The 72,089-nt window shown below is 35.4% G+C and overlaps 2 protein-coding genes and 1 pseudogene across 2 annotated transcripts; 1 reads left to right on the top strand and 2 right to left on the bottom strand.

Annotated features, from left to right (window-relative positions):
• Nucleotides 1-12,879: 12,879 nt before the first annotated feature.
• Nucleotides 12,880-15,391, bottom strand: GA20OX2 (gibberellin 20 oxidase 2). Its single transcript, XM_006828829.4, has 3 exons — nt 14,577-15,391; nt 13,805-14,126; nt 12,880-13,417 (listed from the first exon to the last, which is right to left on the bottom strand). Exons 1-3 carry the CDS (start codon nt 15,065-15,067, stop codon nt 13,160-13,162), a joined length of 1,071 nt encoding a protein of 356 aa, XP_006828892.1. The 5' UTR covers nt 15,068-15,391; the 3' UTR covers nt 12,880-13,159.
• A 20,177-nt stretch (nt 15,392-35,568) lies between these two features.
• LOC105421828 (serine/threonine-protein kinase VPS15-like) lies at nt 35,569-37,359 on the bottom strand (annotated as a pseudogene).
• A 21,690-nt stretch (nt 37,360-59,049) lies between these two features.
• LOC18424234 (uncharacterized) lies at nt 59,050-70,813 on the top strand. Its single transcript, XM_006828824.4, has 12 exons — nt 59,050-59,241; nt 60,067-60,286; nt 60,514-60,714; nt 61,136-61,206; nt 61,305-61,467; nt 66,237-66,830; nt 67,077-67,457; nt 67,716-67,791; nt 67,895-67,958; nt 68,421-68,556; nt 70,045-70,158; nt 70,284-70,813. The coding sequence occupies exons 1-12, from the start codon at nt 59,132-59,134 to the stop codon at nt 70,347-70,349; spliced, it is 2,196 nt and encodes a 731-aa protein (XP_006828887.3). The 5' UTR covers nt 59,050-59,131; the 3' UTR covers nt 70,350-70,813.
• The last annotated feature ends 1,276 nt before the right edge of the window (nt 70,814-72,089 follow it).

Genomic DNA, 72,089 nt, shown 5'->3' with positions numbered 1-72,089 from the left:
GTATGACTGTATTTTTTCTCCATTTGTCAGGCACTTTGTTTTTGTTCTCCAAATCTTGTTGAACAACTTGATCAAACAAATTATGCCAATTTCTCCCGTGTCAATCTCAAAATATTTGTGTCTTTTTTACCTCAAAACAAAATTATTCGCCAATGTGAAATGCAATCTATGTTGTGATCTCTGTTAAAATAATAAATCTTTACATGCTTTGAATATTTGCGGCTTTTTTTATGCACTAAAACCAATAAAATTTGGCCAATGTTCAGTATTTCGTGTTTTGATTTTGTACATGTGATTATTTATTTCTCTTTTCAATCTAATATTTGATATTTTTCGTTGGACAATCTTTTTTTAACACATTGCTCAATGTTCTCATTTTGCATAGATTTTTTTTCCTGAATAATATCTGCATATTGTTGCTCCGAACATCTGTAATTTTTGTTTTATGCAATAGAACTACTAAACTGTGGCTATTATTCATTTCATCTAGTAAGATTTCTATTTGGCATACGAGAATTACATCGTTTTATTGTTGATTCTGATTCATAGATGTTGTTTGTTGTTTTTATATAAATCAACGTAATGCAAGTCTGTTATTTTTTGTTTAACAGTTTAGGATTTTCGTTTTTTGGTACATTTGTTATTAAGGATAATAGGTGCATCAATAAAAAATAATCTTCATCCCTTATCAATGTCAAAAATTCAAGAGTCCTCTCTCTCTTCCCTATTTTGGAACTCAGTGATGTAACAAAAATCTCACATGCAAGAACAAGTCGAGGAAATATAAAGACTCCATTTGGCTTCAAATATCTTCCAGTGAGGAGATTAAAATATTCTGATCAAGTAATTTTTTTTTAAAAAAAAAGTTTGATATAGGGTATTTATTCAATGCGGTGATATCCAAAGTCAGCCACATAAAGAAATCTCATATTATGTGAGATTGAGATTGATATTGATAAGTTTCCTAGATGAAATAGAAATCCAATAAGATTGAGACTCTTGGGTATATCTCTTGGTTCATGAGATATATGTAATGCTTACAAAAAATTTCATATTTAGTGTGGACTTCGAATCTTATATATATATATATATATATATATATATATATATATATATATATATATATATATATATATATATATATATAAGGCTTCTTTGAGCCAATGGGCTCACAAGAAAAAATGAGCCCCATAGCCCAGATCGAATCTGGGCCGATCTAATGATCATGGATACCTGATAGTGTTTAAAAAAATTTTAATTTTTAAAGTTTTTTTTATAAATTCAAATCACTTGAAATTTTAGACATATGTTGATAAAAAATAGGTGAATATTCAAAAAAATATTAAAAAAATATTTTACATGAAAAAATAACCAAAATACCCCCAAAATCTTTCGAGGGTACTTTGCTCATTTTTAATTTTGGGGATTATTTTTTATATTTTTATTATGTGTGGTGTGAAGAATATTCACCTAAAATTTCAAATAATTTAGATTTGTAGAAAAACAAAATTCAAACACTCTTGGCTGTCAGATCGGCTCAGATTCAATTTGGGTCTTCGGCTTATACTATTCTCTGAGCCAGTGGGCTCAAACTAACATCTTCCTCTATATATATATATATATATATATATATATATGGGATTAAAGAAGAAAGAATAGGTGTGATCTATTTAGGTCATCATATAGGAAATGTGACTTCCACTAAAGACAGATGGCCTCCTTTGCATGAGAGGCTGCCTCTTTGTTAGTCCCAATAATAATAATAATAGATAAATAAATTTGAGAAAATAAAACTTGCTCGGATATGTCCTTAAATCACTGAGGAACTTGAGGTTTCAAACCAAATCCTATAGACCAAGTCATGCGGTGGCAAGCAACTTTGAGAGTCATCTTTGGTGAATCTCATTTAACTTCCATCTCTATTTTTTTATACTTTTTCTATCTTTTCTAGAAGGGTTAACCTCATTTTATAGAGAATATATTATTTTGTAACTCTCACATTCATAGTCTATAAGAGTTAAGATCCAAGTATAACTCTTAGCTTAATTCTCTAAAGTGCAGCTAATTAGGATTAATTGGTTGTCACCAAACTGTTAATCTTACCTAATGAGCTAAACATATCATTAGTCCACTAACGACTCATATAATAAGATGTCATCCAAGCATTTCCACAATTTGATAAAAGCTAGTTATAAATTAAATAAATTTTGTATATCTATAATATAAAAACAAATTCTTACAAAAAATCTAATTCCAAATACTCCACTTGGTTTTTCCTCTAGTGACACTGGGTTTTTCCTCCAGTGTAATATCCTATTAAAGCTAAAAAATGGATCCAAGTATATGGCATTGCCTTATGTTGACCACATGGGATTTCATATATACTTTAATATGGCTTTTGTATAATTATTAAAATAAATAAATTCTTGGGAGAAAATGGCTTGATAGGCCATATTTCCAACACTCTTTGTAGAGAGAAGAGAGCTTCTTATAGAAACAATATAGCTTCTTATGGAGAGGCAATGCCTCCCCTTAGAGAGAAGAGAGTTTTCTACGGAGAGAAGAGAGCTTCATATGGAGAGAAACGCTACGGCATAACAGATTGAGAGGCTGACCTCCCCTTAGAGAGAAGAGAGCATCCTATAAAGAGAAACACTACGATGTAACAGATTGAGAGGCTGGCCTCCCCTTAGAGAGATAGAGCTTCCTATGGAGATAAATACTAGAGAAGCGGTTCTCATAAAGATTTTGGGTGGTTTTTCCTTTTAGTGAAAGAAAGTTTACCTTACTCTCAAGGGTATCTTTCTGGACAACGGTTTAGTTGTGGAATGGAGATAGATCTCATTCTAGACAATGGTTTAACTGTGGAATAGTGATGAGATATCAGTGGGTCATGCAGATCATGAGAGTAGGTCTAAAAGGGTTTGTTCAACTGGGCTTTGGCGATGGTTAGAGACGTTAATCTATGTCTCAAAATATATAATGTAACTTTCATTGGTATAGTGGATTTCATTTTGTTGCACCTGTAGATGTAGTCCTCTTGGGGTGAACCATATAAATCTTTGTGTTCTTGTGGCAAGTGTATTTCACACTTTATTTCTTGTATTATGGTTTGTGCTCTCCCCTCTTTTGTTTCTAGTTGTATAAATACACGATCTTGGTGAGATCCAACTTCTGAGATTCTTGTTTCCACATCTAAGAGGGTTATTAAATCTTAACAAACATAAAAGATTTGAAGTTTATATACCCAAATGGGTTCTTAGGCAATACTTAAGTAGTATCAATGTCAGTAGATCGTCATTTAGTATTTAGTAGAGGCAAGCTTTCTATATTTTCCTTGCTATATAAAACTTATATACTTCTCCTATCCAACCATCCATTCTAAATGGACTGTTAAGATGACCCAATCACAACGTCATGCTCTACACTATTTTATTTTAAATTTTTTGTACAAAACATTTTGAAACCAAATTTTAAGCGTCCACTCTTTATACTTGCACATCTAAAAAATATAAAACAAAATATTTCTAATAAAATAAAATAACCATAATGCCTCTAAAAATTTTAAGGGTATTTTGATCATTGTATTTTATCAATAATATTTTTAAATATTATTTTCAAGAGTGCCCAATTGAGATGATGACTTGTACAAAATTTTATATTTAAATAATTTATAAAAAAATTAAAAATAAAATATTAGAGTATCTAGGTTCTATAAATCTGTTTTCTTATCATGTATGTCCTGAGTCAATATTTTGTGTGATTGTGATATCTATTGTGGAAGTTGTGACCGTCATGTCATCAGATGGATTATGGCCCAACGGAGATGAAATTGATGAGGCCGGGGTTCTCTTGTACTTTTCAGATTGTGGTATTCCCAACCAGTAACACCTGCACCAATGGGAGTCAAACATATGAATGCATATGTCGAGAGAGGATAACAATCTTTGGATCATAAAAAATATGCATTCCTCGTCTGCAACCAATCTTATCATGGAAACATAAATTAAAAACCAATCTCATTTATTTTCCAAAACAATTGCGTTATGTAAGACATGCACACAATATAATACACCCAAACAAATATGCATAATCTGAAATAGACTACAAGGAAGGAACATTACCCACGAACCCGATTACCCCAACAGAATCATTTATAACTAAAAAAGTTCTGACGAAACTTGAGGGCACATTTGTTTGTGTGTTTTTTGAAAAATAGTTTTGCGTGAAAGAATTTCTTCATGTGATTAGGTGTGGAATATTTTTGCATCAAACATCTTTCACACCTATTAGCAGTTAATTAATGTAAAAATATTATCAAACCTAATAACATAAGGAAATTTTTTCACGTGAATATTTTCACACGAACTAAATGTGCCCTGAATTAAAATAAGAAAAAGTATACAATGATACCATTTATCTTTGATACAAAGTGGTTACAACTAATATTGACCATTTGATATAAAGATGGATGCATTTATTTTATTGGCCAAACTCAAGTTTCAAAAGAAATTTTCTTGAACTTTATGATACACCTAAGCTATCAGATATGACATCGGATGGTTGTAAGCAATTGTGACCTCCTTGTATCAAAGATAAACGATCTCATTATATATAATCCCTTAAAATAAATAGAATATATATATATATATATATATATATATATATATATATATAGGTAAAGTCTTCTGAACTTCTAAAGGCGAAAATGAACTGTGATTTCCCTTATTATCATCACCGTCCAAAGTTCATCTGTCACACCCCAAGAATTTACAGTACTGTTATTCCTGAGATGTGACCTGAAAAATGTTTACCATAGTTTGATGAGTTTGGCTACTCAGTAAGTGATCATCATAATCCTAAAAATAATCATGGTTGAAAGATATCAATATTTTCCAAAAAGAGATATATTAACAGAAATGCACCAACAGTTTCACTTTCAATAAATGCATAATTAAGTATAATCCGAGTAATTGAAATGCTTATAACACTTTTAACGACAGTACATAATTCAAAGGATTTCACAAAATACCCTACTGGCGTCCCAAGTAGGTCACCTATATACCCCATCAGCGTCCTGATGAGTCCACTTAATCCCTATCGGCGTCCCATATAGGTCCACTTAATCCCTGCAGGTCCACTTATATCTCACCGGCTTACCAGATGAGCCCACTTAATCTCTACCGGCATCCCGGATAGGTCCACTTATACCTCACCGGCGAACCGGATGAGTCCACTTGCATACTTAAATTATTTCTAAATCTCTTTAAACATTCGAAAGCAGCAATATCATGTACTCAACATATCACTGAAACCATTAATATGAATTTCACTTAAACCATTAATAACATTCACTCTTTATAATATTTCAAAAATAACCAATCAAATATTTTGGGCTCAAATTTAGAAAGGTAGCAGTTTGTAAAGGCATTCTAGCATAATTGCCAATTTAATATGTATAGAAAAACTCTTATAAAAATTCAAGAATACGGAATTATCACAATTTATGGGATGTTAAGTTGCAAATAAACATTTCACAACAATACTATAATCAATTGCAAAAATGTCAATTTTTAAATAATAAGGCAGTCATTTGCACATGAATTTTACAATGTCTAAATATTCAAAACAGTAGAAAGAAATATCACAATTTTACTAAAAGCGAAAATATCACATTTATTTTTAACAATAGACAAGAAAAATAAATAAATTTATTTTTTTCTAATTTACAGCAGTCAAAATTTCTAACATAGATAAAATATCACAATTTTACTAAAAAGAGTATTTTTCAAGATAATGAGGTCACGTGCGCATAAAATTTATCGCGCCTAAAATTCATGATAATAAGCAGAAATAATTATTTCATTTTATTTTTAAAAAGAATGGATTATTTTTCGAGACAATGAGGTCACTTACACACAAAACTGGTAAAATAAAGATCCTAGACGGAAATATCACCATTTATTAAAAATAGACTATTTTTCAGAAAGACGATGTCACTTACACACAAAACTGATAAAATAAAGATCCTAGACGGAAATATCACTATTTATTAAAAATAGACTATTTTTCAGAAAGACGATGTCACTTACCCACAATTATTTGAGAGGGAGCTTCCGATAAAAAATTCGGTTCGAGAGAGAAGTTCACTGTGTTTCGACCAGAGAGAGATCTCAAAATTTTGTTTTAGGGTGGGAGTGCTCACATCCCCTATTTAAATTTTTATAACGTATTATTATACTGTTTTATTACGCTCTACCTCATACTTGAGGTGTCGCGTTAAAAGCAGACTTTTATCGTATGAAAACCACGTCCGCTAAAGGACGTTGCCAGCTGCAAGCAGCAGGAGACAAAAGCAGGCAAAGGAAAAAAAGTAAAGGCAAAGCAAAAGTTAATCCAAAGCAAAAGTTTTTGAAAATAGTGATGGTCCTCAAGGACCATCATATTCAAACAAAACATCACCTAATTAAAAGCATATTTTCTGCTTTTTTCTTCTTTTTTTTTTTTTTTTTTTCAAAAGTTTAGGATTGTTACATCATCACACGGTTACGATTGTCCGATAGTGTTTCATTTTTTATTTTTTTCTACAAATCAGAATGACTTGAAATTTGGAGCGTGTGTTCATAAAAAATAGGCGAATCTATGAAAAATATAAAAACAATAACTCGTGAAAAAAATACCAAAATACCCATTTTGGGGTATTTTGGTTAATTTATTTCAAGTAAAATAGTTTTTTGATATTTTTTGTAGATTAGCCTATGTTTGATGAACACACACTCCAAATTTCAAATAATTCTAATTTGTAGAAAAAATAAAAAATAAAACACTACCAAATAATCGTGACCGTGCGATGAACTTTGGACGGTGATGAGGGTAGATGAAATCACTGTTCATTTTTGCCTATAGATTGATACTACAAAACGCCTATAGGAGAAAATGAATAGTGATTTATCCTACCCTCATCACCGTCCAAAGTTCATCGTACAGTCACGATTTTTCGATAGTGTTTCATTTTTTTTCTAGAAATCAGAATGACCTGACCTGAATTTTGGAGCTTGTGTTCATAAACGAATATACGAAAAATATCAAAAAAATATTTTACATAAAACAAAGTGACCAAAATACCCCTGAAAAATTTTGGGGGTATTTTGATCGATTTTTTTTTACTAATTTTTTGTTTTATATTTTATTAGGTGCGCCTCACTAAGATGTGCACAAGATCCAAATTTCAGATCATTCTGATTTATAAAAAAAAAATTGAAAAATGAAACACTACCGGACAATCATGACCATGCGATGAACTTTGGACGGCGATGAGGGTATGTGAAATCACTGTTTATTTTCGCCTATGGACATTGGGAAGACTTTTCCATATATATATATATATATATATATATATATATATATATATATATATATCATGCTGAGATTAGGCCACTAGCTCATATGAACATATGAGCCCAACGGTCCAGATTGAATCTGGATCGATCTGACAGTCACGATCTAATTTCGTATTTGACTTTTAATTTTTTTTTCTAAAAATCCAAATAACTTGAAATTTTAGCCATCCATTCTTCTCATCAAGAAGAATCTAATAAAAATATTTTAAAAATAATTCGTAAAAAAATAACCAAATACCTACGAAACATTTCAGCGGTATTTTAGTTAATTTATTTCTTGCAAATTATTTTTTTGATATTTTTATTAGATTATCCTATTTATTAAGAATACACGCCTAAAATTTCAAATTATTTAGACTCATAGAAAAAAAATTAAAATTCAAATACATAATGAGGTTGTGACCGTCGGATTGGCCCAAATTCAATCTGGGCCGTTGGGCTCATATGAATACATATGTTAATATGAGGTAGTGGGCTAATCCCAAATTTTATATATATATATATATATATATATATATATATATATATATATATATATATATATATATATATATATATAGGGAAAGTATATAATGAGACCATTAACCTTTTATACAAGGTGGTCACAATAATCTTGACTGTTGGATGTAAAGTTGGGTGACTGCAGTTATTTCATTGATTAAGTTCAAACTTTAAAAGAAATTTTTTCGAACTTTGTGACACATCCAAGCTATCGAATTTAAAATCAAATGATTGTAAAGAACTGTGACCACCTTGTATAAAAGGTAAATGGTAAATGGTCTCATTGTATACAATCCCATATATATAATGGTGTCGATGTGATGGAGCAAAGGTCAGAGGGACTGGGATCATGGGAGGAAGAAAGAGAGAATGAAATATGAGGGAGAATGGACGGCATTGTTTTGTGCCCTAATTAATGCGAAAGGGGCAAGTATTGTGAAGTGTCTCGAGTTTCCTGAAGAGACTCAGTGTCTATTAATCATATGAATGTAAAGATTTGTCTTTTCTAAAAAACTTATAAGTGACAATAATAGAAACTAAATCATAGATACATAAACCATACCTTAACTTTTAATAAAGTACAAGTACTCTATCAACCCTTCCCATATATACTGATTACAATATATATTTTTTATATTAACCTGATACACAATATCCACTTTTCTTTCACACTTCCCCTTAAACTCAAGATGCGAGAGAGAGCAGCTAGAGTTTGAACACTAATTGTGGCAATGAGTAGTTGAATCTTCGGGTGCATACTCAAATTGCTTGATCAATAAGCACCGAAAGCAACGACGAATCAACAAGCCTTGAGGGCAGATGGCTTCATGAACTCTTGGAAAAGATCAAACATATCAGAGAGTCAAAACATGACTCGACATAGAGACAGATCAGATAATCGAAACACGACTCGGCAGAGAGACAAATCAGACAATTGAAACACGACTCGGTAGAGATGATAAATCAGAAAGTCGAAACACGACTCACCAAAGAGGACATATCGGAAAGTAGAAACACGACTCAGTAGAAAATCAAAACACGACTCAACAGAAGTTGCACCGACTGGGTGAGCAACGGACTCATCTTGAAACTTGGCGACAATGCTTCAGGAACAAAGACTGGACACAACTAAGATGAATTTGGCTTTGATAGCATGTGAAAGGTCTCAGGTTTCTCTTAAAAGACTCAACGTCCATTAATCATATGAATGTATAGATTTGTTTTTTATAGACAAATTACAAATGACAATAATATAAACTAAAACATATATACGTAAACCATACCTAAACTTTTAATAAAGTACAAATACTCTATCCCCTTCCCATAAATACTAATTGCAATATATACTTTTTATATTAACCAGATACACAATATACACTTTCCTTTCACAGATATCACTATTATCATACCACTTGGAATTTATACGGAAGCAATGTTTATAAGCCGTCATGGTGGTAATACCCCGTACCGAATTACTATGTTGTGGTTTTCAATCCTGACAACCTTAAAAACGTTAACTCCCTAATCTATTTAAAAAAAGAGGTAGAGGCATGTCTTTTCCAATGAATTATAAAAAAAAAAGAAAAAAAAATGCTTACAAGCCCTCCAATGTCAACAACATTGGTCAACTTGAAGTTATATATTGCATAAGTTTTGGAGCGGTCTGATGTTCCTAACATCAAACCAACCAAGTCATTGGTTGTTTTGGTCTCTTTGACATTAGATAACCTTGAATTAATAATTTCCCATTGGTTCAATGTTCTCAACAATAAACCGAGGGACAAAATGGAAAAAAAAAAAAAAAGTACGAGCTAAGAGTGATCCTTGGCATGATAAATAGAAAAATTTAGAGCATGATATAAATATACTATTTTTTTAATCTTTGCACCTAATTTTTCCTCTCGTTTTTTAGAATTAAAAAAAATAAAAACATCAATTAATTTTAGTATAAGGATGTCATAATCATTTATGTCCATTAAATTTTAAATCGGGCGGCTGTAAGTGTATAATTGATTAAATTCAAAGTTTAAAAATTTTTCAAATTTTATAACGCATTTCAAAATATCTAATTTGACATTTAATGACTAAAAATGATTGTGACCTCTCATAAATAGTATCATAATATATAATCCCCACGAAAATGACTTGGGGCCTTGACGACAATATTATCGATCCCCCATGATCAAGTCTCTAACTCCGTTCTAACTAGGAAAAAAAAAGTTCGGGGACATACACTTTAACTACTCAAAAAAAATCCATTTACACTTCCCTTAGCACGCACAAAAGAAGACAAAAATCACGTCTAGCTCCTCAAAAGTGCAAACACAGTAAAGCCGCATCGAACACATGCCCAATCCAGTTAGCCACGTTGAAAGTAAATGTTTACCAAAACATGACCACCTTTTGCCAAAAATACAAAGAAACCCTCCTTTTAAGAGTAATGCTTTACTTTTTAAAGTATGCAATCTTTTTTTTGGTTTTGATTTTGTAAAGCGTTGCTTTGAGGAAACACGAGAGGCTTAGCATTACGCATATTGACAATTTAGTGGGGGAGGGGAGCAGAGGGAGGGGGTGGTTGTTGTCACTTTGTTTTTATCGTTTAATGGGGAGCAAAATCGATCTTAGTCGATTTTCTTGACTGTAAATTCACCAGCATAATCAATGGCCAACTTTGTGATCGTTGTATTGTTGAGAGTTGTGGTTTGTGGATGGTGGGTGCCTCACTTTCATCATGAGGAAAATTGATAATGTGTACTGTGAGAACATCACATCAAAGAAAGTTGAGAGTTGTTGGCTTACAGGAGAGAGAAAAGAGAGAGAGAGAGAGAGAGAGATGGGGCTTTGGGCTCTTAGCTTGTTGATTGGTGTTGAGGGCAACGATACAGTATCCAGAGAGAGAGAAGGGGTTAGCATCAAGAACAATAACATGGTGTCCTAGGTTTGAATACTAGCCAAGCTGCTTTTGAGAGAGAGAGACTTCTCATGATGTCATATTGCCTGCTTGGAACATAGAGAATTCGCATGCTGAACTTGGGGAAGACAGGCCTGTTTTTTCAAATAGTTTAGGAGTTTTTTTTTTTTTGTAAGGGTTAATAATGGAGCGGTGAAACTACAATATAATAAAGATAAAGGTGTGGAGATGCTATCATCTCGACCCCAACCTTTTTTTGGAAAATGAAGTAAAGGTTGAGAAAGTACTCATGTGTGTTTAGAGAGAAATTTTTTATGATTTCTTTCTCATTTCCTATAATTTAAATGGAAGTTCGAGTTGGGAGTGGACATGGAGGATGATGGTTGGATGATAGTGTAGAATGGATGGTCATTCGTGACAGTTCATTAATGCATGGACTCTTTTTTTACATCTTTTTAATCCAGAGCCTCATCTCTATAAATTGCCACATGTGATGGATAAACAAGTCCCCAAATTTTAAAAAATGGATAAGAGATTAAGAAGTAAAACGACATAAAATTCATTACTTTCCCTATCATTAGACGTGGCTTCATTTCTCCCTCAACAACCAGAGAAAGATCTAAAACCCCCACTATTATTCCAAAAAACGCCGACCATGCGGCGTCCGCAATGTGGCCCCTTTGGTTTAAAAAATATTAGGGCACAGTGTCCTTTGGGTGACTTGTATAAGTGTCAAGGGTCATCCTCCGCCTTTGAAATTTACTATTTCTTCCCCCACGGGAGGGGTAAGGAAGAGTGTCCATTGTCGTCTTGCACCAATAAAGAGACTGTTTGTTTTCTAGAGAGAGAGATGATGGGGTTTAGAAAGAAGCGAGAAAGGAAAAAGGATATAAGATATAGAACGAGACATGACTGTAAAAGGGCGAAAGTGAGAGGGAGGACGTAAGAGAGAGAAACAAGAATGAAATAGAGAGAGAGAGAGAGGGTATGGGACTTGGATGCAAACGTGTGCATGAGAAATAGAGAGAGGACACATGAGAAGATTAGGGCTGGGCTCGTCCTGACCCGGGCATTGCTGGCTCTATCAAAGTCTAACCGGGTGGAGCCAAGTAGGTTAAAATTAAGCCGAAAAAAACAAGGTGCGATACGAGTCCAGTCAGTTTTGACCTGGCTCAGGCCCATCCCTCAAACTACATTTTTGTAGCCCAAATCATAATTTTTAGATCCTGTCCGGGCCACGCTGGGAGGTAGAAGTGGGTAGAGGGCACAAGTGGTAGAAAAAGTTGATATGAGAGAGAAAGGTGGTGGGGAATGGAGAGAGAGAGAGAGAGAGGACGTAAGAGAGAGAAAGTTTTTAGGAAGAGAGAGAGAGGACAGGAATTAAAAGAAAAGGGCGGGTTTTGTCGTGACTCCTGGCGGCTTTACGGGCAGCTTCTATTTGTTGGGAGAACGGCAGAGCGCAGAGCCCCGAAGCTCGTGCGTCGCCTCCTTCTCACTCGTGCCTATGGTATTGTGTATGGTTAATGAAAAGAATATATGTGTATGGAAAAGTGGGGCCCGCCTCTTTTGTAGCGGAATGTCACAATATCTGAAGCCAACAGCGCCCACCTCGATTTTGCTTTTTCTCGACGTTTTAAGCACCCCTCCAAAGTTCCAATATGACAATTATGCCCTCTCTCTCTGTAAACATGCGATTGGGTTGGGGCCTCTACCGTGAAATTCACATAACAGATTAAGAAATTGGTTTTCTTAATTTCTTTGACAAGAAGAAATTGGTTTTATCTCTCCTCTCTCACTAACCTATTCCAAATTGAGCTCTTTCATGATCATTTAGGGCTGGAAACTGGATGGGCCGGGCCAGACCTGGGATTGGCTAGCTTGGCCCTATCCTGATACTACTGGGTAAAATTAAAAGAAAATAATGCAAAGAAGCTTGGCGTGGTCCAATCCCAATACTCAGGCTGCATTTTATGACTGAGGCCCTAGTTTTTTTTAGAGCGGGTCCACGAGGCCCGGCCCATGAAGTGCAGAGTAAGAGAGAGAGAGAGCACCGAGAGCAACACCCCATTTGTGATATCCTTTGATACCTTTATGCTTTTGTTTATTGAGGAGGGCTTTACAACGGTCCTTTTTCTTGTTCCTTTTGCTAACCTTATTCTTTTTTTCAAGACATGCTATTTGGCCAAAAAAGAAGAAGAAAAGAAATAAGTACAAAGGAAGAGAGAAATTTGAAAGACGGATTCAAGAGAATATGCGAGGCCAAACAACACCGGACGGACCCTGGGCTCGATAGGGTCGGTCTATTGCACCGGACATGGTCGGGCCATGGGTCGCCTGGGTTCTTAGACTAATGGGTCTGGAGCCACCTTGTGAATGAGTCCAGTGTTTTCATGTCGGCTCTGTAATGCTTTTGTGTGAACTCCAGCAAAGTGGCCCATGTAAAGTCAGGGTATAGCCTTGGGTGCTCTTGGTCCACTAAATCTTGAGGTGGCCGCACCACTCTCTCCATTTTTGGGCTCAGAAAGAAAGCTAGGGTTTTCCTTGGCTCCCGGCTATTCACCACCGCCCTGTGTAAGCAGCTTTTGTATCTCCCATTTGACAATGCCTAACAAAATAAATAAACCAAATTTTTAAGTTAGAAAAAGGCCCCAATATAGTACTGAAGAGAAAAACTTAATTAAATTTTTAAAAATTAATCATGAATTTATTTATTCTGCCATAGCTGGTACCAAGCTAGTCATGTCGGTCCCAAGCCTAGATAAAAGAGGAGGGTTGTGCTGATTAAGGCACTCAGTGTAAAACTTTTTCACATGTTTTTATGAATCCTCAATCTATGTTATATGCTCATATGGTGGTCCATTGAGGATATGGCCCTTGAAAACAGCCAGAATGACGGAATAAGATTCGGGTAACCCCGCCAAATAGTTAGAATAGGGTTGATGATAAATCTTTAATTTATTTATCCTTTTGGATAGAGAGAGAGGAAAATTACCATGAAGGTGTCGCCTATGTTTATGACGAAGGCATGAGGGTTAGGCTTGATGGAGTGCCACTGATCATCAACAAAGACCTGGAGCCCAGAGACGTCGTCCTGGTGCAAGATGGTAAGGCTAGTTGGGTCGCAATGCGGGCCGGTGCCGAGCACGAGCCCTGGTTGCTGGCAAGGCGGATAGTAATTGAGCCTCATAATGGAGTCGTTCTCCATGAAAAAGTCTCTAAAGTGGGCTCGATCCACGCCCAAACTTAGGCCTAGAAGCTCCATGATGTTCATTGAAACCTCGCTCATCGAGTCGCAATACTTTTGGTAGACTTCACTGAAATAAACAGTCAAGAGTTAGAGAGAGAAAGAGGAGGATCGGAAGAGGACATCGTGTGTAGAGAGAGATAGAGAGTAGCTATAATGCATAAATCTAAACTTGGTTGAATGAGTGTGAGAGAGGTAATGGAGTGAGTGATGAGAGAGAATAGAGTGAGTCTAGAGAGAGATAACTAGTAAGAAGGTTAAACGAGAAAAGTGCTTGTTAGACAGTTAAAAGCAGCACGCAGCACTCATGAGAGACCCACCCCAAACACATCCTCCAAAGAGAAATAGAGGGAGAAAGGAGATTGACGAATAAGAAAAGTGGGTTGTAGCGAGAGAAAGTATCACCACGCATCCTGCTGAAACTCGCCCTCCACACAGAGAAAAGAGAGAGTGAGGGAGAGAAGTGTAGGTTGAAAGAGAATGAGATGGAAGTGATTTTAGAAAGAGAAAGTGTTTGTACCCAGATGAGCCGAACCCATCGCCCAGCACCGATCGAAAGTAGTCAGTTACTACATGGGGCATAGCAGGCGAGAAGTGGAAGGAGAGCGTCTCCTTCCACGGCAGCTTCGACGCGAACCTCCCCGTGAAGCTGCTGGCATAGCCGCAACTCTCCCCAGGCTTCCTCTGCGCCCTCTGCTTCTCTCCCAAACCCATCGCAAAAAACCTATCCATGTGCTCATGCGCCTCTTTTAACAAGCTTGACTCCACCCAATGGTTCACAACCTGAAAGAACCCATGACGAGAGCAGGCCTCTCTGACGAGCTTCACGGCTTCAAAGGTAGTGTGGGCATCACCGAGCCTGAGGCCGGAGAGGTCGATGAGGGGCACGTCAAGCTCTGAGGGGTTGTTGGGGCGCTCGTGCTCCGGCCACACAAACCGCTCAGGGATCGTATTCGCCTGGCGCAGTCGGGCCGCATCAAAGACAAGCGGATTCACCTCTGTGCAACCCATGAGAGCAGTAGAGAGAGAAATGTGAAGAAGCAAAGATTGAAAACTAGAGGTTATAGAGAGAGAGGGGGGTAAATGAGGGGAGAGAGGACGAGGTGGGTTTTATGGGGAGGGGAGAGAGAGGAGGGGAGTGAAAGAGGGAGGGGAAAAGCCAAGGCCGCCCATTGGGAAGTCCGGTGCTGCAGGAAATGAGATTCAGGGTTGCGTCATTTTCGGAGGACAAATTAGAGCAGAGTCATGTTTTGGTTTTGGTTTTGGTTTTGGTTTTGGTTTTTGGAAGGGGGACTCTCTACTCCTACCATTACTTCTTCAAATTACTGCCATCGTTTTCTATGACGAGGCTCACCCCTCTATTTATAACCTCTATCATCTCACACCTCCCATGCAGATTCTCTCTCTCTCTCTCTAGGGGTCCCTGCTAAACCTCAAATGACCAAAATGGGTTTTCTAGCATTATCTATATTGGCTATAGTTTCTGCAAGGTGCACATTCAAATAGTGCTCAAGTATGTTGTTTCGATATCAGATATTTTGGTGATGACTCGAAGTTTTATTTTCATCACTAGTCATAAAATTTTAATAATAAAAAATAATATTGATCGAATAGATTTATAATATTTAATAATATAAAATTTTAACGGTTTAAATAATATATTACAAGATACATTACTTTCAAGACTTGAAATCTATTTCTTTTTAATATATATACATCTTGAGGTTAGGATGATCAATTGAGAGTTTTCAACATCAAAATAATATTTTTTAATTAATTTTTTATTTATACCTTAATTTGATTGTTTAGAACCTTTCATTTATATAAATTTTTTTCTAATCCATTTTCTAAGAGGATGGCTACTTCATTTTCATAGTTAATATTATATAACTGCTATAGCTATACAATATCATTGCACCTCCCCTTTCTCTCTGTAAAGATTCCATGGTGTCTCTCTCCTAGATTCCATGTTCACACCCTCCTATTTCTCCCTCCTTGGATGCCATTGCATTTTTCTCCAAACTCTTAGAAAGCCCTCTTTATGTTTCTCCCCTTTTCTCCATTCTACATTTAACTTTTTACTCTTTCCTCTCTCTCAAATTCCACTACATCTCTCTCTCTATCTGCTCCTTGCTTTCCATCACATCTATCTCTCTTCTCCCCCTCCTTGTCTCTCTCCTTGTACTACTTCATATCCCTTTCTCTTGACTCTTGCATTTTCATTACATCTCTCTCCCTCTCTTGTGTCAATTAACTCTCTCTCTAGATCCTATACACCTATAGCACAACCTAAACCCAAATCCACACACCCTATCTTCGTGGGGCACATTAAAAAAATGGTGTGGTTTAAATAATCCAATTAAGGTGCACCTCCAATTTTATTATAACATGTAATTTTAGTGAGAAAAATTCTTAGGATTATCTGAAAATCCATTTCCATATCTAATTATAAAATTTAAAAATTTAAAAATAATTAAAAACAAGTTGATCTATAAACATATGAAAATCTTGAAAATGGACGGTCTAAATAATGTGTTGCATGTGCTATTTTTGAAACTCATAATCTTGTTTTTTTTTTCATATTCACACCTCTCGATACCGAGATGATCAACTAGAAGTTTTTCTACATCGAAACAACATTTTTCGATAGATTTTTGAAGTGTATCCACAACCTTATATAAACTTTTCCCTTGAAAAAAAAAAAATGGTCCCTTTCTTTCTCTAGAATTTTGTTCTTTTGGCCTTTCTCCTTAATGGTTGAGGATACCTTAGGTGAAATTTTACGTGAGTAGGGCCCACCAATTCTGACGAGGGCCCTCCGTCCCTACGGACGCTTCCCCCAAACTTGCAAAACTGCGAATAGGGAGGGCAGAAACGTCAAACAACGAATAAATTAAGGTTTTGGAATGTGGCCACATCTTCGCATCCTTCTATGGGGATCTCCTCTCCTTTGTCCTCATCTGACTCACGGTAAATTTAAATTGACCTTTTTACCCCCACCATTTTGTCGTCTCTCGATGGAGCACTTGATTGCCCTTCCCAAAATTTGAGATGACTGAATACGAGAGAAATACGTAACGAAGGAATCAAGTGTTATATTGACCGTTGTGGATTCAAGAGAGAGAATTTAACTAAGATGGATGGATATAAGAGAGATTCACCGTTATCATTTATCTAAGTTTTATTTTAATTATTTGGAATTGGTTACATAAATCACGTTTTATAATTGTATTCTAAAATTAATATTAACAAATTTTTTTATATTATTTCAATCAAAAAATACTTTTAGCCCGCTTTCCACTCATTAAAAATATTTTTAGGTTGAAATAGTATAAAAGGATATGTTGAAACTAATTTTTATGATCAAAAGTTAATAAAAGAGAAAGATAAAAAATTACCATGAAACCTTTAAAAGTTTATTTATACCACTTGAAAACAAACAAAAGGATGATCTACCATTAAATAATATGAAAAATTATGGTTTTATACAAAATTTTTCTTAAGATTTATGTCAAGATTTGACAAGTTTGGACGTCGCGTTTGATTGTAGAACCTTGCAATTAGTGTAGCATTCTCAAGTTAGATGCGCCTAGAGTGCTATAGGAAAGAGAAGGGCGTCATTCCTGCTTTGGGCAAAAACAGGTAACATTTCAACCTTCCCAATGAATTAAAAATAAAAAATGAAGTCGGAACTCAAAATTGATGTTGCCATGTTGGAAAAAGCCTAAAGTCGATCATCTCAACTTCAATAATTATGGATCACAAAAAAATGAATTTTGAGCCTTAAAGTTAGTAGATCTTATTACAACACTTTATCTAAACTATTCCTTTTCAAATGTTTCTAGATCTGTCAAATCTCTTTCAGCTTTGGATATTCAAATTTTATGAACACGAGGCTCAAATAAATTTTGAAGCTAGAGTTTCTTAAACAGATATCATATTGCTAATAAGATTTCAAGGTATGATTTCACTTTTCATCACAAAGCATAGACCTTTAGATATCTACACCCCCAATAAGTTGATGGCAGGAAAAAGAAAAAGCAAATCACACCATATGGGAAATAAGGGTCAGGGTGTTTTAGTCTTCAAGAAAGTAGGTAACCAACAGTGTTCCACATAGACTATGTGTACTTCACCAATAAAATCATGCTTGTAACTATAAAACTAGATATCAAGGAGATCCCAAGATGCACCAACCTCTTGACAACCTAAGGCAAGAATGAAACAATATAGACCAGCTAATAAGATGCCCCCTTCTTATTCTTCTTTTTTTCCTTTGTTTTATTTTTTATGAATAACAAAATCAATTAAGAGATTTTTACCTTCTAGTGATCAATTAGATATTTAGTCTATTGTGGGCAACTTCTTTAAATTCTAGGTTAGGTCTTCTTTCTCACATGAATTACATTATTGTGGCTGCAGTCATCGTTATTTTAAAAAAAGTTTATATAGAGACAAGGCTCTAAACACTCAAATTAGAGCCCACCTCAAAAATTTAACTAGAAGATGTTGTTTTGTCGTCCGAATATCTTCAAATTGATCATATCGATATCAAAATGCACATACATGATAAAAAATGAATTTCAAGTTTTGGAAATAGTGCATCTTGTAACGTATTTTTGGACTATCAATTTTCAAGATTTTCAGGTTTTTATAGATTTGCTTGATCTACACTATTTTTTAAGCTTTAAATTTTATAATTAAAAATAGAAATATATTTTAAGGTTATCATAAAGATTTCCAATATGAAACCACATTTCTCGACACTATTTAAAAGTGTACTTTACTTTGATTGTTTAGACCCTCGGCTTTATACAATCTGCACCCTTGTGATTTTCACTATCCTCATTAATTACATGGTTGCACTCACATGAGCCAAGCTCATTCTGGTTTAGATGAACTAGACTAATTTAGATTGTCATAATGTGGGCAACACGAATGATATGGGATCTAGACAGTAGCTTGATTGGTTCTGGCTTTGACTGCCGTTTAAAAATCGTTCATCCAGCTAGATCGGTATCAGGGAGACTGACCCGGAGGAAATGGGAATTAGGCTGATTTAGATGGTCTCCTCTGGCTTTCTCAAAAAATTGGGCGAGTCTGTTAAGGAACAAGGTGATATGCATCTACTGAATCACATGGTTCCCACCCAAATTAAATCTATAAGATTTTTTTATTTTTTAATTACTTTAAATATTGGATTGGCTGGGGAAATAATCGATCTTCATCTGCCTAGAAACTACCGAGCCAATCTAAGTTTTTAAACATAGGTTTGGACAATCACAATACTACATTCCATGTTCTACTCCTACTGCTAATTGCATGTTGCAGCGAAATGAAAAAATGGAATACATCAATGGAAAGGTCAAATTTTCGTATAAAATCATTAAATGTGACAAATTATCCTATTTAATATTAGGAATTTTTTTTTTAAAATTTCATATAATTCGGGTAGCTCTTAAAACTTCAAGATTGAGAACCTTGAACAAGTATGAGCATTTTGATAAATTAGCTTACTTAAAAGATGAAAATATCCATACTTATGCAGGATTAGCGATATGACACTATTAAATGATGAAAAGATTGCTTGTTGTTCAAGTTTGAAATATCTAAGTCAATATTTATTCCATGTTATTGAACAACTAGAGTTTTTTTTTTATCATTTTCTTTGAATACTCAAGCAGTGTTAAATTACCAAAATGACCCTACATGTCCAAGGTTCTCAATTATGACCATGGGAAAATTACTCGTTTTTGCTCTTTTTTTTTTAAAGAAGTACTTGAATGAAATGAAACTTAAAAAGAAACAATCCTACAATTGAAGTTTTATAAGATAAATTCATCCTTTCATTGATATTTCAAATCATCATAAGTATAAATGGAGGCACTGGGCAAAAAATGTGTGTTTTATATGACACTGCATATTATTCCCTACCAACTAAAGTGACAATGCCAAGGTCTTTGCCTCATGAATGACCTATTATTATTATCATTATTATTATAATAATTATTATTATTACTATTATTATTACTACTATGGTTAATGTTATTAGTGTTATTGTTGTTGTTATTATTATTATTATTATTATTATTATTATTATTATAGGTCACCCCTTGTTGCACCTAGGTGATAATATTTGTCGGCCCCAATGGTACGTGAGTACAGAATCTAGCCTGGCTTCTCTTAATCATGATCTATGAAGAAACACAACTCGTTTAAACTTAGTATTAGTATTTATTATTATTTTTTGATATTATAAAATAAAAAGAAATTAAATTCTCTAATCTACATAGATCAATAAGTCATACATACTAGAATTCATTTAAAAAAGGAGGTCCTTGGAAACCTAGGGATTTCAGATGAGCACATCACTTGTCGCATTCCATGCATTTTTTGTCTTGGTTAGAGGCCCACCATGTGCAGCTTACACTGGATGGATGAGAGCTCTTGGGTCTCTCTCTCCTTTTGACGATATGGGCCTCACAAGAGGACATTCCAACCTTAGATAGGCCAAAATTTGATAAAACCATGAACTTATTCAATAATCCTATGGTGAAGTTTGTATAGAGCCGAGGCTCTAAACAATAAAAGTAGAGTGCACTTTCAAATAGTGTCAAAAAATATAGTTTCAATACTTGAAATCTTTGTGATAGACTTAAAATATATTTTCATCTCTAGTTATAAAAAAACTTCAAAATAGTATAGCTCGAGCAGATCTATGAAAATTTAAAAATTGACGGTCAAAAAATACAATACAATATGCACTATTTTCAAAACTTGAAATCTATTTTCTCTTTTGTTTATACATGTTGATGTCGAGATGAACGATTTGAAAATATTTAGATACCAAAACAACCTATTCTAGTGAACTTTTTGAGGTGGGTTCAAATTTGATTGTTTAGAACCTCGGCTCTATATAAACTTTTTCCATAAACTAGCATCATGTGGACATCTCAAGCACTCTAAACTAGATCTATAGATGACTTATTTATCTTTTGAACATTAACTCTAAGATTTCATTAATAAGAAAAAGGTGTACAATGAGAGATGTATCACACAAAGAAAAATAAAAGGGACAACTTTCCATATGCCACTATGGAGATTTACATACCACACCCCTCTCCTAGCCGTCTGAAGTAAATTGATGGATGAGATGGCACCAGTTACCATATCATGGCTAAATATTAATTTATTTTTAATTTTTTTTATACGAATCATATTGACATCAAATTTAGGGTGTGGAATCTTCTCATAGGCTTGCGTCTACTAATAATATTAAAAAAATATTTTTTAAAAAATAAAATGATCAAAATACCCCTAAAAGCTTTAGGGTTAGTTTGATCATTTTATTTTTACGGAAATATTTTTAATATTTTTTTTGGTGCTCCCAATTGAGATCATCATACGTATCAAATTTCATGTCAGTCTGATTTGTATAAAACAAAATAAAAAAAAAACCCTAAGCATTAAATCTAGATCACATAGTCAAGGCTTACTTGTAGTACTATTGTTGAAGGTATCCCAGCCATTCATTCAAATCCGACGGCTGAGAGAAAGTGGCATATATAAAAATTCCATATGCCTAGTGGCATAAAGAAAGCTTTCTCAAAACAAAAACAAGAGGGCCTCCGCTTTGAGGAGCGACACATTACATCTCAAAGAAGCTAAGGTGAAGATATCCCCAATGTAAGTGACATTCGATGAGTGTTTGGCCAAATAATTCCTAGTATAGCTGCTCGCCTTATTGACATGTTGGAACTAGGGGTGAGAATTGACTTGAATCGGATCCAAAATCTGGAATTTAGACTTTATCCGGATCTGAGTATGGATCTAATATTTGGATTTGAAATTTGGATCCGGACCCAAAAATCATGCCTGAATTGAAATTCGGATCGAAACTGTGTAGGTGGATCTGGATCCGAATCCGTATCCAATTCGATTTTTTTAAATAGGATATTTTTATTTTATATAAATAATTTTTTAAAATAATATATATAGTAATATGGATCTAGATCCAAATCCAGATCCGATACATATTATTCGAATCCGGATCCGATGTATACTATTTGGATTTGGCTCCGAATCGATCCAGATCCGGACCCGATCCGTTGGAACCTTACCTCATGTAAAATGTACGCTATTTCACTCATGGTCTGCCTCTAGGGCTTGCCAACGGGCAATGCCGGACCCCGCCCGGACCAACCTGAGGTGCGATAAGGCTTGGGACTGTCCCCGGAAAATCACAAGGAATGCCTTAGCGCGGCCCGAAAATATCAAAATGAAGCCCAACCCGGCCCAACGCCCATTAACAACCCATTAAGTCCCTAGTGCTTTTCTTTATTTAGAGAGCGAGAGATAATAGGTGTCAATAAAGAAAGACCCGTTAAGTCCCTATAGGTATGGTGCTTTTCTTTATTTAGAGAGCGAGAGATAATAGATGTCAATAAAGAAATGGATAAGTGCACTGGTGCCTTTTATTTATTTAGAGAGAGATAATAGGAGCATAGTTAGTAAGTCGCGGAGGATCAATATATCAACTCATCATAAAATCATAAATAAATCTTTTTATTTTAAAAGTGGGAAGAAAAAATCGGTCAAAAAATACACATTGGCAAAAATATTTTATGTAAAAATATCTCAAATGTATCGAACTAGAAAAACACGGACATGTTTAAAATAAAATTAACTAGAAATAAAAAAATAAAATGATAAGTTGCTGATAAATATATGATATGAATTTTCTCATTAAATGCTTTAACAAACATCACACATACCTAATACATAATGTAAAAAAAAAAAGGCAACATGAGGTAAGTAGAATTGAGTTGGGTATATTCATTATAACCATAGTTAAACAATCGGTTAAACAATCGGAAGATGTACACCTTTTTTGGTTAGACAAGCAACAAACGCGGTACACCAAGAAGAAACATAGAACAAGAAGACAAGCATTGCGCATAGTGCTAGAGAAGCAAACACAATCTTCCATAAAGAAACGTAGAGTGAGAGAGAGACAAGTTGGACATAAAATCTCATAGAAGATGAAGAATACAGTCGACATAAACCCAAATCCAAGATTTCTAGTCATGAATTACGTTTGGGGATTGAGCCCTAATCTGGTTTTTTTTTTATAAGTTTTTGTTATAGGGATTTACTAATCCAATATTTCCAATCATGAATTATGTTTGAGGATTGAGCTTTAATGTGATTTTTTTTTTTTTTAGCTTTGTTTTAGGGATTTAAGATGTTGTACAAATTGTGATAATATGGGTCTTTGAGCTCTAATTTGGATGGATTTTTTGGTGGAATTTTGCCAAGTCAAAAATTTAGGATTTTTTTTAATGGTTTTTCTAGTATTTTATTCTAATTTGATTCAATGAATTTGAGCATAAACCCTAACAATATAATTGGGGAAAAAAATTTATATTTTAGGAAAATAATTTTTTTTTTTTTTTTTGGGAAATAATATACTTTTTAGAAAGCATGGAAATAACAATTACATAAACAGGAAAAAAGTTCTAATCTTTTAGAAGAAAAAAAAATAGACGTAAAAAAGGCAAAGTTTGTTTTTACTGAATTTTTTGAATTTTTTTTTACTGAATTTTCCAACAACAATGCTTATTTATTGTCACAAGACGAAAATATCACAAATTTATTTGGAGCATAAAATGAAATATAAATAATACTTAACACAAGAACTATAGTAGTAGATAACAATAATAGTAAACTAAGATATATGATTATTGTTTGAAGAAGGAAAAAAACACAAAAAAGACCCTCACTATAGGATTGCAATTAACTAAAACAAAATGCATACTCAAATACGTAAAATAGTAGTCCATTCAAAATGCTATGTCATATACACCAATGAAATAATAATAAAAAAATACAATTAATCAAACTTCTATATATATAAAGAAAGCAACAAACTGTTTAAGCAAATTTGAATCTCATGTTGAATTCTTAGCTGCTTAAATCTTTAGTATACAAAATCTTCAAGCAAATTCTAATCTCACACAAAACTCTTTATAAGGATGCACTGGGTTTAACAAAAAAAAAAAAAACATTTTTCAATGCGTTAATCTTCTAACTCTGCCTATTATTTTGGGGAATATATTGTTTGTAATTTTTTGAAAAATAAGGGAAATTATTGGTGAAACATTTTATCGAATTGTACTTTAAATCAAGATTCTTATTTTTAATTTGCTTATCTTTAAATAAAAATTCAATAATATTATGTTAATAAAGTTATAGAAAATAAGTTTTTAAAAAAAAAAATTAAAAAAAGATAAAATACAGGTTTACATCGGTTCCTAAAAAAAAAACGTGATCTTTTGAAAATCTTTTGAAAAATTCGGAGTTCTAGACGGATTTCAAAAACTCTGATATTTTTGAAAAAATCGTATTTTAAACGGAGACTTGCTAACTATGATTTAGAGAGAGAAAGATAATATGAGTTAATAAAAAAAGGGATATGTGCCTTGGTGCCTTTCTTTAGTTAGAGAGAGAGATAATAGCAGACAATACAGAAAGGAATAAGTGTATTTGTGTCTTTCTCTATTTGGAGAGAGATATAACATGAGTCAATAAAAAAAAGGGTAAGCGCATTGGTACCTTTTTTTATTTAGATTGGTCATTTTGATTTTAAATTTTTATTTCTTGTTTATGTATTATTCTCGTTCTTTGAATTTCAAAACAAGGAAATTCCAAAAAGTATAGGATTTTTTTTTTTTTTTTTCTTATAGAGGTGGGAAAAAGGTAAATAGGATGGGCCATGCTTTTATTGGGCTGAGATGGACATTTTTTCTATTTAGAGAGAGAGAGAATAGGAGTCAATAAAAAAAGTGAAAGCGCACCGGTGTGCTTCTTTATTTAGAGAGAGATGGTAAAAGTCAATAAAGAAAGGGATACGTACAATAAGGGTCAATAAAAAAAAGGTACAATTGTATTGATGCCTTTCTTTATTCAGAGAGAGATAATATGATTCAATAAAGAAAAGGATAAGTGAATTGGTGCTTCTTTTTTTTTTTTAGATTGACCCATTTTGTTTTAAAAAAATTCTTTCTTATTTATGTTTTATTCTTGTCCCTTAAATTTTAAAACAAGAAAATTTTGAAGAGTGAAGATATACCAAAAAAAGAAGCTAAAAAATGGGTTGGGCCGAGCTTTTCTTGGATCGAGATGGACATTTTATTTATTTAGAGAGAGATATATAATAGGAGTCAATAAAAAAAGGGATAAGTGCACTTGTGGCCTTCGTTATTTTAGAGAGAGAGATATTAAGAGTCAATAAAAAAACAGATAAATGCGCTAGTGCTTTTCTTTATTGAAAAAAGTTTATATAAGGTTGCAACCTTATACTGTTGATGTAAGGTGCGCCTCAAAAATCCTGCATTGAATAGTGTTCTGGCATAGTAGAAACCTCCACCTAAACATCTCGATCTTGATATAAATGGACATAAAGAAAATAAATAATTCTAAGGCCAAAAAATAGTATATCTTATAACAAGTTATTTGGACTGTCTATTTTCAAGATTTTCAAGTGCTTCTCAATCTGCTCGATTTGTATTATTTTTGAAATTTTAAATTTCACAATTGAGGATAAAATAAATTTTGAAGCCATCATAAGGTTTTCGATTCTGAAACGACAACTCTAAATAAATTTCATAGGTGCACCTTACTTCTACAACATAAGGAGAACCTTATACAAACCTCAACCTTGTTTATTTAAAGAGAGGGATATAATAGAAATCAATAAAGAAAGAGATAAGTGCATTAGTGTCTTTCTTTATTTAGACTGGGTGATCTTTTTTTTAAAAAAAAAAATTCTTTATTGTTAATGTATTATTCTCGTCCCTCAAAACAAGAAAATTTTGAAGAGTGAAGATTAAAAAATAATAAATAAATAAATGGGTTGGGTCGAGCTTTATTTGGGCCGGGCTTTTATTGGGCCGAGATAGATATTTTCCTTATTTATTGAGAGAGAGAGAAAGAGAGATAATATGAGTCAGTAAAGAAAGAGATAAGTGCATTGGTGTCTTTCTGTATTAAGAAAGAGATAATAGAAATCAATAAAGAAATGGATAAGTGCATTGGTGCCTTTCTTTATTTAGATTGGGTTTTTTTTTTAATTTTTGTTTCTTGTTTATTTATTATTTTTGTCCTTTGAATTTCAAAACAAGAAAATTATGAAGAGTGAAGATTTAAAATTAAAAAAAAAAAAATTTGCGAAATGGACCGGGCTTTTATTGGCCCAAGATGAACATTTTTTGGTTTACCAGACCAGCCGGGCCCGTTGGGAAAAATTCCAAGCTTTTCCTGGCCGGCCCTTTAAAAGCTCGCCCACCCCAATAACTATTAATGTCTATATCAGCCTGGCCCGGCCCCCCATTAGCATGCTCGGCTAAAAGCCCGAGGCCCTGCCCGGTCCATTGACAACCTTACCTGCCTCCTAGGAATGTTCCTATGATCTCTACATCATGCTATGACATTCAAGGAGTCTCTTTCTATCACAACCTTTTGTGGAAGATCTTTCAATACACTTTATTTTATTTTATTTGACAAAATTACATAGATTTCATTAATAAGTACAAAGTAAGATTACATAATTACAACAAAAAAACTCATAAACTAAGACTATAGGAGACGAGTAACCCATTCAACTGAACCCTTTTTTTACTAAAGCATCTGCAACTTTGTTTGCTTCTATGTAAATATGATGAAATGTGACTTGCAACTTTGCACATAGATCTATAATTCTCACTATTTACTCAGAAGCCACCAAGGTGAGCAAGAGAGCCTATTGTACCAATCAATTATATTGAACGAATCTCCTTCAACAATGCATGGTGTGAGGTGATATCTTTGTTTAATGATTCGTAGCCCTTGTAAGACTGCTTCTATTTCCGTAAAATTAGCAGTTTCCACACCACACGTTCGCGCATAACTGAGAAAAATGTCACCCCTAGATTCTCGAAAAACACCCCCAAACCCCGCATTCCTTGGATTTCCAAACGAACTCCAATCAAAATTGAACTTAATACTACCTATCATCGGGGCGCACCAAACACTTCTTAGCCGAACTTTCCATACCTTTTGTTTCACCAGATTGTGTAAATTAATTTCCACATCTACTTCAGATAGCCCAAACTCTTCTTTTGTGTTTGTAATCCAACTCTAAATACAATGAACAATCCTTCTTTTTATCGTATGAATATCCACCATTTTTCCTTCAAACACCCTTAAATTCCTTTCTTTCCATATCTCCCATAATATAGCCGCCTTCACAATTTGCCATATAATCTTTCTAGCTTTCGAAAGAGAAGAATATTCCCATTGATTTAGTATATCCATATGTGAATAAGGAAATACCATAGTAAAACTCAACTTCTGAAAAATCAAACACCATATATTATAAGCATGAGAAAAGTGAAGAAAAAGATGATCCTCAGTCTCTTCCTCTTCCCTACACATTAAGCACATATTAACCATAACTCTTTCCCTTTTCATCAAATTATCCACTGTTTAAGTTTTTTCTTGGAAAAGAATCCACAAATAAGACTTTCGCGTGTAAAGGAACTGCCCATTTCTATAGTTTATTTAAAGAATTACAATTCCATCTCAACCGATCATAGAATAATAAACTATAAATTGATTTTAGACATCTGAGTAACAACCATTTTGATCAATTGATAATGCAAATAAGTTAGAAAATTGAAACTTGCAAGGACTATCACCGAACCATTGATTGTGCCAAAATGAGATCAAACAACCTGTTCCCAACACCCATCTAGAATAGTTAAGAACTAAATGTCTTACTTACTCCCGCTTTTAATGCTCATACCTCAGCTCTACAGCACGACAGAGCAGTAGTGGAATAGAGTAAGGGAGATGATGTTCACTTCATGGTACCACCAGCCGACATGGATTCATCCCATGGATTATTTTTAAGAAGTTTATGCTAGGATGCTACTGATATGATGTACTCCTGCTGATCATGTAGTTTTTATTTTTTTTATTTATTATTCACAAGTACTATTCGTTGATTGCCGTTGATGGGAGTATTTTTAGAAGTTGTAAATATTAATAGGGGCATTTTAGATTCCTAAATTATTTACTTGGATCTTAAATAATTTTAAGGTTTCAAATGTTTATAAATAAACTATTATGTGTACATTGTGAAAAAGTTGTGTGAAATTTTATTAATATTCTAATGGAATTTTTTAGTTTTAGAGATGTGATGCTCGATTTATGGTCTGTGCAAAGTCGTAAGACCATGTATGGGGGGCTGATGCCCGCACAATGCCAGAAGGTCAAGGACGTTGGTGACATGATGATAGGGGAGCCGGTGATCGATGCCCCGGTGAATGACGGTGGTTACCTGATGATAGGGGAGCCAGTGATAGATGCCCCAGTGAATTATGGCCGTAACTATAACAGTCCTAAGGTAGCGAAATTCCTTATCGCGACCCGCACTAAAAGTGTAAGGATCTAAGCACTATCTCGGAGGAAGGCTCGGTGAAATAGACATCTCCCTCTTTTGAGATCTTCTTGCTTTCTTCGATTTCCACTATAGGAAGTGGTATCAAAGCCGGCTTGATGGCATCGGATAAGAGATTTGATAGCTATACGAGTTCCTAGAGACCCAAGCTATGCAATCGATGGCGGGTTTGACTCAAATATGGGATCAACTCATAGATCTGGTGATCCATCGAGCTGCAAATCCTGAAGCCATGTTAGGTGAGTATAAGCTGCATGACATTTGCTTCAACTACCTGAAACTTCATGCATATTTTCTAGAAGCTTCAAAAGAGAATCCCTTTGCGGGTGTCTTTTTAGATCGTAACATTGAATGACGAATGCGTAATCAAAGAGGTGTAAGATGAAAATCTGATATTTTATTGTGAAAAGGATTTTAGAGATATTGCAATTTATAAGTTCAACAGTTAATACAAACACTCTATTTTAAAAGGATTTTCGAACGAGTTTCAACTATTATTCATGACAGATTTTAATCAACACTATATGCAATATATTATTATATGTACATTATTACATCGAGATTCAATGAAGGAGTTCTAAAGCGCATGACAGGACTGCACCATCAATTACCAAAATTGAAGGCAAATTACAAAGGGTTTGCAATGCGCATAGTACATCAATTAAAAACAGGGTAGTGATTTCATGCAAGTGATTTCATGCAGTATCAGAGTATAATGCAATGACACTTCTAGAAAACTATGTTTGTGGTATTTATATGATTCAAAATTTTGTACATACACTCTCTTAATCTCAATAATCAATTCAAAAAAAAAAAAAACAAATTGTTCAATTTGAACCCTAGATATGGTCAAAATAAATCCCCTCAAAAAATGAATCTAGACCATTTATTTGGTGAATTTCAATATCTTAGCCTTTATAAACTCAAAATCATTTTTTTTTTCTTTTTTGACATTATTCATCTAATGATAATAAAGCCATCCAAAAAAATTGAAAATGAAAAAATCCTTCTAAAGCCTAAATCTAAGCATCTCACCAAAATGAAAGGCTTATGTTAATTGAGCTAAAAAATTATTTTTTAAGTTGTGTTTTCAAATTTTTCTTTTTTACGATTGTTCATTAGAATGAAAAGAGTGTATATTTCAAATTTTGGATCAAACAAATGGCCATAACGTGGTTTTTAAATGTTGTGGTATCATATTACTATACAACCGTTGTATGAAATCATTGCTCTTAAAAAAATAAAAGATAAAAAGAATTCAAGCACATAATTTTTATTTTAATTGTATTTTTACTATTCAAGAGTTAGTATTCACCAGTAATGCTCACGGTTTACAAATAACAAAGGTATTTATTAAGTTTTTAATAATTTCTGAAGTTTTTCATAATTTCTAAAGTTTTAAATATTATTAAGGGGAATTTTAGAGTCTTAAATTGTTCATTTGAAACTCAAATTAATTTAAAACTTCTTATGCTTACAAATAGACTATTATGTCTCAAATTAATTTTAAGACTTCTTATGCGTACAACAAATAGACTATTATGTCTCAAATTAATTTTAAGACTTCTTATGCTTACAAATAGACTATTATGTCTCCATTATGAAGAAGTACTGTGAAAGTTTTGTTGATATTCTAATTGAATTTTTTAGTTTTAGAGTTGTGATGATCGATTTCTGGTTGTTGCGCTCTCCGTCTTTTGAGATTTTATTGCTTTCTTCAATTCTCGTTGTACCATGATACCTGATTTCTTTTTATTTTATTGGGGTGTAATTGAGTCAGTTAGGGGTTGGATTGGACCACATTGTCAGCATCCAGTGCACGCGCATACACACACCAAGAATTTGGTTTCAATAAGGGAAATCTTTGCGATAGCCTTAAAATTTATTTGTATTTTTAATTATAAAATTAAAGCTTAGAAATATAATAAATTGAGCAAATCTATGAAAACTTGAAATTTGACAGTCCAAAAAATGTATTACTAGATGCACTATTTCCAAAACTTGAAATCCATTTTTTTCTCAGTCGATGCGCTTTAATTTGAGCCTCACACTTATTTAAACTTTTTTCTTTTTTTTAATTTCATTATTTACTGTAACCTATATGATTAAATGTCCAAATCAGTATTTTAAAACCAATTGATTCGGATTGGAAATTGGTTGGACCTAACCAATTCTGGAAAAGTATTGGTACCCCCTTAAAAAAAAACCCTTCATACCTTTTTTTTCTTCTTTGTTTAAACTTTTTCTTAGATCCTCCCTACATCCCCCAATAAAACCCTATCTTAATTTTTTATTAACATTTTTAATAATGATCGAATCAATCTGAATCCCAATCCAATGATCCAACACATATCCATGAGGGGACAATACACTCCACCGTTCCGGATTTTGGAACACTAGTTGATATACCATAGGATGATCTTTTTTAGGTTATACTGTAAAATGTGTATTTCCCTAGCCTACTCCATATTTTCCCAGTACCAAATGCCATTATTTTTTAGGTGGAGGTTGCGGAACTCACCTATATTGGTGTCTTGTAATTTAGAACCTCTATCCATGAGCATGAGCTCACGCATACAGTTGCTAATGACATCCGAATTGCTTGATGCTTTCTCCATTAAAAAATCAAATAGAAATAAAAATTTGTAGCAAGAAAAAGACATCTTTAAAGGGAAGAGACATCTTTAAGGGGATCAAGAACAAGATTTCTAATAAAGATCATTAGGAAATAAAATAAGTGGAAAACTTCACTAGTTCCAGGACAGAGAGAAGATAACATAATTTAAGATAGGAAGAAGAAGATTCATAATATGTTTTATTGCTTTCCAAAATTTCAGCAGAAAACATATGACCATGGGAGAAGGGACAATGAATTCAACATTTGAGGGGCATAATGCTTCAAACGACCAAAAAGTAGTATGCATTATCTGTTAGCATTAAATAATCCTAATCATGATTTCTATCATCTGGTTAGGCTAAGCCGAGCCATAGCAACGAAACCCAAGAACAAAACTTTACTTTCAGTAGACAACCACTCAAACCAAAACGAAATTAAAATGTCATTATTTTTAAAGGAAAAAGTTTATATAAGGTTGCAACCTTAAAATGTAGAATTACAGATGCAGCTCAAAAATATATATCGGAAATGTTGTTTTAATGTTAAAAAACCCTCTAATTGATCATCTCGACATCAAGATGTATGAATATGAAAAAAAAAATTGAGTCCCTGAAATAGTGCATCTTGCAACACATTATCTAGACCGTCCGTTTTCAAGATTTTCATATGTTTATAGATCTACTTGATTTTAACCATTTTTTTAATTTAAACTTTTCTAATTAGATATAAAAATAGATTTTAAGAAAATCTTAAGATTTTCTTACAACAAAATTACATGTTATGATAAAATTTGGAGGTGCGCCTTAATTGGATTGTTTAAGGTTGCAACCTTACAGAAACCACACCTTTATTTTAATATTTAGAATGAGCTTCTTACATCCTATTTCTGTTGGTTATTACATGATGATTTTTTTTGTTTTTGGACATGTTAACAGTTGGAATGGAGGCTGGGACATTATGTTAAGGCATCAGCCCCCTAGCCACCGATGCCCCAACTTCATTCCCGTTATTATGTAATTAATGAGCACAAAGCCGGGTTGGGAGTTCCTCTGACCAAGTAGACAAGGGTTGATTGGGCAGTTGGGCCAGATGATTTTCCCCTAATTTTCTTTCATCAATAGCAATGCAAGACATTATCCTCGTGGTGGAGGAATTCTATCAAAGAGGTAACACTAAATAAGGTTATTAATTCCACATTCATTGGTTTGACTCCAATTAAAAATACCATTGGAAGGCTAAATGATATTAGACCCATTAGGTTTGCTGAGCAATCTCTAAAAGATTATAATGAGTATCTTAGCAATGAGACTAAAAAGAAGTAATGTCCCTAGTTGTCTCAGTTCTCAGGTTCCCAAACAATCTTCATAGAGGGTGGGTAGATCACAAATAGCGTTTTGACAGTGCAAGAAAAGGCATTTGCTGAAATTAAAGAGGAAACCAAGAATCATACATGAGGTGGATTTTAGAAAGACTTACGATATATAAACCGAGATCTATTATCAAGAATAATGGGAAGAATAGCATTTGGGAAAAGATGGAGAATTTGCGATCAGGAATGTACCTCATCTGCCTACTCAATCATGATAAATGGAAAGCCTATTGGTTTCTTCAATGCTACAAAGAGTATTGGCAGGGAAATCCACTATCACTATTTCTATTCGCAGTTGTTGCTGAGACTCATTGCTTAATGCTGGTTTCAGAGGTACATGTTGGTCTAATATCTGGGTTTAGAACTTCAGGTAATATGCTAACAATATCGCATTGACAGTATGCCAATGCCATTAGTTTTTAGTGATGCCAGTGGAACTAAAACTAGAAAATTGAGACTCTTTGGAATTGTATCGGGTCCAAAAAGAAACATGAAAACCAAACTAGTTGGAGTTGCAAGTGATGATGTGCTGCATAGTTGGGCTAATTGATGGGATGTGTAGTCGAAGCCTTCCATTAAAATATTTGGGCCTTCCCTTATCAGAAGGGAGACTTTCTAGATGAATGTGGGATCCAGTTATTAAGATATTTACTATCAAATTGGATCTATGGAAGTCCAAGCACCTTTCCTTAAGTGGCAGACTCAAACACTTTTGAAATCCACATTATCCAATACGCCTGTGTATTATATGTCATGGTGAAGAATGTCCAGAGATATTATCAAGAACGTTGAGAGCTTGATGAAGAGATGTCTATGGGGAGGAAGTTTAGAAGGAGGAAAGTATCATTAAATGTTATGGGTTGTATGCATATCAAAAAAAAATGGGGGATTGGAAATTCATCATTCAAAGATTTTCAATATAGCGCTCATGACCAAGTAGCGGTGACGAGTGTGAATAACGAAGATCAGTTGTGGATAAAAGTTGTAGAAGGTTATTATGGAAGAGAGCCAATTGGTGGTAGGACTAGCAATTCAGCTGCCTGTTCACAAATTTGAAAGGAGATTTGAGTGTTGTAAGTTGTCTTTCTCAAAGGAATAAAAGAGTTATGATTGCTAAGGGTGAGCATAAGCAATGGTTTGAAATGTACAATATGCAGATCTCTTCCTGAAAGTAAAAGCCATTTGAAAAAGTGGTTGATACAGTATCAAGCATAGAATACAATGCGCACTGGTCCATTGCTTGCAGTTCCAAGAAGATTAGAATCAGTTCTTAATCATTGGATGTGAAATCCGACATATTGGATTGTATCATAATATTTGTTAATGAAACATCACCAACCATTGGATTTAAAATGGTTAAATATATGGAATAGCCCATATAATATCTTATGGAATAGAAATTAAAATGAAATCCTAAGATCCTGTTATAAAACAACCAGATGGAGGATATAGAGAGGGAGGCTAGAAATCTTGCATGTAAAAGACTAAGAATATAGGTTTCTTTCTTACTCCACGATCATTTCCCACAATGAATGGAAGAGCTGGTGAGAATCACTGGTATTTCCATTCTTAATCGCTGCTGTTTCGGATTAATTGTTTACAAATGCACATCGCACATACCGGGACTTAGAATAGATACCAGCCCTTCTCTCACTCTTTCTAATGTGAAATTACCCAAACCCATGCCCAACCATCTTATTTTCTACCTTTCTCCCAAATCCAAATCTGCATATCCAGAACCATAGTGTATGATGGCATCAGATATTCCCTTACTGCAATTCTCTTTCGGATTCTTGCTCTTCCTCCACTTTCTCTCTACAATACCTTCCAGCTCAGTAAAATTTCTTAAACCTCATTGAAACAATTTTTTCTCTCCTTTCTTTTCTCTCTTCTACTTTCAACGTGTTCTCCCTTTTGATCTCTCACTTACGCCACCTATTACTATGGGTCTATCATTCTGTAATATACATCATAGAAGTATATCTATGTAGAACAGGAAATTAATCCCTTTTATTCATCATGTTAACTTGATATTATCACATTATGTTGTTGAATTTAAATGTTTTAACAACATTATTTGTCACTAACATAGCAGTATGAGAAACGCAAAAGATGGGAGAAGGACAAGATCACGCTTCTGATTATAGAAGAAAAGGTACTTTCTAGATTGTTCTACAATGTAAACTCTCGTTTTACCTTAATCCATTAGGGACATAACTTTTTATTCATAGAAAAAGTAATTTAGTATTTAAGAAAGTGTTACATTAGGGTGCTCACTATAAAACATTTTATAATTATACTCAATAAATTTTGAATACTTATATGTCTTTATTTTGTATATAGAGCATTTTTTAATAAGGGTATATTTGGTCATCAGAAGGGTTGTGACATTATCCACATGCGGTGTAACATCACCCACATAGAGCATACTAGTAGTATTTAATGTTCTATGTGGGTGATATCATACCCTATGTCGATGATGTCACACTCCTCCTAATGATCAAAAAATACTATTATTAAAAAATATTGTATTACAAAACAAAGGTATATAAATGTCCAAAATTTGTTAAGTACAATTATAAAATGCTCTATAATGTGAGTACCCTAACATAACCACTTGTAGATTCCCAATAAAGAGTTCTTCTATGAAATCTCCTTAAAGGGCCTTGTTGATAACATTCAAATAATAAATATATTTATCATAGTCTCTACAAAGAAAGAAGTAAAGGACGTAACTATGTATAAAAGAACAAAGAAATGAAGATGACAATAAGCCAAACCTGCAATGGTCCCATCAGTGAATTGTGAGGTCTGTCCCACCTGTCAATAGGTCTCCACTCGATAAAGGCAGCAAGGAACGGATTTCAGGAAGACAAGGGAGAGGCTTGTTCAGTATGTTGACTCTATCTTTTGGGTTCACATTGTGTTTGGGGTCAAGTTTGAATTGGGTTTGCTAGAAGGTCGGGCAAGAGCCCAAGGGTTATCAAACATTTCAGCATGGCCTTCATTTTTGCTAGCCGAAACATCTACAAGTCTAAAAGAGTAAATACGCCTCTTGATGAAACCGAAACAAACCAATTCCCACAAGGCCCAGTAACGACTGAAGAGACATAACCTTCTTTAGGAACTGCCTTCAAGGTCCAAGCGTTGGAATTATGTCTCAAATCCCATAGATGGACCCCGCATCCCCAAGTGGTGTATAGTAACAGGCGACTACCACTATGGTCCATGGTGAAATCCACAGCCCACTCACTTGAATAACATAAAAGTTGGGAAGCCTTCTCAATCATTTCAAGAAGGATTGTCTTTCTCAAATATCTCCTCCTCCAAAGTAGTGCCAAGCATTTCCAATGCATTGGCTTCAAACCCATCACTTCACTCAAAGCCTGCTCAATATAAGGGAGAAGATATGCCTCAACGCTTCTTTGACCCACACAAGAACGCAATCTGCTTATAGAATACTGCCCTTAATTGTTCATCTCGTTCATTAAGGAATGCTGGGAGGACTGTAAAAGGCAGTCATTATTTGGCCTCTGACAAAAAAAGCAATAAATCCAGTCAAGTCAATGCCCTGCAAGAGTGCTCTTCCAATGTTTGGAGTTCCCAAGACTAGCTCTTGAACAACTTCCGCTATAGTCTTCCTCAATTGCCCAAGTTGTGCATCACTTCTCTTATATTTCATATGTTTGGGTGACTCTATCATTGCAGGACACGAACGAACCCTTTGGAGGAGAACTTAGCTTATCTTGCATCCCTGCCTCACCCAACTTTTGAGAATGCATCATAAAACTATAAGCAGTTATGGCAATCTGCCAGAGGAGCATTGAGAGCATAGGAAGAATATACTCTGGAAAAATCTTTGCATCACTAGGAGAAATATTATATACTGAAGACTAGATATCATACAAAGTTTGGAGAGCAGCGCATCTGCTGGGTCTGAGAGCATAGCTATACAATGAAGAATACTTCAAAAGAATAACAAATGCTCGTCTCAATTGTGGAAGTTTGACACTCCTGAGGCATGAACAAAGCAAAGAAGCGATCAATACCATGCCTTCGCAGCCCACCCCATTTTGATTTTCAGCCAAAGATGGCAAACAAAGCTTATCAGACTCACTATCATATTGGGTCAACAGAGAAGTTAAGTTACACTCAACCTTCTTTCCAAAAGCAGGGAACATGTTCCGCTTAACAGAATCATTGGCAATAGTATGCCGTAGCTTAATCAAAGATTGCTTGCTATTTTGGTCTGGTTTTTGTAAAGATGGATGGTTCTTTTTTGAATCAGAACCAGATGCAGAAACCGGTACCTTATCAAGTGCTGACTTGGCATAGGAATTACGACTAGTTTGTTCTACATCTTGAAGAAGGGAAGTGACATCACCAACCAACTGAATCTTAGAATTCCCAATCTCTCTTTTTCCTACTTTACCATTCTTCCTCGAGTTTCCATCTAGAGGAACCACTTTCTGATCTTGATTTCCAATCTTTGGATCACAGGATTTGAATGATTCAGAAACTATCTCCTCATTGGGCAGTAAACCATGTCTCCTTAACCTTGTATCGGAATCAAGTGGAATCAAGCAGGAGAAAAAATTATGAAGAATCAGTAAAAAATAACTAGGGAAGCCAGAGGATGCATAGCTCTGCAAGTATGAATCCGCAGAGAGTTGTGATCCTGGATCCGATTAAATCATATAAAGAATCATTTTGCGGAATGCAGACCAAGAAAGAAACAAATGCAAATATATAAAAATAAATTTGAGAAGACCAAAATTTGTAGAGAAAAACCTTTTCCAGGAAAGGGGCTGGGTCATATTGTCTTCTCCGATATGCAAGTACCTAGGATAACTAAAATAGTGGTTAACCCTCAAGAAAAAGCTTGACAATCACAAATCTAGAGCAAGGACATGATAGTAAGTCTCTTTTCGTTCTCTTTCTAATCCAAAAGGATAACAATTCTCTCATATTTTATAATGCTAATGGGTGTACATCAACACAGTTTCTTTAGAAAATTTTCTTCAGAATAATTCAAGCAGTCAACTGATGCAAATGGCCACAAAGGTTCAAAACTATGACCAGACAAGAACCATAATATTGATCAAGTCCAGCTCTGTTAGAGTTAAAATTTGGGATGCGTCAGATTTTCCTATTCCCGAAGCTGTTAAGCTTCAAGTGGACGATTGCTTCTTTGCTATCAAAGTGTCTCTGGATTCTGCTGACGCCAAGGTTCTTCAGAAGCCTAAGGATCGAGAGACCTCTTATGCTATTCCTCCTCTCCAACATGATAATGCCTGGCATGTGGTTCTTGGCCGGAATAAGGCGCCGTTTCAGCTGGAGATGAACCCAAATCCTGCTGCTACTGTTCAAGGTGCTCCGCCTCAATTTCGTAAACGGATAAATTCTCGAAAAGAACCTGTCCATTTTCAAAATTCAAATTTTCAAAAAAATGGATCCATGTGGGCCATTTTCCAGCGTGGATGGAGGGCTTTTCGGTCAACATTTTTCCCTCTCCTCTGGAGTCCCCTGTGGTCTCACTTCGCGCTTGTACACCATCGGGTCCTTGCAATGTTGTCGACGGCACCGTACCACACGTGGACACCGTTTCAGCTTCCACAAGCCACCTGGCGTCGGTGCATGTCTCGTCTATGTCAGCGTATCCTGCAGCTCTGACGCCCCAAATCCTTTGCCAGCCGCCTTCCTCTTCGCTGCAAAAGGCTTTTTTGAGCCCGGCTACCGGATTGGTTTTGTCCCTTTCAGCTTTGGGATTGCGGAAGACTAAGGAACGTCTGCGAGTGTTGGCTGCTACACAGCTGTTCCTTTTTGCAAGTGTTCTCTGTCATCTTCTGGTCATGTACCCCCTCGCCTATTGTCGTGAAGCCATTAAGGGTCAAGGAATGCTTTGACCCTCGTCACATAGATCTGATGGCTCTGATTGAAGTTTCCTTTGATGATGATGAAGAGTATGGTGAGGCTCTCCATGCTCTTCAGGGTCAGCTGGATGGGTCTTCTCTTGCTTTGGTGGTTTCTGAGACAGTGGTACCTCTCTCAATGGCTTCTTGTGCTTTTCAGCTAAAATAGGTAGATACACCTCCTCCTGGTGTAGCCCATCAAGTGCTCTCGGAAGTCCCTGACGAAGCTGAAGTTGCTGCTATGGTTTCAGATATGGGGTTTGAGTTTAATATCCCGATAGGGGTTTTCTATGAGGAGGTTAAGTGTCTCAATTAAGAAAGGCTACCCTAGAAGCATAGGAAATGTGTCCTATCTAATACTGGAGGTGTTGATGTAAGAGAAACTAAGTCTCCTACCAAGAAGAAGAAGAATCCATGTCATGTTGGCACTAGGTCGTCAGCCTGGCTGGAAGCCCATGGAGTTGTTAAGAAGACTACTTTGTCATCACAGGCTTAGTGCTCACTGTGGACTTTCATTCATTGTCGACTTTCATTGATCTATAAGAGATTTCATCCACAGAGGACCTTGGTTCTACTGAAGTGGAAGACGTACAATCTGTGGATCATCCCTTCCCAGGTGCAACATGGGAAGTGCAAGGTTCATCTTCCTCCCTTTTTTGAAACGAATATCTTTTCGTGGAATATAAGGGGTTTGGGTAACCCCACTAGAAAAAAAGATGTTTCTTTTTTGGTCTCTAGATTTAAACCTTGGGTGATAATTTTGCAAGAAACCAAACTCCTTAGCCTTACTGTTTCTGGTGCTAGAGAAGTTTGGGGTTCAAGTGCGGTTTTTTTTTGTGGCATAGATATTGTGGGTGCTTCAGGTGGTATGTGGCCTCTGTGGAACCGTTTGGTTCTACAATATTTTGAGACTATCTATTGATACAGGTTTTTGCTTCTTGGGTTCCATGGCCCTATTCCTGGTTTCTCGTGGGGTTTACTTAATGTTTATGGTCCTATTGCACTTGCCTCCAGGGAGGCTTTTGTTAATGATATGGAATATGTTGTTCGTAATTTCAATTTCCCTGTGTGTATTGGTAGGGATTTCAACCTCGTTAGATGGCCAGACGAATGCTCTGCACGATTGCCTATTAACTCGTCAATGAGGCTTTTTAACCATTTTATTGAAAGCATCTCTCTTATGGACTTACCAACTGTTGGGACCAATTTTACCTGGTCTAATAATTCTGTTACCTCTTTGTCTATGTCTAAGATGGACAGATTTTTAGTATCTTCGGAATGGGCTGAGGCTTTTCCTTTGGTGTTGGTCAAAGCCCTCCCTCGTCTTTCTTCGGATCATACTCCTCTGTTACTTTCTATTAGCCAGGAAAGAGGGGGCCCCAAACCTTTTAGATTGGAATTGGGGTGGTTGGAAGATAGCTTTGTCATCGATCTTATCAACTCCACCTGGCAGAATTCTTTGTCGAACGGTTCCTGAGACTTTTAGTTGCGTAAAAAACTCATTAGTATCAAACACAAGCTTATTGCTTAGAAAAAGGAACATAGTGGGAACGTCATAGCTAAAATTGATAACTTCTTAGAGGAAATTTCCTTTTTGGATCACCAGGTTCAAATGTCTGGGGCTTTGACTTTTGAGCTCGGGGAGGCTAGAAAATCCAAGTTAAAAGACCTTCTCAGCTTCCGTGGACTCGGGGAATTATATTGGAAGCAGAGATCTAGGATTAAATGGCTTAACGAGGGTGATTTGAATACCAAATTCTTCCATTTTATCGCAAGTGCGAAAAGGAGGCAGAATGATATATCTGGTCTCTCTATCCCGGGTGTGGAGGGGGATATTAATATGGCTTGGGTGGAGGCTATTGTTACCCATTTTAAGAAGGTGTTGTCCTCGAAAGGTAAATTTACCCCCATCCTGTCTAGAGTGCCTTTTAGAACTCTGTCGGCTGATTCAAGTGCTTTCTTGGAGTAGGATGTCTCCATAGAAGAACTTAAGAGGGTAGTTTTTTCCCTTTCGGGTGACAAAGCCTTGGGTCCAGATGGTTTTCCTCTGGTTTTCTTCCAAAGATTTTGGAATCTTACTAAATTAAACCTCTTCCAGATGGTCAGAGCCTTTATGTTCAGAGGTGAAATTTTTAAAGGGGTTAATGCCACTTTTATTGCTTTGATCCCTAAAAAGTCAGTCATTGAGGAGTTGTCTGATATCAGGCCTATAAGTCTACCATCTAGTCTTTACAAGATAGTGGCTAAGGTGCTGGCTGAGAGGTTAAAGTCTGTTCTTCCCTCTCTCATCTCTTCCAATCAATCTGCCTTTATTCAAAACCGACAGATTACTGATAGCATTCTAGTAGCCCAAGAATGTATACCCTCAAGAGTGCGTAGCCAAGTTCCTTGGGCTGTTATTAAACTTGATTTGGAGAAGGCTTATGACCGGGTTGAATGGGGAGTTCTTTTAGAGATCCTTAGAAAGATGGGCTTTGGGGGAAAATGGAGGAATTAGATTGTTGGTTGCCTTTCATCAGCACATTTCTCGATCCTTATTAAAGGCTCTCCAACTGGTTTCTTCAAGGCTACTAGGGGTCTTCACCAAGGGAATCCCTTATCTCTCTATCTATGCTGAGTGCTTTAGCCTTCTACTCCAGAATGTGGAGAATTGTGGTTGATTTAAAGGTTTTAAAGTGGCTGATTCTGGCCCGCTTGTTTCCCAATTACATTATGCTGATGATACCCTCATTTTCTATGAGGCTACGGAGATTCAAGTTTCTAATACCTATTTTTTGGATTGTTGTGATGCGGCTTTGGGTATTAAGGTTAAATTTAGCAAGACCCTTCTTTTTGGAATCAATTGTCACCCACCTTTGTCCCTTGTTTTGGCTGTGCAATTGGATCCTTCCCTTTCTCTTACTTGGACATACCTATCTCCCTCTCTAGACACTCCGCTTCAGTTTGGGATAAGGTCAAAGAAAAATTTCAAGTCAAGCTAGACCTATGGAAGCCCATGTATCTTTCTCTGGGTGGCAGAGTGACCTTACCGCAATCTTTTGTATCAAACAAGCCGATTTACCTGATGTCACTTCTCCACATGCCAGCCTCTATTATTAAAAAAATTGAAAGGATGATGCGTAACTTATTGTGGGGTTCCCATGATGAGGATCGTAAATTCCATCTTGCTTAGATGGGATCAAGTGTGTACACCCAAGAGTGAAGGTGGCTTGGGTATCCGCAAACTTAAATATATGAACGAGGCATTGCTCTGTAAATGGTATGGAGAAGTTTCCATTATCCTAACCAGCTTTGGGTTGATGTTCTTTCTTCCAAATATGGTAGAGATAGGTTTGGTTTGTGGATAGAAAGCGGTCATCCTGACGAAGCTTCTTTCTTGTGGAAGCCCATTTATAGGTGCAAACCGATGATTGCTAGCCATTTTCACTAGAATGTGGGAAATGGTGCATTGGCCTCGTTCTGGCACCACAAGTGGTTAGGGAATGTTCCACTGAAGTTGAGTTTTCCTATTCTCTTTGCTAAGGTGCTCCTTTCGAATGCCTTGGTTGCAGAGGTATTGGAATGTACAGGCCCTAAGGTAACTTGGAATATTACCTTCCCATACAATCATATTAGTGGTGAGGGTTACAATCAGTGGCCACAACTGTTGAGCCTATTAGGACAGGTTTACATCTCCCCTGACCACGAGGACGATCTCATCTGGGAAGTTGAATGTGATGGCCTCTTCTCGGTTAAGTCTTGCAATAGATTCCTGTTTCATGATAGATGCCGGTGATCGCTACCTATTGCATCCAAGGTTTGGACATGGCCGATCCCTCATGAGGTATAGGCTTTCTTTTAGCTCGCCATCCAAAATAAGACTCTAACAATTGACAATTTGATTAGAGAGGTAAAGTTTTACCAAATATTTGTCTTATGTGCAAAATGGAAAAGGAAACGGGGAATCACCTTTTTATTCATTGCAAGGTTGCCTCTAATATTTAGTATTGGTTTAATGGGGATCCAAGCTTCCCTTCCTTTGTCGGTAGTGGATATTGTCTCTCAATTTGACTTTCCTCATTTACCTACCGGTGGCCGTATGGTGTGGCAAATCGCTAGAGGGGCGGTTCTTTGGGAAATTTGGAAAGAAAGGAATAGGTGTACTTTTGAAGGGGTGAGTCTTTCATATGCATGATGTTTGGTTGATAACGTCAAGCTCTCTTTATGACATTGGCTTTCGGTCACCAAGGTTTGATGGGGTCTCTCTCTCTCAGATGTAATACTTAATCTACCCAATCTCTTCCTTTTGGGTAAAGTCAAGATGAGACCCCGTAGCTTCTGGTCACCTTCGAAGGAGGGGCGTCTCAAATTGAATTTTGATGGTTGCTCGCTAGTAATCCAAGTTTGGCAGGAATTGGGGGGGTTTTGCGCAACAGCCGGGGAGAGATCATCTTTTCTTATGCCGGTCCCTTCAGCCATGCCACCACAAATCACTCAGAACTTGCTTCATTACTGCAAGGTTTAAAATTTTTTATCTCTATAAACCTTGGCCGGAGCTATTTAGTTGAAGGTGACTCCCTAAATGCAATCGGTTGGTGCAAGAAAGAAAGGCGTATCCCCTGAAAGCTTCTTTTTATTTGGCTGGAAATTATGGACGTCTCAGCCTCCCTTTCGGTTTCTTTTTCTCATGTGTACCGTGAGGCCAATTCCTTGGCTAAAGGCGGGTTCTCTCTGCCCTCTCTCTCTCTTTCTCTTCTGATGTAATTCCCTTTGCTTAGTTGGTTTAATAAAATTTTGAAACTTTTGTCAAAAAAAAAATACTATACATATGAGTGCCTTAATAGAAACCATAAACTAATGAACCTTACGTCTTGCATGGTTTCGAAGAATTGATAGATTTGCATGTACCCACTATTCTGCAGCTGGTGTATGTACAACAATTACCATACACGCCCTTAAGCAAGTGTGGCATGAGTTATACCTGGATGTGCAAGGCGAGAGTTTGAGTTACTCCTTGTGACTAACTCCTTACCACGTTACTCTCTTATAATTCAAAAATCCAAAAATCCAAATCAAGGCTCCCTCTCTATTCGACTTGTACATGATGAACTAACTCCTTACCACGTTACTCTCATATAACTCCAAAATTCAAATATTCTGCAATGAAGATGGAAGCCTAAATGCCTTATTTCTCTCTCCCTTCTCTTGTGGGCAATTATTCTCACTCTTAAACTAGCTTGAACATTGTGCAAAATTTTTCTATCTTGAAATATGCTCGATCATGCTCCTTTTCTGGTGTTTTTTATCATAGGCGTGGTGTAGGCTCATTTGCTGTTGGTTTCTATGCCAGCTTGGTTGTATTGTAGAGGTGGAACTCCATTGCGATTCAACTCCACAAAAAATGAGTGTATGTGAGTACCATCTCGAAGAAATTGAACTATAATGAGCCTTGAATATTCGTCGAATCTGCATTTTGTAAAGTTTTTGTTAATTTACTCAAGAATGGTAATTTTGGTTAGAATGTTGAGTACCTTCTTCTCTCCTAGAATCTTCTTTCCTTACATATGTTCTACGTTTTTTAGGAACAAAAAACTTAGATAAAGAAATTAATGAAATAAACATTTTGTTGAAAACATCGGATTTTCAACTCTACTTCTAAATCCTCTACACATCTATAAATATAACAAAAGACCTTACTCAAAATCCAAGAAATCCTAATTCTAATTGAAATGGAAGTCTTTAACACAAAATTCGTGATAACATCTTTTAACCCCTAAGAAAATAAATAATTAAATGAAGATTCTAACCACTTCTCCAAACAATCCCTAAAATCTGAAAAACTAAAAAAACCTAAAATCGTAAAAAAAAGAAGAAGTAAAAACTCCAAAATAAACCCTAAAAATTCCCAAAAATATCTGCATTTAACTAGTTCGATGTTTACTTCTATAAGATACAAACTCTTAAGCTTTACGGCTCTTTTATTTTTTGGTTTAAGTAAACTTATGGATCAACGAGGACATTAATTATGATTTTATAGTGCTTTGAAATTCAATTTCTAGTAACTTGAATTCATGCATTTAAATTTTATAATGCAGAAAATCCAATTTATTTATAGTCCAATTTCAATGTCTTTCTTATTTGCATGGAAGATGTAGATGAATGACATGGTACATCATCTATATTTTATTTTACTTACCCAAAAAAAAAACTCTATATTTCATTTCCTTTTACTCCTTATTTGATTAGTTTGAAAGGAAATTGTAGTCGATTTCCCTGCACACTTCATAGGTAGGTATAGAATTTCGAAAGTAAATATATTATTTATCCATTCTCCTAAGTGAAGATCTCCACATAATTTTTACATTGAAGACCACTGGGATATGGTGTAAGAGGTGATAGTACTCGTAGAATTTACATTTGGGCGTGTTTAGTAATCCAGCATTTGGTCATAGGTAAAACTGCTTGTTAAAGGTAATATCATAATGTGAAATTCTTCATATCGTCTATGACAAACAATTTCAAAAGAAAAAACAAATGTGAGCTCTTAAAACTCCAAATCTGATAGTGCCAATATTGGGGGAATGGATCTAGAGCGAGTTTTTTAGCTCCACAATCTTTGTTTTTCTTAAATTGATCTTAGAGATTAATTAATATGCAAATAGTTTTCCAGACAAACCCAAAACTCTTCCAGAGTTTTAGTTAAACTTTGTCCAAAATGCTTTTATTTCGGGCTTGAAATCTGGAAGCATCAAGGGTAATATAATCATTTGCTTCAATTTAAATGGCCAGGGTCAAATGATTCAAATAATTGCTCTTGTTCTAGGTTCCAAACAGGGTAAGTTTTTCCTTAAAAATCTATTGTTTAGGGTTGGGAAGGAAGAGGGAAGCTTTCTATGTGGCACCACTCATATATATATATATATATATATATATATATATATATATATATATATATATATATATATATATATATATATATATATATATATATATATATATAAAAGGTAATGATTTTATGCAACGGTTGTATAATAATAGGGTGCAGTTTGTATAGAGCCTAGGTTCTAAACAATCAAATTAGAGCCTACTTTCAAATAGTGTCGAGAAATATGATTTTAATATTGAAAATCTTTGTGATAGCCTTAAAATATATTTTATATTCATCTATAAAGTTTAAAGCTTCAAAAATAGTGTAGATCGATATATCTATGACAACTTGAAATTTTTGAAAATTGATGGTCCAAAAATACATTACAAAATACAATATTCAAAATCTTGAAATCCATTTTTTTCTCATGTCTATGCATTTTTATGTCGAGATGATCAATTTGAAGATATTTGAGAATGAAAACAACTTCTTCTCGTGAAATTTATGAGGTAGGCTCAAATTTGATTGTTTAGAGCCTCGGCTCTATATAAACTTTTCCCATAATAATATAATGCAACAATCTTCAAAAACTATGTTAAGGCCATTTGTTGATCCAAATTTTAAAATGTACACGCTTTTCATTCTAGTAAATAATCATAAGAAATAAAAATTTGAAAATGCAACTTAGAAAGTATTGATTTAGCCCAATTAACATAGGCCATCCATTTTGATAAGATGATTAGATCTAGGCTTTATAAGGACTTTTTCTTTTCAAATTTTTTGAGACGGCTTTATTATCATTAGATGAATAATGCTAAAAAAGAAAGAAATAATTTTGAATTTGTAAAAGCTAATATCTTGAAATTCACCAAATGAATGGTCTAGATTTGTTGTTGGAGGGGATTTATTTTGACCATATCTAGAGTTCAAATAGACCATAAATCTTTAAATCAAGATTGCTTGATCCAAAAAATAATGATTGGATATACTAAAACAAAAAATAAGATATATATATATATATAAAGATTTGATGGAAATAGATCTAAGAAAGTGATGATAAGATTCTAGTTCATCTCTTTGAATTTTGATGGTGGTCAAAGAGATGGATGGTTGACATCCCTCACCCCACAAGTCTTCTTAAATTGACGGTTGAGATTTGGCCGTATGAATTAAAGTAAAACTTATGGCATAGAAAATCTATAAAAAAGAGATCTCCCATCTCAAAAAATTCCTATACGTATTTTCTCCTCTTTAAGGGTTTAACTTTCTCTTCTCTCTCTAAGGGTTTAACTCTCTCTTTCTCAAAAATCTCTCTATAGGTGGTACGCCCCACTTAAGGTTTCAAAATCTTTCCCAAGTTTTTCTAATGGGCATGCTCAAATGTCTCCCAAGTTTTTCTAATGGGCATGCTTAAGTAATGTCCCAAGTCATCTCTCTCTAATCTCTCTCAAGCAAGGGGCATCAAAATCTCTCCAAGTTTTTCTAATGGGCATGCTCAAGTAATCTCCCAAGTCATCTCTCTTTAATCTCTCTCATGCAAGAGGCATCTCTTTCTAGTAATCTCTCTCAAGCAAGGGGGCATGCCCAAGTCACCTCTCTCTAATCTCTCTCAAACAAGAGGCATTTTTAAGTCATCTCTCTTATTTCTAGGTGGCTCTCTCCAATCCCTCTCAAGCAAGGAGCATGCCCAAGTTATCTCTCTTGTTTCTAAGCTTGGATAGCAAAGAAGATCGAGCCATGAGTTAAGGCATTAAGGCCTTAAGTAGTTGATTCTTTTATTAATTTGTTTTGTTTGTAATTGGATATTGTGAATGGTCCTGTCGGTATAAGAATAAAAAAAATAAAAAAAATTTTAATTTCTATACAGGGTGCTAAGATGACACGTCCAGCTTTCAATACTCTCTTCCCAGTCCTCACTGAAGCGGGACTTTCAAATTCTTAAAGACTTACGAGCTCTAGAGAGAGACTTGCAATTTATAGAATCCTATCAACTATTTATTTGTGAGAAAAACAGATGGTATTTTTGAGAGGTATTGAAATTCTCTCTCGAGAATTGTAGTGTCACATGCAGGAAACAGTCACAAAGAAAAGGTAGTTTTGGTTGTAGAGAGCTAAAGTTCTTTGCATTCTTGATGGTGTATATCTACGATGGTTGAGGGGATAAAGACTGATTCTAGTTATTTGTAAAGAATCTCTCTCTAGGTACAAGAGCTGGGATATAGACTGATTCTAGCTATTTGTAAAGAATCTCTCTCTAGGTACAAGAGCTGGGATATAGACTGATTCTAGTTATTTGTAAAGAATCTCTTTCTAGGTACAAGAGTTGAACAGATCCAAGGGTCTCCTTTTTGTTGCAGGGGGACTACTAGAAGAAATAGAAAGCACATCGAAGGGAGAAACAAACGCATGATTATTGACAAAGATGGGCAGTTCGAGAAACAAACGCATGATTATTGACAAAGCTGGCCAGTTGGAAGAGAGAGGGAGAGAGAAGTAGGGTGATAGAGAAGTATATGGGAGAGAAGTAGAAATTTGATCTGAATTTGTGCCAGATTATCAACATGTATTCCAAGTTGCAAAACCATAAAAACTATGGAGTATGGGAGAGTTCTTAAGTAATTCCTCTCGCTTGCATTGCAGACAACTAAAGCAACAAGTAAATGGTTCCTTTCTCTAACAACCAGACCCTTTGGATCTGGAGCTCTAATCTTTTTTTTTTCTTTCTTTTTTAAATTTTTAATTTTGAGTTGTAATCTTTTCTTTCTTTTTTTGAAAGTTGGATTTTGAGTTGCAATCTTTTATTTATTATTCTTTTAAAAAGAAATTTTGATTTTGATTTGTAATCTCACTCCAAAATTGGTGAGGAGAAAATACCCCTGTTCCCAAAATTTGGTGTACCCAAACAAGCCAACTCTGAGTCTGCACTAACAAAATCTCCATGTTTCATTTATAGCTAGAGGGGAACCCTTATTCAACAGATCGTCTTTATAACTACCACCTAATGTAAAAGTAGAGAAGAAGAAAGAGCCCAGGAAGCCAGACATGGTGTGCAGATGATGAAATCAGTCAGGATGAAGAAAGTTGTGGGGTGAAGCCACTGACCCTGTCACAGTAGATCTTGAGTCGCGCGCCTAGTTCGACATTGATTCCCAATTCAGGGAGCATGGACTTGTAGCAATGTTCACTCAGTGAGGAAATTATCCTGCAAAAGCCTTCCCCGGGAAGGGCTCCTCCTGACATAAGGCGCATTAAGTCAGGGTAGTAATCTATGATCCTGGCAAAACATGGAAGGACATCACCTGGGGCCAGTGCGGGTGCCCCTCGGTTGGCTGGGTGCACGCGCACCGCAGCCGATAGGCTGAGCATGGACAACGCCATTAGAAGAGTAAGAGACATGTGCTTTGAGCTCATCCTGAACCTTCTCTCTTTTATTTCTCTCTATTACTTTGAGCCCATGTGATGATTTTTCTTGCGTGGTGTTGAGGAAGGGGGTGGTACTTACAGGTTTGGAGGAGACTGGGGTGTCTAATGAGGATGGTTCTTAAATTTCGGGCGGTTTTGCATGATAGGGTCTTTTTGCACGTGGGTTTTGTAAGATTTATGTACATGGAGCCGTTATTTGACGGTAAAAGGCTCGGGTAGCCGGTGTAAGAGTTAGGGTTCGAGTTCATAGAGCGGTCACTTTATGCATAAAAAGCTAAAGGTTATGATCGTTTCCAGCTCACTCCTCCTAGGACCATGCATAGGCGGGGACCAACATCGAGTTACGGCCCTTTCTTTCTTTTCTTTTTCATCCCTTTTTTTTTTTTTTTTTTAAATACGGCCCCCTTGTTTATTAAACTTTTTTCTAATTATGATATATCATGTAACTCCTTCTGATGACCACTTGTAACTCCTTTCGATCACTACCTTAAGAATACTAACCAGGGTCTCATAGGCGAGCATTAAGATTAAGATTACTAGGAAAAGGTTTGGGGGTTCCTGTTGGACCAAATTATAGATTCGATCTTACAGGGAAAAGACCTTAGCCTGAAATGTTTTTACATCTTAATTCCTCTCTACGTACATTTTAAGAAAGAAAAATAAATATGGAGATCAAAAACTTGCTCCTCACTAATTCCTCTTCCGAGATGGATGATGGTCATCCCTCATGATTATTTTAAAATACATGGTCCGATGTTTGAGACATGGGAACAAAGTTTTTTTTACAAAGACAAGGAAATGGGTGGGGGTATCTGCAATGTTAAACTTGCCCTCCCATAAATCCTTTCAACATTTTTCAAACCTTTATGTCCTAGGTGATCTGCCCGACCACAAAAATCCTGTACCACAAAAACCTTTAAAATTTTGCAAATTTTCGTGAAGACTGAGAGCTTAGGTAGACTTACCTTTTCGGAAAGTAAGATGGTGCCCATAGGATCATGGAAATGGGGAAAATTTTCAATATTAAGTTGGTAGTCCAACATTTAAAAACCTAGAGTAACATAGGATAGTCCAATATTTGAGTAAATGATTCTAATACCCTTGATGCTTCCGGATTTCAAGCCCAAAATGAAGGCATTTTGGACATTTTTGAACTGAAGTTATTAAAGAATTTTGCGTTTGTCTGGAAAACATTTTCCTTATTAATTCATCTCTAAGATCAATTTAAGAAAAAAAAAGATTATGGAGCTAAAAACTCGCTCTAGATCCATTCCCCCCAGTATTGGCACTATAAGATTTGAGTTTTTAAGAGCTCACATTTCTTTATTTTGAAATTGATTATCAAAGACGATATGAAGAATTTCAAGTAATGATAATACCTTTAATAAGCAGTTTTACCGATGACCAAATACTGGACTATTATCACCTCTTACACCTTATCTCAGTGGCCTTCGATGAAAAAATTATGTGGAGATCTTCACTTAGGAGAATGGATAAATAATATATTATAATACTTTATAGATTTTATTACTACCTATGAAGTGTGCAGGAAAATCGACTAAAATTTCCTTTCACACTAATCAAACAAGGAGTAAAAGAAAACGAAATATAGATTTTTTTTTTTTGAGTAAGTAAAATGAAATATATGAGAATGGATAAATAATATATTATAATACTTTAGAGATTTTATAACTACATATGAAGTGTGCAAGAAAATCGACTAAAATTTCCTTTTAAACGCATCAAACAAGGAATAAAAGGAAATAAAATATAGATTTTTTTTTTGAGTAAGTAGAATAAAATATAGATGATGTACCATGGCATTCATCTACATCTTCCAGGCAAATAAGAAAGACATTGAAGTTGGACTATGAATAAATTCGATTTTCTGCATTATAAATTTGAAATATATGTATTCAAGTTAGAAGAAATTGAATTTCAAAGCCCTATAAAATCATAATTAATGTCCTTGTTGATCCATAATTTTACTTATACTAAAAAATAAACGAACCATAAAGCTTAAGAGTGCGTATCATATAGAAATAAACATCGAACTAGTTAAATATATATATTTTTGGGGATTTTTAGGGTTTATTTTAGAGTATTTATTTTTTAATTTAGGATTTTAAGTTGTTTAAAAATTTTAGAATTTTAGGGATTGTTTGGAGTAGTAGTTAGAATCCTCATTTAATTATTTATTTTCTTAATGGTTAAAATAGTTATTACAAATATTGTTTTAAGACTTCCATTTCAATTAGAATTAGGCTTTCTTGGATTTTGAGTAAGGTCTTTTATTATAATTATAGATATGTGTAGTGGATTAAGAAGTAGACTTGAAAATTATATGTTTTGAGGCTTTTGTTACACTAGAGAACGACTAAGCATGACTCATACGCTTCTACCATTATTTTAAACCAAATTTTTAGTTCATTTAATTTCTTTATCTAAGTTTTTTATTTCTGAAAACAGTATAAAAGATTTGAGGAAAGAAGATTATAAGAGAGAAGAAGGTACTGAACAGTATTGTATTTCAATTCCTCTCTTTGAATGAATTTATAAAAAAAGGGTGCACAACCGCACTTGTCACATTATCACATAATTTTACTCTTTCCATGATAAGATATTACACATCTCATCACATTTTTTATTTTTATTTTTTTTTTCATCTCATCACATATTATACTGCTGACAATTATGGCTATATAATCTAAATAATTTTATCAAGAATATTATTTCTCGACTTTGTCCTACAAACTAATCGTGGTGGTGAATCGCTCGATCAATTTGGATAGTAACTATTGGAAACATAAGGCAATCCTTTGGTAAAGGTGTTTGCTGATTGATCTGATCCTGGCTAGAAACATATAGAACTTTGAATTCCACAAAGGCAATGGGTTCGCGAATAAAATGATGTCGATATGCATGATGCGAGGGTGAAACAGAGGATTTATTGCCATATCCTTCGCACTGATTTTATTGCAGTAAAATAAAATAGGCCGTGGAACACTAACTTCAATGTCAGATTCAACTACAACTGCAGCCAGAGCTCAATATCCGGACTCAACACTAAACTGGGCAGCCAGAGATCAAAATCCGGACTCAACACTAAACCGGGCTACTGGAGATTGTCTCTTAGCATTCCAAAAAATTAGATACCGCCTAAGAAAATAGAGACACCAGCAGGGGAATGATGATCATCTGGATGCCTATGCCAGTCAGCATTAGAGAAGATTTATCGTTTTTAAATGGGGTACATGGGTAAATTTCTCTAGAGTTCATATAAGGTTGTCAATTATACTATAGAAATAAGATGCACATCAAAAATCTAGTAGAAAAGTGTGTTATGAGGTTAGAAAACTTTCGAATTGATCATTCAACCTCGAGATGTATGATGCAAAGGGAAGAAAAAAAAAATTTCCAGTCTTAAACATAGTTCATCTTGTAAAAATATATTAAATAACCTTAAAAAGAAAAACAAAATATGGAAGGGGTGGTTTTAGGGGAGAACAAGGCCTGAACCGATATCTTCCCATAACTGTTGTTCGGTCTCAGCCGATTTCCGGAGTGGATTGGCAATTCCAAATCTAGTTCTTTGGGTTTTAAATCACCACTACGATCTATATGACCATCTATAACCGTAGTCACATATATCAATCAACATTCATCCAGTGGATGAAAAACGATGGATAGAGGTTCCATGCACCACTTGTTCCAATTTAAGTGAATCCCACTTTCTCTTAATCACCATACAACAATTGCTTGCATGGGATATCATCTAGGCCGTATATTTTATGATTCACGGCTCGAGGTCTCTTTTTTTTTCTCCCCCCTAGAGTAGAACTCATGGTAAATTTTTTAAGGTGGACCCCAAGAAAGGCCACACAACACACAGAGAGACCAGCTTTATTCAAATCATTCTTGTATTAGTGGTTAGTGCACATCCTTAACATCTCCAAGGGAAACAAAAACATAGAGCAAAAACACAAAGCCATAAACTCCCTTAGAAAAGTAGTAACCATGATTAAGAGCCCACTTAATGGGCAGAGGGCTGAGAAACAACGCCATCAAAGTAGGCCTTAAGCTTTTTCGAAAGCTCCAAGTCAAATCCTGTGTCGATGAACATAGAGTAGAAGCAAGAGGGATTCAGCTTTTCAAAGGAATGGTTTGCTGGGTAAAGGACTGTCTTTCTCGAAAAAATAAAAGTGAAAATCATGTTGGAAATCGACAGGGGATCCCAACATTTCATGTACTCTGAGCCACTCAGCACTGGGGGAGGTGCGCCGGCAACAGCCCCTGCTGCACCATCTGCGTGCACGAGGACTGCAGCAGATAGGCTGAGCATGCACAACGCCATTAGAAGAGCAAGAGACACCTTCTTTGAGCTCATCCTGGGTCTTCTTTCTCTCCTACTCTCTTTGAGCTTAGGTGATGAGTTTCTTTGAGCTTAGGGGGAGTAGTATTTATAAGGTTGGAGGAGGCAGGGGAAGGGTTAACAATTAACATGGGGTCTATGGCTTTTAAAGCCTTTTGGCATTTGGGTAATTTATTTGAAGAATTGTGTAACGGAAACGGGAGAGTATATGAAACAGCCTTAAAAATACCAGTAAGAAAAAAGTACCAGTAAGAAGACAAGCTTTGCACTTGATTAAAAAGTATTGACTACCAAATGAATAACTAAAGGCTTTTTCTAGGTAAAAAAGGAGGAAAAAAAGGTACATAAATCACTTAATTTAATTAATATAAATCACTTAATTTAATTAATACTAAAATTTGCTAATGTTGAAATGCAAAACTACAGACTTTTTTAGGTAAAAAATGGAAAAAAAAAAAAAAAGTACATAAATCACTTAATTTAACTAATAGGAAAATTTACTAATGTTGTGAAGTACTGATACTATTTACCCTCTCACAAAGTTAAAATAAATTTTAACTAAAAATATAAAATTTCTTAAGCATTTTTAAGAATAACTCTTTAAGTGTAGGGATTCATGATTAGAAATAATACGTATAAAATAATTCGAATAATTATAAAAAATAATAAGAAATGAATTGTCATAAAAAATATTAAATCTATTAAATGTATTTAAGAAAAAATAAAAGATAAAAGATGGATACATTTTCCATCTCGTTGTATCGATAGAATATTTTTAGTATATCTAAAATTTTATAATAATAATAATGTGAATATTGGTCATAATCCTTTAATCTATTTCTCAGGCATAGAACTTTTGCAAAAAGAATCACTTTCATATTTAATTTATTAACAAAGCAAGATGCTGAGTTATGAGCAAGATGCTGAGTTATAGGCAAATATTAAAAGCATGAGAAGTTAAAATAAAAAAATAAGAGTTCCTTTGATATTTATTCTCAGAAAATTATATAATAATATGTATGATGTTAAGGTTATAAATAAATAAAAATTTTGATATATTTTAAAAGCCTTTTAGAAATGTATGTAGCATCATTAAGCATAACGAATTTAGTATCGATACCAGTATAATAATAAATAAATAAAATATTTATGATAATAGACAAATCAATAAAAAATCTATAAAAAATATCAAAGACAAATAAACAAAAAATAATAATAAACAATGCAAACTCTCTCACGCCTCTCTCAACACTTTCTCTCACACCTCTCAATCGGTATCTTGGTACATATCATGTAATCTCCGCCATGTTTACCATGTAATCTCCACCATGTTTACTATAAGATATTTATTTAAATTTTAATTGATTGTATCTCCCTATAAGTCTGGCTTTCCTTGTGGCTATATATATCGACATCTCTATCCCCCCCCCTCACTTTTCTTTCCTAAATAAATATACAAATTTTCTAAAAACAGGCTCTCTCCCTCTCTCTTTCCTTGAAGATGGGGCATGAAGATCTCTCCCTCTCTCTTTCCTTGAAGATGGGGCATGAAGATGAAAGCCAATCTATCGCTATGATTTTCTCTCCATCTCTCTCTCAATTTCCTCTTTATGTATTCCCTCTCTCAATCAAATATCCTCTCCAAATCTCTCTCTTCCTAAAATATACGTCTGGCTCCTTCAACCCCAAAAGAACCCCAAAGATGAAGAATGTGACCTATATAATAAGTCAACTATCTTATAATCTCTATGGCATTAGGGTCTCTTTTTATTCTTGTAACACGTGTCTACCCTATAATTTTTGCTTAATAATGTAGTAAGTATACTAAGATATATGAACATCACTAAAATTATTGATTAAAGGAAAAAGATTTGGGCATCCAACTAGACCAAATTATACATTTGGTCCTACTTGAAGTATACTAAGATATATGAACATCATTACAATTATTGATTAAAGGAAAAAGATTTGGGTGTCCAACTGGACCACAATGATGGCCTTGTTCCATAGTAATTCATCTCTAAGATCAATTTAAGAAAAGAGAAGATTATGGAGCTCAAAAACTCGCTCTAGATACATTCCCCCAAGATCGGCATTATCAGATTTGGGGTTTTAAGAGCTCACGTATTTTTCTTTCTAAATTGATTGTCAAAGATGATATTAAGTATTTTCTTTTGATAAGGAGTTTTATCTATGAACAAATGTGGACTACTATTTGTGCCCTAACGTTAAATTCCATGAATTACATGTCATGCACTTTGGAGCAAATCGATTAACTCATACACCATATCCCAATGGCCTTCGATTGAAAGACTATATGGAGATCTTTGTCTGGGAGATTCGTTAATAATATATTACAATAATTTAGAAAAATTATAACTGCTAATGATGTATGCAAGAAAATCGATCAATTTTTTTTTTTTTCAAATGAATCAAGTGAGTAAATGGAAATGAAATACATTTCATGTGCCATCGCATTCATTCTACATCTTCCATTGAAATGAAGAGAAGTTGGTCTGTGAATAAATTAGATGTTTTAAATTAGTAGAAATTGAATTTAGAAGAATATAAAATCATAATGAATATCATTGCTGTTCCATAATTTTACCTATGCTGAAAATAAAGCTCAAGAGTTCATACCACATATATTGTAGTGGTAAATAGCAAATTAGTTACATATTCTTTGGCAACCCGGCCCTTTAGATTTAGAGTTGTAATAAATTCTGTTTTATAAAAAATTTAAATTTAGAGTTATAATCTTTTTTCTTGTTTTCTAAAAGTTGGATTTTGGGTTGTAATTTTTTTTTTCAATTGGAATTTTAGTTGCAGTCTTTCACTTCGAAATGGGTGAGGAGAAAATAGCCCCATTCTCAAAATTCGGTGCATCCAAACAGGCCAAATTAGAGTCTGCACTAAAAAGATAGTCAATGTTTAATTTATGACTAGAAGGAAACCTTTATTCAACATGGTGTTTTTATAGCTAGCATCGAAAAGTTAAAAGAAGAAAGAAAGAGAGAGCCCAAGAAGCCAGCCATTCACTCCAAGTGATGACATCATTCAAGATGAAGAAGGTTGTGGGGGCGAAGCCACTGGGCTTGAGCCCAAAACATGGAAGGTCTTCGCCTGGGCCTGGGACTGGAGCGGGTGCCCCTTATGGCCACCATTTCAAATGCCATTAGACTTTTGTCGTGGCATCTTTATTGCATGTCGCACCTACCATGGCAGTTTTTTTAAAATTTATTTGTAGGCCCAAAGCCACCTCACAACACCTTAAAAATACACTGATACTGGTAATCTATGGAGGATGAGCATCACAGAAAATTAGAATACCGTCAACATACCATAAATGCGAAATACTTAGGCCATTGGTAGATACCTTAAATCCATTTACCCATCCCATTTCTTCAACATTACTATACATCCTGCTCCAAGCCTTTGCCACCAAGGCGAAAGGGAATGGTCATAGCGAACCTCCTTGCCTAATCCCTCTTGTAGTCTAATAAAGCTTTGGGGATTGTCATTTATTAACACAGACAAATGTGCATTAGAAAGGCAGCCATTAATCCACTTATGCCATGTATCCCCAAAATCTATGCATTGCATAATCTCTTGCAATATCTGCCGTTCAACTCTATTGTAAGTCTTTTCCATATCTAGCTTAATGACTATCTCAAGATCAACACTCAAAGTTCTAAAATCAATGCATTCCTGTGCTATCAAAATACTATATATACTAAGCCTGTTTCAAATAAACACATATTGCATACCTGATATCATCAAGGGCAAAACCTCGTTAACTCGTCCTGCCAAAAGCTTTGCAATTACTTTATAAAAGCTAGTGAGCAAGCTAATCGGTCTAATATCACCAACTCTACAATCACTGATTTCTTTGGTATTAAAGTTATATATTTGGAATTTATACCCCTGAAAATCTCTCCTGTCTCCATAAATTCTCTTACCATCATCACGAACTCCTACTTTATCAAGCTTCAGAACCTTTGAAAGAAGGCCAATCGAAACCCATCAGTATTGGTGCATTATCTCTTGGCAAAGCGAAAAAAACATTCTTCAACTCTTCTTGAAATATCCAACAACATACTTCAACTCTTCTTGGAATATCCACTTCCAATTGCCTAGCTGCTTGTAATGGTAATCTCTTAAAAAGGACTATGCTCATCTTTGTACCAAAATTATATTCACAAGAGAAAGCTTTTTGAAAATGATTTAAAATCTATCCTATCAGTATCTCGAGCTTCCACTCTTGAAAAAAGAAAAATTCCTGAGATACCATTCGGCCTACACCTAGCACTTGCAATAAAATGAAAAAATTTGATATTAAGATCACTTTCCTTTAGCCACTTCACTCTTGACCTCTGTCTCCATTATATTTCTTCCACCCTCATAAGGCCTCGCAGTGAATTCATCTGATGAAACTTTTTATCTCTTCACTCTTCTATAAACAAACCTCTACTTTCAATCATTGGCTCACGCAAGTCTAATTCGAGCAACAAAGTATCTCTAATTCTTCATGTTATTTCATGGTAGACCTTCATTCTATTTTTCTTTCAAGTAGCATAAAGAAATCTTTTAAGATTTCACTATACCCCATCATCTCTTATTTTCCTCTTTTATTGATTTTTTTACCACAAAAATTAGCCCCAATAAACCTTTTTATATTATTTTAACTCAAAAACTTTTTTAATGGGTGGAAAGAGAAAAAGATGGTTAAAAAGTTTTTGGGTTGAAATTGTATAAAAAGATATGTTGGGGGCTAATTTTTACAGTCAAAAGTCAATAAAAAAAAGGGAGATAAGAGATGAAGGGGTATGGTAAAATCTTTATGGGTTTCCTAATGTTGCGTGAAAGAAAAAAAGAAAGAAAGTCTACCATGAAATAATATGAAAAATTAGAGGTCTATACGAAATTTTCCCTATATTTTACTTTTGATATAATGTCTGGTTTCTTTTTTCTATGCAATTAGCTTATGCTTTATATTATCCAAAAGTAACATAATTGGCTCACACGTATTTAATTACTTCTATCATTTCCTTCTCTTCCCAACTACCCTATTTCCATCCCGAATGCTCTAGTACCATATGATTCACCTAATTAGTGACCACGTAAATAGGTAAATGATCTGAAGATAATCTTGTAAAAATCATTATCGAGAGACAAAGTTTAAGATTAACATTTTCGAATATTGTAACACACTTCAATCTATTAGAGTTTACATCTAATAGGTAAAAAAAATTATGACCTCTTGTACTAAAAATAAATAATCTAAAAAGAGAAGGAGAAGTGGGGGAGTAAGCATAGGATCACAATAAAGAGAGTACGGAATACTAACACCAAAAGTGAGTCATATTACATAATGGTATTTCCAAAATGATCCCATTCAAGGAAATTCCAATCCAAAACCTTTTACCAATCCAGAAAAGCAAACTCAAAATGCTCTTTCCCCACCTGTATCCATCCATGGCCCCAAATCCATTTTTAGAGAGATTCTAGAGAGAGAGAGAGCTCAAATAAAAAAGAAACAAGAGAGAGAAATAGAGCAGGCACATATTCACGTGAATCAAGAGAGAGAGTGCGTAGAGAACCAAGAGAAAGAAACCCGTCACGAAAAAGTGATTCAAAAGCGAGAATACTTTGTCCAAAAATGGTTGGTAAAATGGTCCCAAGTCACGAATTCCACAATCTTACCACACGATGACAACATCCTCGACACACCATGGCGACATTTTCGTTAGAACGGCGAGGCGTGAGCCGCATTCCGTGAGCCGCGAGCCCACGAATTGAACTCATCACGGAGCCCACCGGCTCGAACCATGCTCGCCATGTTCTCACCCAAGCCAACATCATTAGCCCACCCTCCTCCTCTCTCACCCCATTGCTTGCGCCGCCCATTTCGCCCACCCACCATAAAAGCCGAAGCGCCTCTCTATCCAGCCCCATGGATTTCGACGACTAGACTGACTCGCTGCCTGAATCGTTTGACTCGCTCCTGCTCGGGGTTGACTCGCTGCCTTGCTGCCATGGGGTCTCTCTCTGCATTGACTGAGACATCGGTGTACCCGGAAGCGAGGAGGGATGAGACTGTCGGTGATGATTATCATGGGGTTCGGGTCGAGGATCCATACAGATGGTGAGTGGTTTTACTTTTGGTTTTTTTGTTTGTTGATCTGAGGTTTGGTTTTGTGGTGTTTGATTTAGAGCATGGTGATGGCTTTTTTTTTTCCTGGTTTTTTGCAGCTTTCTGAGGTTTTTGGTCCTTCTTTTTTCCTGGGTTTTTGCAGTTTTCTGAGTATTTTGGTTTTGATTTTTTTTTTTGCATGCACGTGCTCTCTGTCACTCTCTCTCCATTCTGATATGTGGGTACATAACTTTTGTACCCATCTATATCTGTCGCTGAATTTTTTTTCGCTTTATTCTTGGAATTCTTGTGGGGCGATGTTCTTTCCCATTTCATTATGGCATGCCCTCAAGATTTAATTTTCTTTTGTTTTTTTACCCATGTATTTGGAGTCCGGTTCATGCATGTTATCTATGGCAGTCCCTTGTGTGTTTTAATCTTTTGACTAGTATAATGATTTCATGGTTATTCTTTGGTTTCATGGAGTTGTTGGTTTTTTTTTGGATTTCTGAAACATTTTAGCAATTGTAAGTTTTGTTTAATGTGGCGGCCTTCAATTTCTTCTGGAATCTCAGATATTATGATTGGTTCTTGTCATTTCGTGTCCTTTTCATAATTTTATCATATGTATTTCTTAGATTGGTTCATGTAAATCCATCACAATTAGGCCTTTCAAAAATTTTGTAGAAAATTTATTTCCTTTTTATAACTGTTTGAATATTTAACTATTTCATGTACTGTGATACTTGCCATCTTTTGCATTCTTGCGTACTTTCCGAAATTTCAAAGCTTTCATCGTGGTGTTAAAAATATTTATTGATTTGGGGTTTTTGGCAGGTTGGAGGACCCTGAAGCAGATGAGGTTAAGGACTTTGTTGATAAACAAGTTCAATTAACCGAATCGGTGCTACAAACTTGTGAGACAAGGGAGAAGCTTAGGCAACAGATAACCACCCTCTTTGATCACCCTAGATATGAAATTCCTTTCAGAAGAGGGGACAAGTACTTCTACTTCCATAACACTGGCCTCCAAGCCCAAAATGTCCTATATATTCAGGTATATTCATGTCATTATACTTAATCAAATTTATAGTTTTCTTTATTTTCCCACTTGTGTCGTACTTGAGGTGTTTGGCATAATGGGTTTTACCTAAAGTTGTTTTTGTTGGCTCTTACAATACCTGATTCACTTGGTAATTCATACAAATGCACTTTGACTTATGTCTAGAATTGGTTAATTTTTTGACTTCTACTTTCTAAATAATGTCTTTATTGTTTTGTCAGGATGATTTAGAGAGCAAAGCAGAAGTACTCCTTGATCCTAACACCCTTAGTGAGGATGGGACGGTTGCATTAAACCTTTGTTCAATAAGTGAAGATGCAAAGTATCTGGCTTATGGGCTTAGTGCAAGTGGTAGCGATTGGGTCACCATCAATGTGATGCGTATTGAGGATAAGACCACCGAGCCTGACACTCTGAAATGGGTTAGTTTTATTGTGTTGCACAGTTGCTCTCTTGAAGTATTTGAATCAACTCTTGGAATGCTACATCTTGTGCATATTGAGCTTAATGAGGTTAAACAACATTGCTCTTTTGTAATGCGATGCAAGTTAATTAAATTGCTGGGAACCCAGGTCTCTGGCGACTTACTCTAGTGTTTGTTATGATGTAAGCCACGAGATTCTGATTATATGATTAGAAGCTAGTTTTACAAGATGAATGGAGCTCATTTGCATTTCTGAAATTTGAGGAATAGTTAGTAAGCGATTATTTTCCATGTGGTAACCAGCTTTTCTAGCATTGTTTGACAAATAAGGTTATATGCCGACAGAAAATATACAATCAGAGTTCATGCTTTTCTTTGCGCTGGTGCATAGCTTACGTTCCTCTCTACGTATGTTGCAGGTTAAGTTTTCTTCTATAAGCTGGACCCATGATAGCAAAGGATTTTTCTATGGTCGTTATCCAAAACCCAAGTGAGTGAAATTTTATTCAATTTTTTCCATTTCTTAGTGCATTTGTTCTCTCTTTAGTGTTTAGATTCATGTTGCTTTATCCTAATCAAATTTCACAGCGAAGGGGAGGAACTGGATGCTGGAACAGAGACGAATATCAATCTTAATCATGAGCTTTACTATCATTTTTTGGGTACTGATCAATCTGAAGACATACTGTGTTGGAGAGATCCAGAACATCCAAAATGGATATTTGGATCTCAAGTCACTGAAGATGGGAAGGTAAGTGCATGTGTAGTTGTGTTTATCTATCCCTATTGTAATGTTTGTTCTGAAAATTTATAAGTGCAGTCTATATACATAACTAGGTGCCATTCATAACCTGTAACATAAGGTTTATTTTATCCGACTGTTCATATTTGACTTGCTTGATTTCATGAGTGGGATTTAGGTGTTTCCTAGTCCTCGGAATGATATGGATGGTGTTCTCTTTCAGGGTGATTAGTTAATCGAATGTGATTGCAAGAGTTAAGAACCCTGCGAGAGAACATCCTAGTCCTCTCTTTGGAGTTGCTACTGTTGACATTCCTTTCGGGTGCAAGAAGGGAGAAAAAGATATGGAATGAAGTGGCTATATGGAATTCAAGGCAATAAAATAAAAAATTTCTCCCTTTTCTTTTATTAATCAATATAAATTCCACTTACAAGTGTCACAAAACACTGCTATAAATAAGAAACAAAACCCTAAATACATCCTAAGACCTTTTCTTTTATTGCCAAATTGAATAGACACAATCTAAGAATGAAATTCAAGTTGCCACTAACAACGTTTTCTATCTCTTATATTAAAGGTTAACATTATCATAAAAAAAACAATTTTAATACAAATAATCTTTGTAAAAATTCAAGAAAATATGAAATTATTACTAAAATAAAAGCTAACAGCTGGGAAGACTTATTCCAATGTGCCTAGGATCACCCTTATAGGACTTAGTATGCCCCACATCCAATTTCATGACCGATGTGGCGCTCTAAATTATAATCGTGTTGGTCTTGCTGAATTTTCTGAGCCAGGAAGCTTCCTAAGGGAATACCTCACAATACTAAGGTTTTAGAAGCATGAAAACCATTAGGGTTTATCCGGCCCCTTTTAGAACCTATTAGGGTATGCCATAAGGCACCTCCCTTTTCTAAGGGTGGGTGTCTCCTCTCTCTTCAAAACCTAACTAGGGTTAGGTGTGGCATCCCCCATTTTCTTATGGATTGTATGCCACCTAGAGAGAGAGAGAGAGAGAGAGAGAGAGAGAGAGAGAGAGAGAGGAAAGAGAGAGCTAGAGAGATGAGATGAGAGATACGAGAGGCGTGGAGGAGAGGGTCAAGAGAGAGGGAGAGAGAGAGGCTATGGAATGGTGTTGAGAATGGAGGGGGGTCCTCTACTTATATAGGCCTCAAGCCCCCCCAAGGTATGCCTATCCAATTATAACTCTTCTTGACCAATAAGGATTCATGAAACATGTGAGGTGAGAGAAAATTAATTCTGAGCTATCCATCCCATAAATTAGTTATCATCATTTAGAGAGGAATATTGATTCATATCCACTTCTAGCTAACTAGGATAAGACCAATCTAAAAACTTTCTAGAACTTCCTTGATCTCTTGTAAAATTGTAGGAAGTCAAAAAAGATAAAAGATTAAGTCAAACTAGATATTTACAACTCTGACAAATAAGGACATAATCTTTTCTTAAACTAATTTTTAACAAAACACACTTTTATTTTATTAAAACAAAAAACAATTGTGGAGTGGGCCCCATGGGCTCCATGCCGCACCCATGTGGTGTGGCACACATGTGGGGCTGGATCCAGAGGGCCACATGTGCCCCTCCACACTATAACAAATCTAGAAATACCTTTTTTGGAGTTTTCAATGCTGAAATATAATTTTAAAAATTCTAAAAATTTCTAGACTTTACAGGCACATTTACAACACTGAAAAAAAAAATATTTAGAAGTGGATTGGTATCAATGGGTCAAAATAAGTGAATATAATGGCACTCCACTTGGCCCAGTAACCGTGATCCACAACTGTCTTCTCAAACCGACCCAACGAGACCCATGACCTATAGTCTCATGCAAGCTCATGAGTGGCTTGTCAAAGAGGGCCAAGAAACAGTGAAACCATGGTCCCGGAATGTGGATTATAGTTCTCCCCCCTTAAGAGCATGTCTAGCACACATCACTATAGTGCAAAGGGACGTCTCTCTATGCACATGTATGGGTATCTCTTTATGCTTACTTCCCGTTAATGCAGCTGTGATATGTACATATTATGCAGAAGTTTGTTCAAGATTTAGCCCTCATTCTCACAGGTCTACATTCACACACAAGAGATCACACAGCTCTTCTGGCATAAAATTCTTCTCTAAGGTATCTTTCTAACCTCAACAAGTGATGACCCTCTATAAATCCTTTTCTATAGTGCCATATGCTTAGGGGTAAGGGTTTTGGACGTGACCAAGGCTATAGACTATATAACCCTTGGTCAGTAAACACACACTCCCGTTAAAGTGGATAATCCATTATAAATAATATATAAAAGCTCTCACGACGTTTAAAGGCCACAAATAGAGTAGGAGTTGAATGTATTTATCCAGTACTGATTCGTGGAGTTTATGGAGATTGAGGAACGATAAAGTGTGAGAAAGGACAATAGTTTTAGATGGACTCTCACGTGCCTATTGAAGGAGATATTGCCGCTTTATTTGATGGTAACTCCTTTGCAAGAGAAGTACAATTCTCAGTAACGGTGTGCAAATGGTGGGAGTATGAGTTCAACAAGAAATACATTAGATATTTTTGGAAGAGTGTTGTGTATAAATATTGAACTTTGTGAGTATTGGATAGGAATAGTATTAGGGTACAATATGGTATTGTGATTTAGATACTTTGTTTTTGTCTCACCAAGTTGTTCAACATGATGTTGAGAACAACGAAAATGCCAGACAAATGGAAGAAAATTATTATGGTATCTATTTACAAGAACAAAGGAGACGTGCATAATTGTGCGAATTGCCAAGGGATCAAACTTGTAAGCCACACTATGAAGAATGGGAGAGAGTGATTGAGCAACGACAAAGGTAGGAAACGAGTGTATCTAAAAACTAATTCAATTTTATGCAAGGAAGGTCAAAAATTTAGGCTATTAGGGCAAAGGTAAAAGACCTCCACATGGTAGAGTACCTAAGTAAAAAAATAGCCTCAATTTTTATCCTCCTAATTAAATCTGATTGGGAAAAGAAATGAATCTCCATCTACTATGTCAACTTGGTGAGAGATATGTATGAGGGAGTGCTAACTAGTGTGCGAAAAATTGGTAGAGAGACAAGTGAGTTTTCAGTGACAATAGGCGTACGTCAGGGGTCAGCATTGAGCCCTTATCTCTTTGTCTTAGTTATGGACGACATAACTAGGCACCTACAAGATAAGATACCGTGGTGTATGTTGTTTGCAGACGATATAGTTTTGATCGATGAAACCTGAAGCGGCGTCAACATAAAGTTAGAACTTTGGAGGAATGCTCTAGAATCTAAAGGTTTTAAAATTAGGTGGACCAAGACAATATATAGAATGTTAGTTTAGTAATAGTAGGAGTAGAGCCGAGGAAGTAGTTAAGATTGAAAGCCAAAAAATATAAAAAAGATCGCACTTTCAGTATCTTGGGTCAATAATCCAAGAAAATTTAGAGATTGAGGAAGATGTCACATATAGAATTAGAGCTGGGTAAGTGAAGTGGAGATGTGCAACCGGAGTTTTATGTGATCGCCGCATACCAATGAAGCTAAAGGGGAAGTTCTATAGGACAACCGTGTGACCATCTTTGCTTTATGTGATAGAATGTTGGGCAGTCAAGAAACAACATAATGTAGGATGAGTGTAGTTGAGATGAGGATGTTGAGATGGATGAGTGGCAAGGCAGGAAGAGATAATATTCGAAATGAATATATTTCGAAGAACTTAGGTGTGTCTCCAATAGGCGATAAGATGAGAGAAAGTCAACTTAAGTGGGTTGGTCATGTGCAGTGCACATCCAGTACAACACTTGTCAAGAGGTGCGAGTTGGTCAAAAGGTAGGCTGCCTTTATCTCTGGTTGCCCTCCTAGGCGGCCGCCTCCGCTTTTTTGAACATTGGGCTCAAGTAAAAGAAGGCAAGGGGTAGACCCAAAAGGACATGGTTGGAAGTAGTGAGTAAAGATATGGGGGACTTATGTTCCTTGATAAAAGGCTCTGATGATGATGATTTAGACAAATTTTTTGTTCCATGTGGCTTTTTCTTGAAGGAAAAAGTTTATATAAGGTTGCAACCTGAAACTATAGAAAAAAGACGCCTTAAAAATCTATCGGAAAAGGTTGTTTTGATGGTAAAAAACCCTCTAATTGATTATCTCAACCTCGACATTCGTGGATGTGAAAAAAAAAGAAAAGATTTTGAAGTCCAAAAAATGGTACGTTTTCTAATACATTATCTACACCATCCATTCTCAAGATTTTCATATATTTGTAGATCTGCTTGATCTAAACCAATTTTTTGAGTTTCAAATTTCATAATTAGATGTGAGTACTTTAGGTCGTCATTGGAAATTTTGAGGCCAAACTTATATCTTTCGATGAGCTTTGGAGGTGTGACTTAATTGGATTGTCTAAGGTTGTACTTCCTTTTTGATGTTTGAGTATTGAAAATGGGAGAAAAGGGTTGGCTTGGCAAATTTCCTTATTGGACAAATCTCTTTCTGAGAGGGGAAAAATAAAAATTAGGGAAAATGGGATGGACATAACCGTTACCCATGCATCTCATGTTTGGTGGAGTTTTAATGCCAAGGAAGCCCTCAAGTCATTGCACATGCAAGTAGCATAATTATCTTATGTTCCACTTTGATTTCTATATAGTTATATGACTATCGGTACTCTTTATCTTTTTTGCCATAAAATTAGTAATAAGAAGAAAACAATGACAGTTTTTGGAGCTGACCTTTACATTTTTTTTGGTATGTGCAGTTTCTTCTTCTAGATATTGAAGAGGGCTGTGATCCTGTTAACAAGCTTTACTATTGTGATTTATCTGATCTTCCGAAAGGACTTGCTGGCTTCAAAGGGGAAAATGTCATGCTACCCTTTGTTAAACTTGTAGACAATTTCGATGCTAGTTATCGTACTGTTGCTAATGATGACACTATTTTCACCTTCTTAACAAACAAAGATGCCCCGAAGTATAAACTAGTTCGAGTAGACCTCAAGGAGCCCAATTTATGGACAGATGTTGTCCCTGAATCTGAAAGAGATGTGCTTGAATCAGCTATATGTGTCAATGGAAATCAACTAGTTATGAGTTACTTGAGCGATGTCAAATATGTTTTACATACAAGGAACTTGAAAACGGGTCATTTTCTCCATCGCTTGCCAATAGAAATCGGAACCGTGTATGGGGTTTTTGGAAGACGCAAACATAAGGAGATTTTTGTTGGCTTCACAAGCTTTCTTTCCCCAGGAATTATTTATCAGTGCAACTTGGATGCTGATGTTCCAGAAATGAGAATCTTCAGAGAGATTAATGTTCCCTGGTTTGATCGCACGGAATTCCAGGTTAACCAGGTAAGATTGTGTCTTATAATATCCCTCCCTGAAAAACACATCAAACTATATTTGTCAGGAAAATTAAGTTATTACAATGTATATTCATGAACTGCTAAAATTAATTTATAATAAGTTTAACTATTAGAAACAGAAAGCTAAATTATTGCTTATTTAACATAAAGAGCTTTGCCAGGAAATTGCTTCATTCAATTACAGTTTTTGGTCTGTTTTTTTCTGATTGGTATTGGTATTAACTATTAACAGGTGTTTGTATCTAGTAAGGATGGGACCAAAATACCAATGTTCATTGTCTCCAAGAAGGGTATTCCTTTGGATGGGTCACATCCTTGTTTACTATATGGTTATGGTGGCTTTAACATCAGCCTCACGCCATCGTTCAGTGTTAGTCGTATTGTCTTAACAAGGCATCTTGGTGCTGTCTTTTGCATTGCAAATATTCGTGGTGGTGGAGAATATGGGGAAGAATGGCATAAAGCAGGGTCGCTTTCGAAGAAACAAAATTGCTTTGATGACTTCATTTCTGCTGCTGAATATCTTGTTTCTGAGGGTTACACCCAGCCAAAACGGTTGTGTATTGAAGGAGGAAGCAATGGTGGGCTTCTAGTTGCAGCATGCATGAATCAGGTCCAATTTTTTAAGCTATCATATGCACAAAATCTGACATGTGTTCATGCTCTTTGGTTTACACTGTCGCTTGTCAATAGCTGCTTACTCATTTCAAATTTCCATTTTTCAAAATTTTTGGAAAACTTATTTCATAGGGATTGAATAATTTCACCTTTAGATACTTTGGAGGAAATAAGAATGAACTAATTAAATATGTTTCTTTTAGTTGATGTATTCTTTAGAAATTTAATCAAATGGTAATCTTGTTTGAAGCAGAGACCTGATCTGTTTGGATGTGTTCTTGCTCATGTTGGTGTTATGGACATGTTGCGTTTCCATAAGTTCACAATTGGTAAGTAGTCATTCTCTGGAATTTCTGCTTCTTACTTGTATGTTGAGGCCCAGGGGTCAATAATTACCTCCTTTTACGTTCTATTTTTTTTCCTTTTTTGTAGGTCATGCATGGACTTCTGACTATGGTTGTTCAGACAAGGATGAAGAATTTCATTGGCTAATCAAGTACGGACACTGTTGCTTATTGGTTGTCTATGTTTTTCACTAGCAAGCCTATCCATGGCCTTAGTACTTACTTTTTCATGAATGACTTGAGTGCATCTCTATGCAAGGAATGTGGATGATGTATCCAATTGACTATGGAAGTCCATTGGGGGGGGGGGGGGGGGGGGGGGGGGGATAGTGACAGGACCCACTTGAACAGGACATGACCCCAGTGGTGGGTCCACCCTCTCGACCACTGTTCATCACATTGACGGTGATGACTCGAGGTTTCCTGTAGTTCATTGGCTTATATTGCCATTTCCCTTCTAGATATTGAAAAACACCTGCTATATATATACAAATAAATATTGTTTGTGAAAATGGGAGTATTTTCCCAGCTGGTTTTAATGTTGAGCTGCTTTTGATTTTTTCAGATTGCTCTTTTATATGTTTGTTTCTAATTACTGTATTGTCTGATTTTAGATACTCCCCACTGCATAATGTCAAAAGGCCATGGGAGCAGTCTAATGGAAAATCATATCAATATCCACCAACCATGCTGTTGACTGCTGATCATGATGACCGTGTGGTGCCACTTCATTCATTGAAACTATTGGCAGTAAGACATTTGAGATATGCTTTTCTTAGATGTAGAATGTTCATATCTATTCCCTTTCATCAATTTGTGCAATTTAGAATGTCTCTGTGGGGACAAGATTCATGCGATGGTTTCTATTGACCAGAAATTCATTTCTGGATTCTGGTGACATGGTTAAGGTTAACTTGAACAAAATTTGGTCTACTGGAGATAGGGCTCTTATCGACTAGAAACTCAGGTCTTGTGGGCTGAACATATCCTTAATACTACTAGATACAGTTCTAGTAGACTGGTAACATCTATCCAAAATGCATTAGCGGAACTTCTTGTGGTTAGTTGATACTGGTCCTTACTGGGATTGATAAGATTGGTAAAAATTGGAGATTGGATAATCATGTTCAACTGTATGAAAGGACTACAAGAAAGATAATTATGCCTTTAATACCCCGTTCCTTTTGCAAATAGCATTTCTGGGTTTGAAAAAATTGAACTGATCCGTGTGTTCCACTAGTTAGGCCTGCACATGCGTATCCAACTGGGTTGGAATCTCAATTTGGCTATTGACCTATCTTTAAAATGAGGGATTATTCAAATACTTGGGTGGAGGCCCTTTCAAAGATCAATGTTTTCCGTTTGAAGTAATATGTTCCATGTGATTATGCAGTGCAAACTCCATATGGTTGTGTGTTCCCTCATTTGGATATCTATTTTTAGAATGCTTAATGGTTACTTGGACCTACTTGTAATCTAAACCTTCTGTTCTGGGTTACTCTGTTTTTGGGATTCGATCTTGCAACATAAAGTGGAGAGAGAGGACTGAGAGTTTCAAACCTGTAAGCTATGGGAGTGTAGCCCATTGATGCATAATTTTTATATCCATTGATTGTTATACTGGTGCAATATAAGCATGTCGCGATCGTGTTCTTTTAGGAACAAAAGAGCAAACAAGGGAAAGCATATGTAGCTGTGGAATGACTTGTTGATGTGTTTATATGGTTGGGAATTTTGTTGGATTTTATCACACCGATGAGGTTTTTCCATAATAGTTGATTTAAGTGGCAAACTTCTTGTCCATAATCCATATTTTCAATTCCAAATTGTGTTGTTTCTCTACCATGTAGAAAGGTGGTATGTGTTCACTTAGCTAATCAGTTCTCTTCATCCTTAGATATCCAGCCATTCTTTAACAAAAATAAAAAGTGTCTATCCATGGTATAAGTACATAACCATACACCCACTGTAATTTTAAACTGATGGTGGAGATTAACCATACTGTATCTAGTTCATCACTGTGAACTACAGTTAATTTCTCCATTTGTGGTGAGAATGAACAGTGGATGCACTGGCTGTGTACCATATACCACACAGGTTTTGTATGATGCACTTCCCATTAACGATCTTTGTAATGAAACTTTTAATCTTTAACTCACAAGCTATGCAGCTTACCCTTGTGAAGTCGTATAACAGCTATTGTACAACTTACCATATGATGATGGTTTTGATTTGCAGACTATGCAACATGTCCTGTGCTCAAGCCTGGAGAACAATCCTCAAACCAATCCAATAATTGCTCGAATCGATCGCAAGGCTGGCCATGGTGCTGGCCGTCCTACCCAAAAATTGGTTTGTTTCTTCCTCTTTCCCTTCCACTTGGAACCCATATCTCTGTGTTGTTTTATTTTCTATTTTACTGGTAGTCCGTCTTGTTTACATTTTGCCCAATTCCTGCCAATTGGTCTTCTCCACAGATTGATGAAGCTGCTGATAGATATAGTTTCATGGCAAAGGTGTTGGATGCCTCTTGGGTACAGTAACAAATTCACATGAAGCTTCTTCTGTTGAAAGTAATGCATCATAGCTGGGGCTCTTATTGGAACTAAATCCAAGGGTAGATGTGGTTTTAGTAATAACTAGCCGAGGTGCACACCGGTCATGATGGTAGGCTGAATTCCTGATGGGAACTTCCTGCCTAAGCTGTTAGTTATATTGGGCTTGAACTTATTTGACATAACGATGGGGTCAAAGCCCTGGCTTATGGAGATTGTAAAGGATTGCAAAAGAAGAGCCGACAAAGTTGTAAGGTATTGCAAAAAAGAGAGTCGACAAAGTTTGGGAGGTACTGCTTCTGTAGTAGACTGTCCTCGGCAGAGGATTGCACCATTTTATCACCTTTTACTTGCCATTTTGTTGGACTAAATCCGCATACTGCAAAACCACCCAAAGTAAAGAAAAAGTTGTTCTTCTTTGATGAGACAATGAACAGAAAGCTGTTGCACCATCTCTTTATGCTTATATTTGCTTTACCAGCGATCGTGAGTCACTGAAGAGAAATACATCAGGAAAACTATAATATAATCCACAGGACCATGGGAAAGCCATATTTCATTGGACATCACCATTCCTGTCATGATGCGCGGTGATGGACGATCCACCATTGGTGTCGTGATCTGTTCTGGATGGTGTTGATCGAATGAGCTGTGGTTCCTCCTCTAGTTCATTGGATTACGGTATGTCATCTACATGTATCACGGTGTTGAATTTTTATGTTGTTTGCATACAATATGCATCGTTTTTTTTTTTTTTTTTTCGGGGTGTGGTTTTTATAAGGTTGCAACCTTAAACAATCCAATTAAAGTGAACCTCCAAATTTTATCTTAACATGTAATTTTGGTGTAAATTTTTTTTACGGTCATCTGAAAATCTATTTTCATATTTAATTATAAATTTTTAAACTCCAAAAATGGTTAAAATCAAGTAAATATAAAAACATATGAAAATCTTGAAAATGGACGGTCTAGATAATGTGTTTCAAGATGAACTATTTTTGGGACTCAAAATCTATATTTTTTATATTCATACATGAAAGTAGATTTTGAGATAATCTTAACATTTTCTTTCACCAAAATTACGTGTTATGATAAAATTTGGAGGCGCGTCTTAATTGGATTGTTTAAAGTTACCACGCCTTTTTATATTAACATGCTTGAGCACTCAAACTAAAAATGGATAGATATCTTCTAGAGGTCTTGAACTTTGGAAGAAAAACGAACAAACAAAAAAATCAAAATAAAACTAAATGGGAAAATTATAAAAAACTCTCAAAATATACTTTTTATGCATCTTGCTCCTCGGATAATTTTTTCTTTCACTTTTTTTCAAAAAACAAATTTTTTATGTAAATACCCCAAAGGGAAAAAAATTCATTTTTTTAGACGAAAATGTTTTTTTTGTAGCACATTGTCAGAGCGCACTTAAACAGTGTCGGAGCCCTGTGATTCATAATGCTCTACTATCGGAGTGCATTTACGCAATGCCGGAGCGTTGTGTTGTACTGCCAAAGCACACTTACGTAGCTGTGTTACACTACTGGAGCGCACTTATATGGTGTCGGAGTGTTGTGCCTTCCCGTAGCACATTGTTGGAGCGCACTTAGACAGTGTCGGAACCCGATGACTCATAATGTTCTACTACCGAAGCGTACTTACACAGTGCCGGAGTGCTGTGTTACACTGTCGGAGCGCACTTACACAGTGTAGGAGAGAGGCGTGGGTAAA

Source organism: Amborella trichopoda, chromosome 9 (assembly GCF_054954075.1).
Source record: "Amborella trichopoda isolate Santa Cruz 75 chromosome 9, AtrichopodaSantaCruz75HAP2 v2.0, whole genome shotgun sequence".
NCBI classification, from domain to species: Eukaryota; Viridiplantae; Streptophyta; class Magnoliopsida; order Amborellales; family Amborellaceae; genus Amborella; species Amborella trichopoda.
Note: the sequence above shows the minus strand (reverse complement) of the source record. Positions and strands in the feature narration are given on the sequence as shown.

Coding starts and splice junctions, on each gene's coding strand:
- GA20OX2 (XM_006828829.4), bottom strand. CDS start 15,067: ATGGGTTGCACAGAGGTGAATCCGCTTGTCTTTGATGCGGCCCGACTG. Junction 14,127..14,576: donor GATGGGTTCGGCTCATCTGG/GTACAAACACTT, acceptor TGTTTATTTCAG/TGAAGTCTACCAAAAGTATT. Junction 13,418..13,804: donor ACATAGGCGACACCTTCATG/GTAATTTTCCTC, acceptor TTATTTTGTTAG/GCATTGTCAAATGGGAGATA.
- LOC18424234 (XM_006828824.4), top strand. CDS start 59,132: ATGGGGTCTCTCTCTGCATTGACTGAGACATCGGTGTACCCGGAAGCG. Junction 67,458..67,715: donor TTGCAGCATGCATGAATCAG/GTCCAATTTTTT, acceptor TGTTTGAAGCAG/AGACCTGATCTGTTTGGATG. Junction 67,959..68,420: donor GAATTTCATTGGCTAATCAA/GTACGGACACTG, acceptor GTCTGATTTTAG/ATACTCCCCACTGCATAATG.